A 71,634-nucleotide genomic window follows, 5' to 3' on the forward strand; every position below is an offset into this window, starting at 1 on the left:
TATGTAAATCATTTAGTTAGGAGATATATTACCATTTATTATGGCAATAGAAACAAACTACCTAGAAACAACTTTAGGTTTTTGAGATTTTATTTTTTTAATTGTTTTTATTGAGCTATCTATTTTTCTCTGTTAGCTCATTAAAAACAATCTATTTTTCTCTGTTGCTATTCTCTTTGGAGTGATTCCTTGCTCAGTTCAGATACAGTGGGGAAGGCTTTGGTCCTGCCTCAGTGTGATGTGACAGACTTTGTTGATTCCCCATGGGAGGCCTCACCCTTTCTGAAGAGTGGGTGGGGGTGGGGTAGGGGTACATTGGGGGGAATGTGAGGAGGGGAAGGAAAGGGAACTGGGATTGATTTGTAAAATGAAAAAAAACTTTTAAATAATAAATTAAAAAAATAAATGCACAAAATCTTTATGAGAGACATTCATTTAACACCTCAAAGGAACAAACAGAAACGTATCCTGTGTTCTTAGACAGTAAGACTCACAAATATAAAATATAAAAATGCCAGAGAAATTTTTCTTTTATTTTCGTCATTATAATTACACTATTTCTCTCCTTCAAACCCTCCCTTCAAGAAGTTGGGGGGGGGACGATAATCAAAATTGTGTGAAAAAACTTTTATTAAAAAATGTAAAAAGGACTCATCTTTTCATTGAACTATCTTCTCTCCCTTTTTCTGTTGGGTCATTGGCTTTTCTTTTCTTTCTAGAACCTTGTTAAATACCTAGAAAGAAAATGCTAGTCAGTGATGACAGTTGTCAGTATTAGTTTTTTTTTCTTTTTCTTTTTTCATCTTTGTCAGGCTTTAATAAATCGTCATGTTTTTCCCCCATGATATTTATTTATTTATTTTTGTTTGTTTGTTTGTTTGTTTGTTTTTCGAGACAGGGTTTCTCTGCCCCATGATATTTATTGAGCTCTACATTTTTCTCTGCTCCCCTCCCTGCCTCTCCCCTCCCCCCATTAACCCTGCCCCAATTTACTCAGTAGATCTTGCCTTTTTATACTTTCTACTTCCCATGTAGATTAGATCTAGGTAAGTCCCTCTTAGTGTCCTCATTGTTGTCTAAATTCTCTGGGATTGTGTTTTGTAGGCTGGCTTTCTTTGCTATATGTTTAAAACCCACCTATGAGTGAGTACATGTGATAATTGTCTTCTGGGTCTGGGTTACCTCACTCAAAATAATGTTTTCTAGCTCCATCCATTTTCCTGCAAATTTCAAGCTGTCGTTATTTTTTTCTTCTGTGTAGTACTCCATTGTGTAAATGTACCATATTTTCCTTATCCATTCTTCGATTGAGGAGCATTTAGGTTGTTTCCAGGTTCTGGATATGACAAACAAAGCTGCTATGAACATACTTGAGCACATTTTGTGGCACGATTGAGCATCCTTTGGATATATACCCAAAAGTGGTATTATTGGGTCTTGAGGAAGGTTGTTTCCTAATTTTCTGAGAAATCGCCACACTGACATCCAAAGGGATTGTACCAGCTTGTATTCCCTCCAGCAATGCAGTAGTGTTCCCTTTACCCCACAGCCTCTCCAGCATAAGTTGTCATCAGTGTTTTTGATTTTGGCCATTCTTACAGGTGTAAGATGGAATCTCAGAGTTGTTTTGATTTGCGTTTCTCTGATGACTAAGGATGTTGAACATTTTCTTAAGTGTCTTTTAGCCATTTTAAAATCCTCTGTTGAGAGTTCTCTGTTTAGGTCTGTACTCCATTTTTTATTGGATCATGTGATCTTTTGGTGTCCAATTTCTTGAGTTCTTTGTATATTTTGGAGATCAGACCTCTGTCTGATGTGACGTTAGTGAAGATCTTTTCCCATTTTGTAAGCTGTCATTTTGTCTTGTTGACCATATCCTTTGCTTTACAGAAGCCTATCAGTTTCAGGAGGTCCCATTTATTAATTGTTTCTCTCAGTGTCTGTGCTGCTGGGGTTCTATTTAGTAAGTGATTCCCTTTGCCAATGCGTTCAAGTGTACTTCCCACTTTCTCTTCTATAAGGTTCAGTGTGACTGGCTTTATGTTGAGGTCTTTGATCCATTTGGACTTGAATTTTGTGCATGTTGATAGATATGGGTCTGTTATCATTATTCTACATGTTGATATCCAGTTATGCCAGCAACACTTGTTAAATATGCTTTCTTTTTTTCTTTTTTCTTTTCTTTTCTTTCTTTTTTTTTTTTTTTTTTGATTTTTCGAGACAGGGTTTCCCTGTGGCTTTGGAGCCTGTCCTGAAACTAGGTCTGTAGACCAGGCTGGTCTCGAACTCACAGAGATCCGCCTGCCTCTGCCTCCCGAGTGCTGGGATTAAAGGCGTGCGCCACCATCGCCCGGCTTTGCTTTCTTTTTTTTATTTGATTTTTTTTTTGCTTCTTTATCATAGATCAGGTGTTCGAAGATGTGTGGATTGATACCCAGGTCTTCTATTCTGTTCCATTGGTCCTCCAATACCAAGCTGTTTTCAGTACTGTAGCTCTGTAGTAGAGTTTGAAGTCAGGGATTGTGATTCCTCCAGAAGTTTTTTTATTGCACAGGATTGTTTTGCCTATCCTGGGTTTTTTGCTTTTCCATATGAAGTTGAGTATCGTTCTTTCGAGGTCTTTGAAGAATTTTGCTGGCCATTGTGTTGAATCTGTGCAATCAATTTTCTTAAGATTTGACTTTTTTGTACTTTTTTGAAACAGGGTTTCTCTGTAGCTTTGTTGCCTGTCCTGTAACTCACTTTTGTAGACCAGGCTGGCCTTGAACTCACAGAGATCCGCCTGCCTTTGCCTCCTGAGTGCTGGGATTAAAGGCATGCGCCACCACCACCCGGTTCAGATTTGACTTTTAATTTTATATGTATGAGTGTTATTTTATGTGTACTATGTGCATGCCTTTGCACAGAGAGTAGAGAAATCATAGGATCCCCTGGAACTGGTGCTTGGAATTGAACCGTGGTCATCTACAAGAGTGACATGTGCTCTAAACTACTTAGCCATTGCTCTAGACACAGATTTATTTGTATTTTTAAGTGTGCATGTGTCTATGTATATACCCCTGTGCGCAGGAGTATTAGGAGGCTAAACTCTCTTGGGCTGGAGTTACAGACAGTTATGACTTCCCAAAATCTATCTGGTCCTCTGCAACAGTAGTAGACACTTATCCACTGAGCAATTTCTCCAGCTCTTCGAGTCATTTTTTTTGTATTTATGAAAGTAATTTATTTTAATCTTTCTTATCTGTTTTTCTTTTCTTTTTCTGAGACAAGGTTTCTCTGTGTAACAGCCCTACGTATGCTGGAACCTGCTCTAGACCAGGCTGGCGTCAAACTCACAAAAACCTGCCTATCTCTGCCTCCCAAGTACTGGGATTAAAGGTGTGCGCCACCACTGCTCAGTCTTTCCTTTCCTTTCCTTTCCTTTCCTTTCCTTTCCTTTCCTTTCCTTTCCTTTCCTTTCCTTTCCTTTCCTTTCCTTTCCTTTTTCCTTCCCTTTCCTTCCCTTCCCTTCCCTTCCTTTCCTTTCCTTTCCTTTCCTTTCCTTTCCTTTCCTTTCCTTTCCTTTCCTTTCCTTTCCTTTTTCCTTCCCTTCCCTTCCCTTCCCTTCCTTTCCTTTCCTTTCCTTTCCTTTTTCCTTCCCTTCCCTTCCCTTCCCTTCCCTTCCCTTCCCTTCCTTTTTCCTTTTTTCTTTTCTTTTCTTTTCTTCCTTCCTTCTTTTCTTCCTTATTCCCTTCCTTCCTTCCTTCCTTCCTTCCTTCCTTCCTTCCTTCCTTCCTTCCTTTCTTTTTTGGTTTTTTGAGACAGGGTTTCTCTGTAGCTTTGGAGCCTGTCCTGGAACTAGCTCTTGTAGACCAGGCTGGTCTCGAACTCATAGAGATCCGCCTGCCTCTGCCTCCCCGGTGCTGGGATTAAAGGCGTGCGCCAAACTGCCCGGCCTTTCTTTTCTTTTTTAATTTCTATTTATTTTATTCAGCTAGTTTAGTAGGCATCTTACCACGTAGCTAAAAAGTAGTTTTGAGGTCCTTGGATCAAGGATGCTCCTGCCTCAGTGTTCTGAATATCTTAGATTACAGATATGTGCCTTTTATGGGCTCTAGATTTTTTTTTTTTTTTTGGTTTTTCGAGGCAGGGTTTCTCTGTGGTTTTTGGAGCCTGTCCTGGAACTAGCTCTGTAGACCAGGCTGGTCTCGAACTCACAGAGATCCGCCTGCCTCTGCCTCCCGAGTGCTGGGATTAAAGGCGTGCGCCACCACCGCCCGGCATGGGCTCTAGATTTTGATTCTTATATTTTATAATGAATTGTATATTTGTACTTTTAATTGTGTATATATGTGCACATGAGTGCCAGTGTCCTATATTTATTAATTTCTAAATTAGTATACAAAGTAATGGGTTACATTATGGCATTCTGTTTTTGTTTTTTGAGACAGGGTTTCTCCATGTAACAGTTTTGACTGTCCTGGAACTAGCTCTTGTAGACTAGGCTGACCTAGAACTCACAGAGATCCACCTGCCTCTGCCTCCCGAGTGCTGGGATTAAAGGCGTGTGCCACCACTGCCTGGCTAGACATTGTTTTTATTTCTCACCCCTATTCCTCTCTCCAATCTCCTTGCCCACTTCTTTTTGTTTTGTTTTGTTTCCTCTGTGTAACAGCTCTGACTGTCCTGTCCCTGGAACAGGCTGGCTTTAAACTCAGAGATCCATTCATCTGTCTCTGTCTCCCAAGTGCTGGGATTAAAGGCGTGCACCAACACTGTCCAGCTCCTTGCCCATTTCTTGCCAGTTTCTTTCCTTTCTCCAGTAGTCCCTTGTCGTGGTTTGGATGAGAATGGCTCCTATAGCCTCATATATGTGAACACTTGTTCCCCATATGGTAGAATTGTTAGGGATTAGGAGTGTGGTGTTGTTGGAGGAGATCACTGGGGGGGGGGGGGAGGTGGACTTTGAGGTTTTGAAAAGGCCACACCGTTCCAAAGCTATAGAGAAACCCTGTCTCAAAAAACAAACAAACAAACAAACAAAGGCTCCATCATTCGCACTTATCTCGTCATACGCCTTGCTTGTGGATCAGATGGAAGCTCTCAACTACTGCTCCGGCATCATACTGCTTGCTTGCTGCCATGCTCCCCACCGTGATGGTCATGGACTTTGTGAAACTGTTAGCCCCTAATAAATGCTTCCTTTTATAAGTTACCTTGGTCATGGTATTTTGTTATAGCAATTGAAAAGCAACTAAGACACTCCCTCTTCTGCTTTCATAAATGATCCCCATTTTCATCTAGCTATGAAAACTGAGTTTAGTCATGTGATTTGCTATATCAATTGAATAGTAGTAGTAAACAATATAAAAAGAAATTTCAAAAAGCTTTTGGATTATTTTCATTTCTCCGTAGGACATCAGCCAAAGCTGTGAGAATATAGCTAGTCTAGCCCACTACAGGGTTGTAGAAATAAGTGTAGACATCCCACCCAGTTTAGTGTTCCATAAGACCCAACCTCCAGTACACCCAATGGAATGCAGACATGAGTTAGCCTTGTTGAGATTAACAGAGCCTCAGCCAAATCGAAGAAACTTCCCACTGACCCATAGACATAAATATTCATTTCCGCTTTATTTATTATTCATTTTTTTTCTTTTTGGTTTTTCGAGACAGGGTTTCTCTGTGGTTTTGGAGCCTGTCCTGGAACTAGCTCTTGTAGACCAGGCTGGTCTCAAACTCACAGAGATCTGCCTGCCTCTGCCTCCCAAGTGCTGGGACGAAAGGCGTGCGCCACCACCGCCCGGCTTTATTCATTTATTTTTGAGACAGAGTTTTTCTACATAGCCCTAGCTGTCCTGAACTTTCTGTATAGATAGACCAGGCTGGTCTTGAATTCAGAGATCCACCTGCTTCTGCTTTCCCAAGTGTTGGGATTAAAGATGTGTGCCACCACTGTTCAGCTCTTCATTTTATTTTTTAGGGTTTATTTTTAAGTATGTGTACGTGTGTGGGCCTGTGTTTGGGGTATAAATACCTGAGTGCTGGGACCTCCAGAGGCCAGAGGCATTGGATCCCCTGGGGCTGGAGTTTACAGGCGGTTGTTGAGACATCTCATATTGATGCTGGAAATTGAAGTCTGGTTTTCTACAATAACAGTACACATTCTTAACCACTAAGCCGTTTTTCCTGTCCTTATTTTCAGATTTACAAAGCATTATAGTGACAGGAATCGTTTTTCATTCTTTTCAGAGTTATCCTGCCTGTACTTTCTTATTTTTCATATGAACTTAGGGTTAGCTTGTCTGCTTTCAGAAGAAGACAGATTGGTATATCTTTCTTTTTAAGATAGATTATTACATTTATATTTATTATTAATGTGTGTGTGAGAGAAAATGCAGGCATGTGTGTACCATGGCACATGTGTGGAGTGAGAGAATTACTTTAGGAGCCATTTCCTCTTCTACTTTTTTTTTTGTTTTTTCTTTTTGGTTTTTTGAGACAGGGTTTCTCTGTGGCTTTGGAGCCTGTCCTGGAACTTGCTCTGTAGACCAGACTGGTCTCGAACTCACAGAGATCCGCCTGCCTCTGCCTCCCTAGTGCTGGGATTAAAGGCGTGCGCCACCATCGCCCGGCCTCCTCTTCTACTTTTATATGGGTTCTGGGGACCCCACTCAAGTCACCAGGCTTTCAAGGCAACTGTGTTTGCCTGCCCCGAATTGGTGTTTTTAACAGACTTCCTCTAAACTCATGAATCAATACAAAAGCCAAGCTCAGGGGTTCATGTCTGTAGTCTCAGCTAATTTGAAGGCGGGGGGTGGCATTGCTTGAATCTTGGAGTTTAAGGCCAGAGTGTTAAACGTAATTAGATTTAAAGAATGAATTTTTATCACCAACATGACAGACAACCTAAGCAGAGCTGAACAAGAACAATAGTAATAGACATGCCCAGGTGGGTGAGAAAACCCCACAAGGTCTCAAGCCTACACAAAGAACTACAGGTAACTAGGGGATACTGAGAGTGGGAGAGTCTTCCTTAGGGAAGAGCATTTTTAATACTAAATGGTCAGCCCTGAAAGCATACATGTAACATTACACAGACTAGGAATGTTGCATTTACGTTTATATATGTATATGCACAGACATGTATACATGCAATAACAATGACAAAAGAGACCACGTGAAAAAAACATAATTTATTTCCTGTTCATCCAGTGCTTCTATTTTGTTTGGTTATGTTTTAAGGTAGTTCTCACTGTGTAGCTCTGGCCGGCCCGATTCTCCCCAAAGTATAACTTTAAAATAATGTTGATATTTAAAAATGTGGATTATACATAAAAAACAAAACAGCAATGCTGAAAACTCTAATGCAATTATAAGTCATTATATAAAAGTTTTTTTTTTTTATTTTTTTTGAGACAGGGTTTCTCTGTAGCTTTGGAACCTTCCTGGAACTTGCTCTGTAGACCATACTGGCCTCGAACTCACAGAGATCCACCTGCCTCTGCCTCTTAAGTGATGGGATTAAAGATATTCGCCACACCTGCCCGGCTAGTTTTAGTTTTTTGATGAACTTCTATACAAATTTCTGTCTTGTTTGTTTTTTTTTTAGACGGGATTTTCTGGGCAGTCTTGGCTGTCTTGGAATTTGCTCTGAAGACCGGGTTTGGCCTTGAACTCAGGGATCTGCCTGCCTCTGCTTCCAGAGTGCTGGGATTAAAGGCAATCGCCACCACTGCCAAAGGAATCTAAATTGCCACAGAACAGAGATACCTGCACATCCATGTTTAGTTTAGTACAGCAATAGTCACGACCAGCTTGGACTATGGTCTGAAAAAAAGCTTGGACTACAGTCTCAAAAAAAGCTTTTATATAATGATTTATAATTGTGTTTGAGTTTTCATCATTGTTGTATTTTGCTTTTTTATATATAACCCACATTTTTAATGTCAAAGCTACTTTAAAATTATACTTTGGGGAGAATCACTGTGTGTTCCAGGCCCCCCTGGGTTACATAGTGAGAATCAGGTCATCCTTTGCTACATAGTGAGAATCGGGCCAGCCAGGGCTACACAGGTAGAGCCTGCCTCACTGGGTGAACTGGAAACACTGGATGAACATGAAATACATTATGCTCTTTTTCAAATGGTCTCTTTAAAACTATCCAGTCTCACGTTGGGCACTGGTTGTGCTTGCCTTTAATTCCAGCAGAGGCACACGGATCTCTGTGAGTTCAAGACCAGTCTGGCCTACAGGTTTAGTTTTAGGACGGCCAAGGATAGACAAAGAAACTCTGTCTTGAAAAATATAAAAAAAGAAAAAGTGTACTACCATGTTCAGCTCCATAGTGATTTTCATATAAATTAGTGGTTGGACTAATTTTTTATTTTTTAGATTATTTATTTATTACATATACAGTATTCTGCCTGCATGTGTCCCTGCACCCCAGAAGAGGGCACCAGATCTCATTACAGATGGCTGTGAGCCACCATGTGGTTGCTGGGAATTGAACTCAGAACCTCTGGAAGAAGAGTCAGTGCTCTTAACCACTGAGCCATCTCTCCAGCCCCCGGACTAATTTTTTATAAAGAGAAAAATGTTAAAGTCTAATAAAGAACAGTTAGGTAAAAGTTATTGAGCAGTCCATAGTCATTTGGGGTGTGTGTGTGTCTGTGTGTCTGTGTACCAGAGGTCAACATCAGGAAGCTTCCTCTATTGCTCCCCACCTTATTTTTTGATACAGAGTCTTCCACTGAATATGGAGTGCACAGATTCAGCCAGACTGGCTGGCCAGTGAGCCCCAGCAGGGCTATAGATACACCTAGCTTTGACATGGGTACTAGGGATCCAGACTCTGGTCTTTATACTTACACAGCAACCAACTGAGTCATTTCTCCAGCCTTAATCCTCGTAAAATAATTTTAAAAATTCAGCAAAACTCTCCTAAAAATCCCAATTGTAGTTTTGAAACTGTGGTAATATAAAGAGAAGGAACTGCTCTATCAAACACCAAGTTACACCAAAAACATTAAAATCAAACTGGCATTAGTGCAACAATATAGACCTCTATATGTATATCACAGTTTATATACGTGTATATACATGTATACACAGATCCATGTGTCTCTGCTGGAATTAAAGGCATGCGCAACCAGTGCCCAGCGTGAGACTGGATAGTTTTAAAGAGGCCATTTGAAAAAGAGCATGTGTACATCACAGTTTATATACATATATGTATGTATGAATGAATGATAATGGTGGCATGGTAAGTTAATGGAAAAAAGGAGAAATTGTTTTGTATTTGACGGCAGGAAATCTGGCTCATTATATGAAAAGAAAGAAAATTGCATCCCTACCTATTACTACTTATAAGAATCACTATACCAGGCATGATGGCACAGGCTTTTAATCCCAGCATTTGGGAGGCAGAGGCAAGCAAATCTTCCTGAGTTCCAAGCCACTCTGGCTTACATACTGAGTTCTGGGATAAACAGAGAGCTACATAGTGAGACCGCGTCTCAAAACAAAAATGTGGATCCTAAATAGATAGAAATACAGGGGAGGGGCCAAAAGAGAACTCTCTTGTGGTCTCTGCTTCAATTCCCACCTCCAGGGATAAAGCAAACCGGGATGAAGTGTGGAGTGTATTGCTGAGACGGATCTGACCCTGCCATTTCGTCCGGAGGATTGTGCGAGCATCTGGATGGAACTTGCGGCTGAAAGTGCCTAGAGTTTAGTGGGAACTTGGATGACAAGAATGTGACAAGAATGAGGGACAGGCAGAGGATGGAGGCCTGGCTTGTGACGTTTCCGAGCCTAGGACGAAGAAGCAACTGCTGTGGGGACAGAAGAGGGTGCATGGAGAAGCCGAGTGATTCTAGCCATTCTCCACGTACTGATTGATTGACTGACTCTGATTCCTTCTGCTGCGGTTGTGGAAATCCTTTATTTTGCTTCTTGGGGCCACCACCCGTGAGGGTAATTTCTTCTGTTATATCCATGCCAATCTAACTTGGGTGTTTGTATGAAAAAGAAAGGCGGTGACTGTCCATATTTAATCTGTGCGAAGCTGGCATCTCATGGGGACTTCATGTCCTGGGACAGTATGGGCTCATTTAGCCTGGAGCTGAGTTCATTCTAGGCAGGAAGTAACCAAGGGACTTTGTTGACATTATCAGACTACAGGTTACATCAGCTTTTCATGGTGGATTCCTCGGATTTTGACACATTGTGTTTCCTGATTTATTTGCAGGATCATAAGGACTTCTGAGTTTTCCTAGCCATGTACCCCGCAACACTGGCTTAATGACAACGGAGCTAACAATGAGATTTGCAGTAGCCCAGGGCCAAATACTGGGGAAGCACAGATCCCAACATGGACCCCAGGATAAACCGCCAGGTGTGTGTGTGGGGGGGAAAGCCATTGTTGCGGACTTGTGCTTCAGCCAGGCTGAGCCACTGCAGACAAGACGCAGCGAATCAGCGAATGCCAACTCCTCTGGGTCCTAATGCCTGCTCATTGTGGGTGGTTGTTTTCTGGTTGTTCTTTTCCGCTGCCTCCATCACTCCACATTTGTCTGGTTTTGTTTCTGCCCTACCATGCCCTTAACACCTTTGCTTTCACTTTTCAGTTACAGTAACACTGAAAGGTTATCAACAAACCGCGTCATACCAAGTTACAGTTAGACTAAGCATCTCCCCGTGTATTAAGGCTGGGCAAGGTGACCTAGTATGAGGACTAGGTTCCCCAAAAGCCAGTAAAAGTCAGAGACAGCCCCTGTTCCTGCTGTTAGAAGTCCCACAGGAGGACCAAACTATACAGCTGTCACATATATGTAGTTGCCAACAGCAGTTAGATGTAGAGGACATTTCTTTATGCTCCTATGTACTATCTTGCTGAAAATATTTAAAACTAATATAATCACGTAGAACAAGAAGATACATCTAGAACTTGAGACATACTATAAGACAAGTAACCTGGACTCTTTGAAACTATTAATCTATTCAAAACAACAACTGGGCATGGTGACACACAGAGCTGTAATTCCAGCAGTGAGGAAGCAGAGGCAGAAGAATCGTGAATTCAAGCAGAGCAGTGGTGGTGCACGCCTTTAATCCCAACACTCAGGAGGCAGAGGCAGGTGGATCGCTGTGAGTTTGAGGCCAGCTCGGTCTACAGAGCGAGTTCCACAACAGCCGGGGCTACACAGAGAAACCCTGTCTTGAAAAACAAACAAACAAAAAAATTTCAACAACAAAAACCAAACCAACCAACCAAGCAAACATGACCTGGTTAAATGTAATACATGCATCTTGATGAGATACTGGGATCAAAAAATGAAGTAGTTTTAAAAACATTTTGAAGGGCCAGGTGGTGGTGGGGCATGCCTTTAATCCTAGCACTTGGGAGGCAGTGGCAGGTGGATCTCTGTGAGTTCAAGGCCAGCCTGGTCTACAGTGAGTTCCAGGACGTGCCCCAAAATTACAGAGAAACCCTGTTTTGACAAACCAAAACCAAACAAATAAAATAAAACAAACCACTTTGAGGATAATTGGGTAATTTAAGAATGTGACATATATATATATATTTGTATACTGAAAAAATCTATTTATACATTAGTCTGCACTAAGTTTTTAAAAACTGAATTGGGAATGGAACCAGGGCCTGTACGTGCTAGGCAAATATCCTGCAACTGAGCTACAACCCTAGCCCTGGACCATATTTAACTGCATTATTAAATTACTGGGCTTCTCTGTAGTACGAGGGATTGAACTCAGGCTTTACACATGCTAGACAAGTGCTCTCTCATGGAGCTGTATCATCAGCCTGCTTTTTGACTTTTTACTATTTGAGGCAGGGTCTCATTCAGTTGCCCAGGCTGGTCTTGAACACATTCTGTAGCTCAGACTGCAGGACTACGAGTGAGGTTAGCTCAGTGGTAGAATGCTTGTAAACATACATTAAGATCAAAATTCAACCCTAGGGGCTGGAGAGATGGCTCAGTGGTTAAGAGTACTGACTGCTCTTCCAGAGGACCCGGGTTCAATTCCCAGCACCCACATGGCAGCTCACAACTCTCTGAAGATCCAGTTGCAGGGGATCTGATACCTTCACACCAATAAACCATAAAAAAATATTAAAAATTCAACCCTAGTACTAAGAAATACTACAAGAGGCAGGAGATTTAGCTCACCGGTAAAGAGTATTGGTGGGTTTTTTTTAGAATTGGGATTTAATTTCTAGAACTCACAAGGTGGTTTACAACGGAATAACTCCAGTTCCAGGGGATCTGACTCCCACCTCTTCTGGCCTCTCTGGGCACAAGGCACATGGTGCACAGACATACATTAAGGCAAAACCCTTAAAAAAAAGAGAGAGAGAAGCAGCTAGGCGTGGTGGCACGTGGATTTAATCTAAGCAGACGCACGTGGATCTCAATGAGTTCAAGGTCAGAGTGATTTCCAGGACAGCCAGGGCTGCACAGAAAAACCTGTAGGCAAAGGCAAAACACTTATATACATAAAATAAATAAAATAAAAATACTTTTAATTATAGTGGCTCATAAGTGTTGTAGTAGGATAGAATTGTTTCCATCTGTTGTTAGCTTGTATAGTATTTTCTATACCTTAATCCCAGCACTCGGGAGGCAGAGGCAGGCGGATCGCTGCGAGTTCGAGGCCAGCCTGGCCTACAAGAGCTAGTTCTAGGACAGGCTCCAAAGCTACAGAGAAACCCTCTCTTGAAAAACCAAACAAAAAAAAAAAAACCAAAAACAACAACAAAAAACCCAAAAAACCAAAAAAAAACCCCTCTGTATCAAAATCAAGAATTTCATTTTAAAGACATTCTGGCTGTGCAAAGCAGGCTGATCTTGAATCCCTCATCCTCCTGTCTTAGACTCTGTGTGTAGTCCTGGGGATTATGGGTATGCACTAACATAGCTGGCATTCATTTTTCTCTTTATCTACTAAATTGTTCAGTCTCCACTTCTTTGTGGTACAGGGATTGATTAAAGGCGTGCGCCACCACTGCCTGGCAACAGGTCTTAGTTTCATTTAACAAATTTGCTTGAAGCTGAGTAGTGGTGGTCCATACGTTTAATCCCAGCACTCGGGAGATGGAAGCAGGTGGATCTGTGAGTTTGAGGCCAGCCTGGTCTACAGAGCGAGTTCCAAGAAGGCTCCAAAGGAACAGAGAAACTGTTCCAAAAAACCAAACCAAAACAAAAACCCAACCAACAAAACAAACAAAAAACTAAGTTTGCTTGAAGCCAGTCTTGTACTGGGTCTCCTTGAAGTTCAAAAACAAATTGTCGCTGCTCTGAGTTCCTTCTCCTGTGGTGATGAAGCCACATTAAGAACTACAGTATAGGGACTGGAGAGATGGCTCACTGGTCAGGAGCGATTATTCTTGCCCTTGCTGAGGACCTGGACTGCAAGTATTCCTATGGCGGCTCACAACCATCTGCAACTCCAGCTTCAGGGGATCCAATGCTTTCTTATCTCCTCAGGCATCAAGCACATATGTGGTGCGCATACATACATAAAGGCAAAACACTCATACACATAAAATAATTCTATTAGGACAATTTTAATAATAAAATAACTACAGCATAATATTGTGATAAATCCCAGACACGTAAAGGCAAACACTGGTGTGATTCTTACTCAACTGGGAGTCAGGGAAAGTGCCATAAAAACAATTGCATAGAAACTTCATCTAAGGGACAGGAGTTAAGACTTTAGAAAACAGAACCTGCAAATGTTGTGACTACTTTGGGGGTCCAGAGGAATCTGGTGTCTAGGGTGAAACATAAAAGTAATCCCTATATTGTAAGGGGAAGGAGGACAAAAGGATTTCTTTTCGGCAGGGATGGGTTGGAAGTGAAGAAATACTCCTTCAGGGGTTGCCTTACCTAGCCCAGCCCCATCGCTAAGGTTTAGGGGTGAGGAGGGAGAAAGGACTGGAATTAAATGATTAGGAAAGATTTAAATTCATAGTTACGTTTTTGGAGGGGCATCTCACTCCCCAAGCCAGGAGTCTTTCTTGAAATGCTTTTTAAAGACATCCTTACCTACCCTCGCTTTAGAGACATGTTTATTTTCTGCAGACACAGGAATCACACATGGGGGAGAAGGGAGGTCAAACCGGTGAATGAAAATCCCGATAGTTTCGGGTCCTGCTCCAGGTGAGCCTGTGAGACTAGAATGGCGCTGAGAACAGCTAAGTCCCTTCAGGTGGGAAAGACTCGTCCAGGCAGACACGTGATTCCGGCGGCCATTTTCCCGCACCCGGCTTGTCGCCATCGCCATCTTCCAGGAGGACAAATGATTGCCCCCTACCCTCTTCAAACGATGCCAGTGAATACTTTAGTTACTGAGACTGGATAATATGTATCCTAAAAAGAGTCCTTTTTACAAATAGCTTTTGCGGCCACACGAGTACATACACACACACACACACACACACATACACCCACACACCGCCATCGCCGGGCACACGCACGCATTCCACCCCCCCCCCTTCCCCGCCTTCACCATTGCCCGGCTCCCGCCTCTCTCTTTGCTATTTCTTTACCCACGGGCAGCCAGGAGGCGGGGCCAGCGTGGGAGATGGAGCGGGACTGCGCAGAGCAGCAATGATCTCGAAACTCCGCCTCCATGCAGTAAGAAAAGCAGGCGGAGCAACGCGCTGGGCTGAGATCCGGAAATCCGGGCGGATCCTTGCTGCGTGGTCCTTGTCTGGCGTCGTTGTTCTTCCAGCAGCTCTCGGAGGCTCTGCCAGAAGTGCAGGTAAGAGACTACGCTCTCTTTTTTTTTCCGTGGCGAGCGCTCACCTAGCCAGTAGTGCACTGAGGATGGTTTTTTAAAGATGAAACCAGAGATGCTCGCCATCCTGGAATAGAGAGGTGGAATAGAAGCTGGCTTGCTTCTGGGGTTGAAGGGCCCGGAAAAGGGATATGGATAGCTCCATGTGTGGAGATGCGCTGAACTGCATTCTGGCGGCCACAGAGAGGCTACCAAGATGCATCCTGGTCATGTAGAGAGGCAGGTCATACGCATGAGACAAAATGTCGGTTGCCTTCTTCCTTTCAGGATATTTGGCGTCATTTTCGCATTACTGCCATTGCTTTCCTGTAGACAGACGCCCCCTTCCATGTTGGAGCAGATCTATTACGTTCCTATTTGGATTGCGTAATTTGTAGATAGGTGTCAATCCATCAAATGGTGGTGGTGACGTCATCCCTGCCCTATAAGAAAATAATTTCCAATACAAGGCTGAACAGTACAGATTCTCCTGGCTTATTAAGGCACAGATCTTCATCGAGGCATCTCCTTGACCACCTCCATACTGGTATAGAGGCGCTCAGAAATGTGTACTGTCTAGAAGGGAGAGATCTGATGTAGAGACTTGCCCTTTTTGTGTCTACCCTTCCCCTGCAGAGTGACCAATCGACACCGTCAGCCTGAATATCAAAATGGTTAGAGACACAAGCCGATGGACGACCACACAGACTTGCCCCTCCCCCATGGCACTGGAGACTCCTCAGACACCATACCTACCCCATAAAGAATGGCTATTTTATTGATTTTTGTAAAGGCCCACCCCCAAACTGGCTCAGTACATGGGAACAGACTTTAGTCCATTGAGAGGATGTTGTGCCTCTTAAGGAGACCTCAGCATGAGAGACTCAGATTTATTCTCCCCCCTTTTGAAGTAGATAGACTCCACCCTCCAAATGATTTATAATCACCAAATTGCCAAGAGAGAGACATCTGAGCAGTAGAGGTGCAGATCACACCCCCATTTAGCCTTGACAGATAGTGACGTCATAGTTTATAATGGCATGGCCTTAAGCCTTCCTATTTCTTAGCCATACAGAGAACCAGAAGCCCTATTCCTTTCACTACTAATATATACTGCTGACTTTAACCCACATGAAATGTATAGACATCATTCCGGTCCACCACCTATGGAAGGATTCAGAATGGCCTCCATGGGGCAAAGGTGTGCGAACCCTGCTCATTCAGAGCTGCAGGAAATAAGCATAGCAGCAGCCTCGCTCCTCATTGACTGATGAGAAAAAAGACCTAGGCTCTACCTTTTCCCATAGTTCAGTGCCTGGACCAGTGCTCTCCCATGTAGCAGTGACACACATGACCACTGTATTGGTTTCTTTGTTCAGTGACCCAAGAAGAGAGGTACTTTCTATTGCCAGGGTGCAGACCCCAGCCACATATGGAGCTGAGATCCTCCACCCCACATCCTGAGATTTGGCATTGACCTCAACCTATGCAGACATAAGTAAGAATTCTGAGACCCTATTTCTCTAGGGTTTGTTTTTTTCCACCTCTCTAACGGTAGGTGGCACACGGAAGCCCCCTTTGAAAAAACACACTAGCATGTCTTTTCATGAAAAAACAAGTATCTGCTCTTCTCCCAGTGTGGAGGGGTTTAGCACTAGTCTTTTACCTAGGATATGACACTACAGGTATCCCATTCAACGTGTTGGAGGCATGAACTCCATCCAGAAAGAGAGGTTCTGATCTGCTTCTCTTAGAGTCGTATAATACAATACCCCTTCCTCGGGTGTACTCAGCTGTATCAGGCCCTAGGTCCAGTATAGCCCATTCTCCTGACTTTCCAGTTGGTAGGGCTTCCTGATTATGTTCTGTGGCATTTTATTTTGCCTTTAAGGGTCTTAAAAGGGAATTGTGTTTCCTAGGTCTGCCTTCCTCAAGTTGCTGCCTTTATTCCAAGTTCATCTTATCACCATGATGAAGCTTAGACACAGTGAGTCTCTCTGCCACCCTCTCCCAAGCCTATGCATTCAGTATTTGTGGTGTTTTGCAAGAACTTTGCTGTTTTTACTTGTTTATATATTTTGAAGTTGGCCTTGAATTTGCTGTGTAGCTGAGGCTGGTCTTGAACTCTTGATCCTCTGCCTGTACCTCCCAAATGCTGAAATTACATGTTCTACCACATATGGGGTTTTTTTGCTTTTGGTTTTGTGTTTTTTTGTTTTTTTTTTGAGACTAGCCTCAAGCTCCTTTGTCATCCTGCATCAGCCTCACAAGTATTGGGGCTGTAGGAATGTGATGTGTTGCCATGCTCGGCTCACAACTTAAAAATTACTCGGTATGACCCTGCTCGCCAGTCTGAGTCTTGTAGATGGTACCTTTGGCATTCTCATAATTTCTTGGAAGGTAGTTTTTCCTTTTTCCTCATTGTCATTTTACAGATGATAACATGGAGGCTCAGCAAGGTGACTGAATCTGTGGTAAACAGCAGTAATTGATCTATGATGCTGCATAATAGGCCCCAGCATCTGTCTTCATAGCTTCTGTCTTTTAATTGATATCATAAGTTGTATTGGTTGTATGCAGAAACCCCATTGAGTTTCAGTCTCACCTCCTTTTTTATTAGCTGTATAGCTTTGGCCAAGCCACTTAATTCCACTTTCCGTATTTGCAACACAGTGGTCATTAAGTATAATGTCTCTCTCTATATAATTCATATATATATAATTCATATTGTTTTGGGCATTTTATTTGTTTTGACATATAGGGTCTTTCCAGGTAGCCTGTGCTGGCTTTGAATTTGTCATCTTTCTGTCTGACTCCATCCCTGAATTGCTGTCAGGAGGCACCACACCTGTCAAGAGGAATTTCTTTTTGAGTCAAAGTCTCGCACAGATCAAGCTGGCCTCAAACTCCCTAACGTAGTTAAGGATGACCTTGAGCCCCCCCCCCCAGGGTTTCTTTGTTTAACTGCCCCCAAGGCTGTCCTGGAACTCTCTTTATAGGCCAGGCTGGCCTTGAACTCACAGAGATCACTTATCTAAGCCTCTAGAGTGCTACATTTAAAGGTGCAAGCTGCCACTACCCGGCAACCTTGAATTTCTTTTTTTTTTTTTAAATTAAAAAAACAAGCCGGGCGATGGTGGCGCACGCCTTTAATCCCAGCACTTGGGAGGCAGAGGCAGGCGGATCTCTGTGAGTTCGAGACCAGCCTGGTCTACAGAGCTAGTTCCAGGACAGGCTCCAAAGCCACAGAGAAACCCTGTCTCGAAAAACCAAAAATAAATAAATAAATAAATAAATAAAATAAAATTAAAAAAACAGTCCTAGTTCCTAATCCCTCCCCTCCTCCCATTCTCTCCACACACCTTCCCACCCCACCCTCATCTAATCCCCAGAGAAGGTAAGGCACACTGCTTTTTGGAAGGTTCAAGGCCCTCCCTACTATATCTAGACTGAGCAAGGTATCCATCCAAAGAAAATAGGTTCCCAAAAAACCAATACATGCAGTAGGTTCCACTGCCAGTCTGCCCAGCAATACAACTGTTCCACAGTCTGCCCCAGCAATACAACTGTCACCCTCATTCAGAGAGACTAGTTTGGTCCTATGCTTGTTCTTTCCCAGTGTACCCATCAGCTCAGGTAAACTGTCTCAGTGGGTGCCCCTATCATGGTCTTGACCTCTTTGCTCATATTCTCACTCCTCCCACTCCTCATCTGGACTTTGGGAGCTCAGTCCAGTGCTCTGATGCCAGTCTCTGCCTCTGTTTCCATCAGTGGCTGGATGAAGGTTCTGTGGTGACATTTAAGGTATTCATCAGTCTGACTACAGGGCAAGTCAAGATCCCTCCCCCCATTGCTTAGGGCCTTAGGCAGGGTCATCTTTGTGGATTGGGGGAGCGACCTAGAATTTCTAATCTTCCTGTTTCCATTTCCTTAGTCCTTCGGTTATAGGTTTATGAAATCATGCTCAGAATAGGATTAAAAACTTTATTCATCTGTTTATGTGTGTATGTATGTATGTATGTATGTATATATGCATTTATGTGTGCACTTCTATGGTTTGGGATATGTGTGGAGGTCAGAGACAACTTGTGCGAGTCAGTTCTCTCCCTGTTAGCCAAGGGGATTGAATTTAAGTCCTTAGGCTTGAGGATAAGCATCCTTTTACCCACTGAACCATCTTGCTAGCCCCAAGAGTGTGCTTTGCAGTATTTCTCAGAATGGCCTCAAATACTGGGCCCAAGGCATCCTGTTATCCTAGTCTCCTAAGGATCTGGAATTATGAAGAATTAATGAATTTAAAGAGACAGAATGGTTAGAACAGTGCCTGGCCCTTTGTAAGCACTTTCTGTAAGTACAATCATTTTTCCATTTCCATAGGAGACTATTTTCTTTTTTCTTTTTTTTTTTTTTTTTTTTTTTTGGTTTTTCAAGACAGGGTTTCTCTGTGGCTTTGGAGCCTGTCCTGGAACTAGCTCTGTAGACCTGGCTGGTCTCGAACTCACAGAGATCCGCCTGCCTCTGCCTCCCGAGAGCTGGGGTTAAAGGCGTGTGCCACCACCGCCGGGCTTGGAGACTATTTTCTGGCAGATAGAAAATTAGTGAATGTTCAAGCCCCTTCTGTAACATAGCATAGTATTTGCATCTAGTCTACACATATCTTCGCCTGTATTTTAAAACATTTCCAGGTTATCATAATAATCTAATACCATGCAAATCATATGTAGATGGTTATTAGACTTTTTTAGGAAATGATGACAAATAATACCCAGTACAGAAACAGTTTCTTTAAAAATTCATTTATGTCCATTGTGCATGTGCATGCCATGGCACATGCGTGAAGGTTGGAGGATAACTTTCAGGAGTGAGTTCCTTCCTTTTACCATGTGGGTCCCGGGGATCGAACTCAAATCATCAAGCGTAGTGGCAAGTTTCTTTACCCACTGAGCCATCTTGCTGGCCCCTAGATGCAGTTACTGTTTCACAGTTAATTGAGTCTGTAGATGTATCACCCATAGGTATACAGAGCCAACTGTGTAACAAGTATTGGATTAGAAATTTGACACCTTTAATCTCAGCAGAGAGAGAGAGAGAGAGAGAGAGAGAGAGAGAGAGAGAGAGAGAGAGAGAGAGAGAGAGAGAGAGAGACCTGAGTTCTAGGCCAGCCTCATTGGTTATGATTATGCATACTTAAATTCCTAGCACTCAGGAGACAAAAATAGGAGAAATTTGCAAATTCAAGGCCAGTCTTAATTACATAGGCGATTTAAGCCATTTTAGATTATATAGCATTCTGCCAACATTCAGACTCTTGATCCTTGGAGTTTAACTCCTTAAAAGATGTTGCCACCACACTGCCTAATATCTAAATGTTAAATTTTTTTTTAACTGAAACAGACCGTGTGGACACATTGCTGGTCCTTTAGCCTTCAGGACTTGATCCTCTCCTCTCCCTTAGTATATTTTATTTTTTTTTTTTTTTTTGATGCAGGTTTTCTCTGTGTAGCCCTGGCTCTACTGCCCAGCTTCTTTTTTTTTTTTTTTAATTCTCAATGTTTTTATTGAGGTAGGACTTCACTCTGTAGCTCAGTCAGCCCCAACTCACAATGTAAATAGCTTGGGACTTGGAGCAGTTCTCCTGTCCCTGCCTCTCAAGGGCTGAGATTACAGGCTCGAGCTACCACACCCTGCTGGGGGAGTTTTATAGAATATTTAGGTACGTTTTCTGTGGTTTTGGGTATCAAAACTTAGGACCTTGTGTGTGCTAGGTAAGTGATCTATAACTGAGTCTACCATCACATATTTTAGTTGAACAGTTTAGAATGGTTATTTAAAGGGGGTTGTGTTTTATAATTTAAAAAGTTTACAGTAACAAGGCCTGGTGATTCTCACCTTTGATCCAGCTTGCTGGAGACAGAAGCAGGATTTCTGCAAGTTTTAGGTCAACCTGAGTTGCATATTGAGATGCTTCTCAAAAAAGAAAAAAAAATCTAGACTGGAGGGATGGCTTATTGGATAAAGTATGTTCCGTGTAAGCATGGAATCTAGAGTTCATATCCCTGGGACCCACATAGAAGCTGGGTAGGCATGGCAGCCCCTTGTTATCCCTGAACTCCAGAGGCAGAGACAGCAGTCCCCAGGGGCAAGCTGGCTAGGTAGGGCTAGCCAAATTAGTGAGCTCTGGGCTCAATGGAGAGACCCTTCGAGAGCAATTGAAGAAGACACGCGTGGTGAACTTTGGGCCTCCACAGCCACATGTGCCCTACACTTGCAGACACAACATGTCAGCACATGCATCCCATCCACACCTTCATGCAAAGTGAAAAAGCAAGCTATTAGTTGGCTATGGAGTTTAATATCTGTACTCCTACCACTTGGGATGCTGAAACAGGAGGATTGCTGGGAGTTTGACTCCAGTCTGGGATAAGCAGTGAGACCCTATCTCAGAAATTCAAAGTCCCAAACCCCAAAATTTAAAATTGCAAATGTTGGTGGCCAAGGTTTATAACCTTGAAGTAGCCTGCTTGCTGGGCAGTTGATTAATAAGCACGAGCAGAGGTATCCCGGTTGTGCAACACAGGGGAAAGGAGCTGGACACGATGAGGCTGGATGAATAAGCAATGAGTAAAAGGTTTGTGTATCTGGGAGATTGGACACATAAACCTGCAGATGGGAAAGTGCTGTCTGAGGTTACTTTGCAAAGTCCAGGACACTGTAGATGGTGTCCCCTTCAGTGTAGTCACATGAATGGATGAGATGGAGTGGAGATTCCTTAGCGGTGAGAATATCAAGGAAGTGGGAAACCCAGGTTATTGGAAGGGCTACCTGGTGACCTCCAAGTGGATGGTGACTGAAATTGTTCGGAGAGCAAAGCTATGACCTGTGCATTTCAGTAAATGAAGAACAGACCCAGCGGAATGATAGGGACCCCGGAAGAGTAGCAGGGATTTCATTCTATTTTTTCCTTTTTAACGAGAGGGCACATATGATTCCAGTCTGACAAGGGTGAGTGAGGGACATCTAGCTGTACCTTCTGGTTTTAAGATTAATGTGCCAGAAAGAGCATCATCTTTTGAAAAATCTTAAAAGTAAAGCTTTGTGATTGGGAGAGTTGAGACCAAGGGCAGGAGGCTGAGCAGTTGTGCCCGAGCAAAGGCTCAAGGCATCTGAGAGTGCTGGTCCTCTCTGTACAGGTGTTCCAGAGGCCATCAAGGTAAGTTAGATGCCAGGGAAGAGGAGGGAGTGCACAAATGAAGTCACTGCAGCTATGTGTATACCAGGGCCATTTGGGTCCAGGACTATGGGAGGTGAGAGGTAAATTATGGGGTGATGGGAGAGTTGATGATTTCAGGCCTAGATGTTAGTAGATGCAGGCAATGGGCCTTAGAAACTAATTTTTTTTTAAATCATGCAGCTCCATGATGTGGGAGTGTCATATATCAATCTGTTGATTTCATTGGTTAAGCAATAAAGAAACTGCTTGGCCCTGATAGGTTAAAACATGGGTGGGAGGATTAAACAGAACAGAATGCTGGGAGGAAGAGGGAAGTGAACTCAGAGAGCCATGCTCCCCTCTCCTGGACAGACTCGACAGCTCTGTTCTCTGTAGCAGAGACGTCATGCTCCCCTCTCCCGGGCAGGCGCGATCAATGAAGCTCCGACCCAGGATGAATGTAGGCTAGAATCTTCCTGGTAAGCGCACCTAGCGGTGCTACACACATGATTAGAAATGGGCTAAATTAATATGTGAGAATTAGCCTAGAAGAGGCTAGATAGAAATGGGCCAAGCAGTGATTAAATGAATACAGTTTGTGTGTTGTTATTTCGGAGCATAAGCTAGCCAGGCGGCCGGGGTGCTGGGGACAAAGCCCCACTGCTCCCCTTATTACGACAGCTCTAGTTACTGGGTAGAGCCTGCCTCTGCCTCCCAAGTGTTGGGATCAAAGGCATGTGCCACCACTGCCCAGCATGACTCCTCTCTGTAAAACAAAAACAGGTCTTCAACATTCAGAATAAGAACTTTGACCTGCCTGCCAGCTACAAAGTGGTAGATGCTCTTCCTTAGGAACTGTAGTAAAGCCAGTGAGTGACCAGAGGCTCCCGAGTGTCGCAGTGCTAAGGAGTGACTATCTCTTCCCACTCTTCCTTCTCTTCTTTGAAGAAGATGCTGTCCTTTTTGAGTGATGTCTTTTCTTTCATTGCATGCCGGCATCAGTGCCAGGGCTCTGCCACCAAGGCAGTTAGGGAGATGGAAATTGTTGGGTAAAAATACTGAGACCTAGTTCATTCTAGCTGTCACATTCCTTTTGTTGCAACTAAGTGCTTTAGAAGTAAGGGAGACCTGAGTTCTAGTTTGTTGTTTTCAAACAGGGAAATTGCCTGGGCTTGGTAGCTCACTCCTGTATTCCCACCACTTGGGAGGCTGAGGCAGGAAGATTGCTACAAGTTCAAGACCAGCCTGGGCTCATTATGAGACTCTGTGTTTTCATCCCCTCCCCCCAGGGAAATTTGCTACCTTCACATTTGTTATGGCAACTATATTCTGGTCAAACATCTACTATCACATGCATTTATTATTTTCTCTTACTCCCTACTTTTTGCTAAACTAATAGCATGATTAAACTTGTCTTTCTCCATTGTGCTACCAAAGTTAAATAATACCTTTTTTAATCCTACACATTCAGAGTGAGACTTGTAGCACTTTTTTTTTTGGTTTTTCGAGACAGGGTTTCTCTGTAGCTTTGGAGCCTGTCCTGGAACTAGCTCTTGTAGACCAGGCTGGCCTCAGACTCACAGAGATCCGCCTGCCTCTGCCTCCCAAGTGCTGGGATTAAAGGCATGCGCCACCACTGCCCAGTTTGTAGCACATTTTATGCATTTGGTTTTCCAGTGTCCATCTCTTGATTCTTGGAGTTTGTTGAAATTGATGTCTTAGAACTGCACTAGTTCCTTAGGTTATTCTTCTTGGTTTTAAGATAGTTCTAAGCTACATCACCAATTTTCTTAGGTCTATTAATAAGTTTTAAGCAATTTCCTGTTTAGCTGTATTTTGTTTTCTTTGCTTTGCAGCCTTTATTCTGATTTAATTTTGGTTTTTTATCTTCTACTCCTCCCCTTTTTCTCCTCTTCCTCCCCCATGCTCACTTGGGCCTTGAACATGTTGAATACATTTTCTGCCATAGCCTGTTAGGTTTAGCTTTTGGCAGTAGTTTTGCCAGAAAGGAAATACTTTTACATAACAGTGATCAGATAGAGGATTTTGGCTTGGGACATGGTCAGTCCCTTTCCCCAGTGATGTGGGAGTGTCATATATCAATCTGTTGATTTCATTGGTTAAACAATAAAGAAACTGCTTGGCCCTGATAGGTTAGAACATAGGTGGGAGGAGTAAACAGAATAGAATGCTGGGAGGAAGAGGAAGTGAGCTCAGAGACACCATGCTCCCCTCTCCCGCTGCTCTCTGAGACACACGTGATGAAGCTCCGACCCAGGATGGACGTAGGCTAGAATCTTCTCGGTAAGCGCACCTTGGGGTGCAACACAGATGATTAGAAATGGGCTAGTCCAGGTGCGAGAGTTAGCCGAGAAGAGGCTAGATATAATGCGCCAAGCAGTGTTTAAAAGAATACAATTTGTGCGTTGTTATTTTGGGCCATAAGCTAGCCAGGCGGCCGGGGTGCTGGGGACGCAGCCCAGCCGCTCCTATTACTACACCCCAGGACTTATATCCTAATCTAAATGCTTTAACCTTGAAACTTTTGGCATGCCCATATGATGTCTCAAGTAAGAAATTCTGTACTTTGAAATTTTGTTATGTGCACAGAATTATTGAAAATTAACTTTGGTTTTTGTGTTTAAGGTATATGTGAAACATAAATTAATTTTATAGTTTAACTTGGCTCACTTCCCCAAAGATTAGCCCAGACTGGTCTTGAGTTTACTGTATTAGCCAATGAGAAACGCTGAATTTCTACTTCTTCTGCCTCCACCTCCCAAGCGCTGATATTACAGATGTGCATCATCTTACTGGTTATTTTTGTGGTGTTAGATAAAGAACCCAGGGCTTTGTGCGAGTGAGCCACATCTGCAACTCTTCTCTCATGATATCTCATTGTTTGTATGTAAACATTCCAAACTAGAAAAATCAATCTAAAACTCTTCTGATGAAAAGTGTTTTGGATGAGAGATATAACTCCTCAACCATGGTGGCTTCTCTGTCAATTGTACTGACTTCTTTGTCAGCTGTAGTGGTTTTACTGTTGTGTTCAGAGCCTGCTTTTCTTTTGTTTGTTGGGAAATTTTATTTGCATACTTGTACTTGTAAAGCTTTTCTCTTTCTTTTTTTTTTTTTTTTTTGGTTTGTTGAGACAAGGGTTTCTTAGTGTAGCCCTGGCTGTCCTGGAACTTGCTCTGTAGATGAGGCTGCTTCAAACTCAAAACATTGGGTAGGTGGGTGATAACTCTTGTTTTTCTTCTCTCTCTTCTTACAGAGAACAAAAAACCAGGTAAAGGTTCCAAAGGCTGTAAGAAGGTAAGTGGGCCTTACCTTCAGGTGAAGTATGTGCATTGTTGGGTCAGGTCAGTAGTTATCGGGTGAGTCTGGACAAAGCCCCCCTCATTGGGATGAGCACATCTGGCTTTATCTCCCACTCATGGCTGCAACTGTCACCTGCATATATGAAGTTCCTTCCAAAAGCTATCTACTGCTTTGTGCTTGGCTTACTTATTAGGGGTTATTGCCATCCCTGTGTATTTTGGTATCAAATTCAGGGCCTTGAGCATACCAGACAAGTGATCTACCACTGAGCCACATATCCTCAGCTCTTGGTACTCTGGGCCCCAAGACTTCATTTTGGGAGCTATTTGTCAGGAAAGGGTTCCCTTTGGCATTGAGCAATCGTCTTGGCTGCTTCTGTCCCCTCCATTTTCTGCCAGTCCTTACCTGGCTAGTGGAGAAGTGTCTTGCCCTTGCTAGATAAGCAGATTTCTGGAGAGAACCCCCATCCCGACAATATTCCCTGCTCCTCAGATTTCCGTGGATTCATTAACGGCTCAATTTTTTTTTTCTTGTTTGCTAACTGGCCTGCACGGCAGAATGGGAAGAAAGCAGCACCCCGACCACCCTCTGCTCCCCAGGTTGTTCACGGTAATGATCATGCCAGCCGAGAGGCCGAATTAAAGAAGAAAAGGGTGAGCCTTTTGTCTTGGTGATGGCCTGGTTTGAGTGTCCAAGCTGCAAAAGTGTTGTGCGGAAGGGCGGGGCTTCTTGATGGGCGGGGCTTCTTGATGCCCTTGTGGTTGGGCTTGGGAAAGTGAGCTGAGTTACATTGATAGTGCTTTTAAGTTTTCCGTTTGCTCACCTTGTTCTCCCTCCCAGTTCATTGCTGCCTGGCTGATGTTCCAAACCTCTGCTGCTGGCCTCCCTCTGCATGCCCTCTGTCACATTTGAGACCATGCTTCCCTTAAAGCCCTCTCATTTGGACTTTGAACTCTCCCCTTCTTGGCTGTTGCCTTCCTCTGTGATTAGTCCTGTGAAGTTTCTTGCTGCTTTTGTTCTGTTTTGTTGGTTGGTTGAGGCAGGGTCTTGCATTGTTGCCCAGGCTGGTCTTGAATGCCTAGGCTCATGATCCTTCCCCCTCCAACCCTGAGGAGCTGGGCTACAGGTGTTTGCCAGTGTAGCAGCTGGTACAGCCTATGACCTTGTCCTTGTTTGGACTTAAGTGTTTTCCTTTTTAGAATGCTTCTCTCTCTGCTTCCCAGGTAATCTTTTTATTTTTCTTTTATTCTTTCCGATTTTTAGTAGTTTAAAACATATGCCTTTTTTCTTTTTTTATTTGTGGTGGAGGGAGCGGTGGGAGCGGTCAAGTGCGGGCTGCCCCTCCCACCAGCAAGGTGAGATCTGTAGCCATCAGAAGACAGCTTTTGGCAGTCAGTTTTCTCCGTCACCATATGTTCTAGAGATTGAACTCAGGGGGTCAGGCTTGTGTGGCAAGACTTTTTACCCAAGGAGCTACCTTATTAGCCCCCCATTTTGTTTTTTGAGACTGGTTTGCTGTATAGTTCTGGTGGCCTAGAGTTCACTGTGTTGTCCTGGCTGGCCTTGACCTAATGGCAATTCTCCTGCCTCAGTCTCTCAAGTTGCTGGATTTACAGCTGTGTGCCACTACGCCCAGCTCTTCTTTTAATTTTTTTCCCACTCTCTATTCCTTAGTTTCTCTGTCTTTTTTCTCAAATATTCTTGTTCTCCTGACTGTCCTGTTCTTGTATCCCCACTCCTTCCTGCCTCTGGACAGCAGACCTACTCAGCTCCAGTCACAGTATGTGTTTGTTTCTCAGGTTGACGAGATGAGGGAGAAGCAACAGGTTGCCCGGGAGCAAGAGCGACAAAGGCACAGGACCATGGAGAGCTATTGTAAGGATGTCCAGAAACGTCAGGAGGAGTTTGAACATAAGGTAAGAGAGCAGCTCTTGCTGGCCTGTGCGATTGGAGTGGATTGCAGTTTTACTGTAGAGGAAAAAATGGCTGTATAGTGAGACCCTGTCTCAAGAACAAAAGAGAAGTAGAGGAAAGGGATGAGTGCAGAGAAGGAGAACTGGGAGAGAGAGGTAAGATAGGAGGGAGGAAAAGGGGCCTTCTGTAGCATGCCTGTGACCACACATGTAGGCAGTGCCTCTCCCAAATTTGAGCCTAAAGATGGAGCGGCTGTGGGGTAGGGACCAGGAGAGGTATGACTGGGGAATATGGCAGGAGGGACATATGAAGGGGAGACTGAGAGACAGAGAGTGGATGCAGATTATCTGGCCTTCCTGGGGTGACTTTTCCCCCTTTCTGGCCTTCATTGTCCCACAAACACGATGTGCACTTGCAGCTCCAACACCTCTGCTGACTTCCACTCAAGGTTTGGTTTCCTGCTCTCCTGTGCCTCATGGATTGTTTTTTTTTCACATTTTACTCTTATCCTGCCTTTTCTATACTCTTGTGACCAAGCAGGCCTTTGACTGCTGCTCAAATACACATGCGCACATAGGTGTACACGCAGATCCCATAATCTGTCAACTTTTGTTCTAGTTTCCCGGCATTTTTGGTTGTTGGCAGTGCTACTTTGAAAAATTAAAATTTATTATTATAGTGTGTATGTGAGAGAGGGGGAGTGAGAGTCTGGATATGAGAGAATCTGCATGTGTGTGTGTGAGAGAGAGAGAATCTGCATGTGTGTGTGTGTGTGAGAGAGAATCTGCATGTGTGTGTGTGTGTGTGAGAGAGAGAATCTGCATGTGTGTGTGTGAGAGAGAGAATCTGCATGTGTGTGTGTGTGAGAGAGAGAATCTGGATATGAGAGAGAATCTGTATGTGTATGTGTGAGAATCTGCATGTGTGTGTGTGAGAGAGAGAGAATCTGGATATGAGAGAGAATCTGTATGTGTATGTGTGAGAATCTGCATGTGTGTGTGTGAGAGAGAGAATCTGCATGTGTGTGTGAGAGAATCTGCATGTGTGTGTGTGAGAGAATCTGCATGTGTGTGTGTGTGAGAGAGAGAATCTGGATATGAGAATCTGTATGTGTATGTGTGAGAATCTGCATGTGTGTGTGAGAGAGAGAGAGAATCTGCATATGAGAGAGAATGTGTGTGTGTGAGAGAGAGAGAAAGAGAGAGAATGCATGTGGATAGAGAAAGAATCTGCATGTGAGGGAGAATTTGCGTTTGTGTTTGTTTTTGTGTGTGTGTGTGTGAGAGAGAGAGAGAGGGAGGGAGGGAGGGAGGGAGGGAGGGAGGGAGAAGATGCATGCGCCACACGTGTGTATGTAGGTCTTTATGGAGTTAGTTGTATTGTTCCACCATGGTTCCAGGAACTGAACTCAGATCAACAGACTTCACAGCAAGTGCTCCCATTCAGGGCTACTTTTAGGTGTTCTGGGACTCACAAGTATCCTTTAGCTTCCTGTGGTTTTCAAAAGCCTTGTTGGTTTTCATGTATCTTCCTTCCTTCCTTTCTTATCTTCTTTTCTTTGTTCCCTTCCTTTTTGTATCTACTTGCCCCTTATTCCCCTAGACTATTATTCTCATTTTTTTCTTCTTTAGGAGGAAGTTTTGCAGCAACTAAATATGTTTCCTCAGTTGGATGATGAGGCCACACGGAGGGCCTATTACAAGGAGTTTCGTAAGGTAGGAAGGCTCATTTCTTCTTTTTTCTTTGTTTTGTTTTTAGATAAGGAATTGTTCTTTATCCTAGGCTAACCCAGAACTCACTGTGTACCCCAGACTGGCACTGAGCTCCATGCAGTCCTCTTGTCTCACCATCACAAGTATTAAGATGATAGACTGAGCTACAGAACAAGTATCCGTTTCTTAAAGCCCTTTGCTGAGGACCCCATTGCATTTTCGTTCCTTTGTCTCTGTTTTTTTCTGACCGAAATGGAGACCATTACTTGTCTGTTCTCAGCCTTCATCTGCATCTTCTGTCCTGCAGGTGGTAGAGTACTCTGATGTGATTCTGGAAGTTCTGGATGCTAGAGATCCGCTGGGCTGCCGCTGTTTCCAGATGGAGGAGACTGTCCTTCGGGCAGAGGGCAACAAGAAGCTGGTGTTGGTCTTGAATAAGATTGGTAGGTTTTGGATGGGTTGGCTAAGGCAGGGAAGGGGTTTAAACTAAGGCTAGCTCAGATTAGTCACTGAGACCCAACAACTTAGAGGCATTCAGAATAGTCATTCATAGGAATTCTTGCTCAAATTTCCAAAGCCAGAAGTATTGTCTGGTATATACAGAATGTAGCAAGGGTTGGGGGTAGAGTTTGAGCCTGTTTGCCTTTCAGTCCCCTTTCCTTGCAATTTTGAGCCTGTTCAATGTCTGGTCATTCTTGGAGATCTGTCCCCACAAACTGGAACTCAAAGGTTGGGACAAGAGAGAACACATGGCTTGGGACTCATTGAGGTGTTAGTCTTATCCCACTTTTGCTATTTTCTTCTTGATATCAGATAGGTCATGTCACTTGTGAGAGCTTCTATTTCTCTAATAGTAAACAGAGGCATCTTGGTCTCACAGGTTTATTGCGAGAATTAATGAAGAACTTGGTGTATAATCAGCACTTCACAAATCCCAGCCATTCTTAGTGATGCTTTTTCTTGACACTTAGCCCAGCCTAGAATGATTAGGAAAGAGAATGGGAGTAAGATATTCGGGCACCTTAACATGGAAGGAGGATATCTGGGGCAAAACTACTTCTTTACATAGTTTCTTCAAGAAAGTAAGCCTTCTCAGGTAGGGCCAATTGGCCCTGTGGATCAAATTGTCCTTTGTAACTCCATCCTGGGGACTAGGCAGGGACAGTGAAGGCAAGAGGAGAGATCTGTTGGTAGGAGGTAGGCCTAGACATGGGTATGTGGCTTGAGGGAAGCCATGGAATAATGGTCTTTTTTTTCTTTTCTTTTTTTTTTTTTAGCTAGACGTATAATTGAAGGAATAATGTTCTTACAAGCCCCATCTGTTTCTGTCTTTCTCAGACCTGGTTCCCAAGGAGATTATAGAAAAATGGCTGGATTACCTTCGAAATGAGCTGCCAACTGTGGCTTTCAAGGCCAGCACCCAGCATCAGTTCAGAAACTTGGTAAGCTTGGAGTCGGGGTATCTAGCCTCTTTCATGTGGTTTGGGACCAAGGCTGCAGGTGGTAAGATTTCGATTGGGCTTTCGACTTTGAGGTGTTTTCTCTAGTGGCTGACTTGTTAATGTTTATGTTACTTTACTACTTCCTATATTACCTCTCTTCACAGGATACAATGTTTTTTTTTCCAGCTGTGAGGATACAATAATATATATTGTCTATAGGCAATCTGGGAAATAGTTAGCTGCTTGTTAACTCTTCAAAATACTATTCATTTTCCCCTCTTTAAAACAAGGCATAGGAGACTGGGAGGATGATGGCTCAGTGGTTAAGAGCACTTGCTTCCAGAGGATCCAGATTCAGTACCCAGCACCTACATGGTGACTCAGTCATCCGTAACTCCAGTTCCAGGGGATTGGACACCCTCTTCTGATCTATCCAGATAATCGGCATGCATGCAGGCAAAGCACTCATACACATACAAATAAATAAATCTTTTTGTTTTGTTTTATTTTTTTTCTCTGTGTAGCTCTGACTATCCTAGAACTCACTCTGTAGACCAGGCTGACCTCAAACGCAGATAGTCCACCTGCTTTTGCATCCTGAGTGTTGGGATTAAAGGCATGTGCCCCACCATGGCTGTAATAAATAAATCTTACATAAATTTTTAAAAAGAAACTCAAATAAGGCACAATATTTCCTATTGATATCAACATAGAAATACTTGTAAAATATTAAAGTAAGGCAGTAATAACTGTTTGGGGGAGGTAAATTGGTTACTGGGGGACAAGTTTTCAGTTTTGCACTACTTTTTACCGTGCTGGGAATGGAACACGGAACATCTTGCCTATGTAGCCAGGCATTCTGGCACTGAGCCCCTATTTTCCAGTTCTTTTTTACTATTATTTAAGTGGTGTTTATGTTAATCTACTTTCATGCATCTCCTTGACATGCAGACAAGTGTTGGTGTGGCTGAGTACTGAGCGGTGGTGTGGCTGTGTCATGCATAGGCCTATGCTTTTGCTATTTTCCTAGACACTGATAAATTATCCTTTATAATAGCTGTGCCAAGTAATCCTCTTCCCCCTTGAGTAGATGGATGTATGAAGAGGACCTCTTTCCCTTCACTCTTGCCAACATAATATGTCTAACTTATAATTTTATTGCTCCCCCCATAGCAAAAATCAAAGTAGGGAGGTTGGAATGGCCTTATCCTGTGTGAGGGGTCAAGGGAAGATGAGCTTTGGGCCGGGCACCCTCTCTGCACCGGTGGAGAGCTAAGGCTTCCCATTTGTGCATCTACGACCCCAAGGCCCTAGGAAGGAAATAGGCTTTTCCTCATAATCCTGTGGATGAGAGAACTAGAAATGAAGCCTAGCGTGCCTCAAGCTGGGATATCTTCACGGCTCTGCATGAAAAAGACACAACTTAATCCCAGCACTTAGAAGGCAGAGGTGTGCGGATCTCTGTGAGTTCTGGCCCAGCCTGGTCTACAGAGCTAGTTCCAGGCAGCCAGGACTGTTACACAGAGCAATCCTGTCTCAAAAAACAAAACCAAACCAAAAAAGACACAATAACTGGGAGCAAGAAAGAGCTGGGATGTAGTTGCTGTGAGAAGCCTGTGAGATTAGTGATCCCAGGGTAGTTCTGAATATTCCACTGTAGCCTGGAAATTTGGGCTTAGCGTCTTTTTCCCAACGGGTGCCCATTTGGTAATATACCTCATTTTTCAGACTCAGTGTAAAGTTCCAGTGGACCAGGCTTCTGATTCGCTGTTGAAAAAAAGCAGAGCCTGCTTTGGAGCTGAAAACCTCATGAGGGTCTTGGGAAACTATTGCCGCCTGGGGGAAGTGCGCACCCACATTCGAGTTGGGGTTGTAGGTAAGGTGACATAAATAAGCTTGGGGCACACGCCTTCATTGGGCAAGGAAGGAGGGAAAGGGTTTGGAATTTTGTGGTGTTTCTTTGGGGAAGAGAGGAGGGGTTCAGGAGTAGTTTTGCAATTTGCAGTTTGGCTAGTTGGCATTGGGAAGACATATTCAGGTTCACCACCGTTAAAAGCAAATACAATGCCAAAACACTCCAGACTGTTGGAGCTATGGGAGGGAGAACACCGAGACCCACAGAAGGAAACAAGGTGGGGCTGAGGCTTAAGCGTGGTGGGTCTTTCTGAAACCGCAGTACTGTTGAAGGGGATGAAAGGGGAGTGGGCAAATTAAGAGGCAGGGAAAAATCGGGGAGGGAAAGTGTCTCAGCTTGAGACACTGAAGAGAACTTGACAGAAAATGTATAAACACCACACACCTGAATAGACAACAAGACAAAAAGGCCAGGGAGGCTGATGAGTAATGGAAAAGACAAATTAAAGTGACAGGCACAAAGAGAGTGAAGGACACAGCAGCTCAGAGAATGCCCAAAGTGGCAGTAAAGATGAGTACGTGGCCAGACCTGGTGACCCAGACCTGCAGTGGTAGCTGCTTTGGAAGATGGAAAGTTTGAGTTCAAGGCCAGCCTTAGGTAACTTAGTGAGACCTTGATTCATAGAAAAGTAAAAGCAGCTGAGAGTGTTGCTCAATGGTGGAAGGCCTCCCTAGTTTGTGTGAGACCCTGGGCTCAGGGTGATAGGAAACAGCTAAAGTGTGTACAGAGACCTGTAGAAGGGTGCTTCAGAACAGACGCTTGGGATCGGCACTTGCGTAGATATGCATCACCGCAAAAGAACATTGCAGGAATGGAGACAGTTTGAAAAGAAGCTCGATATACACACAGAGGAGCATCCAATACAGGCCTATGTACACAGACAGATCTTAAGAACATGTAAATCCCTATGCATGGAGTCATGTGCACACCTGGAAGGGCCACATCTGCAGGCCCAGACAGGCTCAGGCAGCATGTGCGGACCAGCTTCTTCTGCACTCACACTGTCTCTATTTCCCCAGAGCAGATAAAGCCTCGGGGACACCACATGTGCCCAGATAACCGTAACCCTCTGAAACAACCTGAAATCGGGGAGAAACAGGCATGCCTGTGATGAGGCAGAAATGTCTGTAGAGAGAGAATTAAAGACATAGTTAGGGAGGCACACAAAGCCAGCCAAGGCCACATGAGCACATTTCTATAGACAGACTCCAGAGAGAAGGAGCATAGTAACCATGTAGTCAGGAGTGGAATGGTGGGGTGGAGAGAATCAGAACGAAAAAGAGCTTTTTAGATGCATAGACACAGAGCTGTGGGGCCAGTTCAGTGAGAGGGCCAACGAAAGGGAAGAGCAGTCCAGGAGACACACAGGCGTGTGTAGCCTCCCAGGTCAGGACCACGCATCTTCCCAGGCACACATGTGAGGGAATGGTACGTAGTGGTAAACTTTAGTACACTAGAGGACAGTAAGATGATGTTGGGGAGAGAGACTCACAGCCGCAGCCTAACAGTGCTGCAATGGTGCTCAGATACAAAGATTCCACAGGCAAAGACAGCTGTGTGGAGAGAGGGGCATCTGGAGAGTAACTCCTTCTCCCCAGGGGAGTTACATGTCAGAACAGTTGGTCTGTTTCAACACTTGACCACCTTCTGTTGGGTCATGTCTGTGAGGCCTTATATGGCGCGCCTGTCCCGGCTGCTTGTGGCTGGAGGTGCACTGCACATCTCAAGAGAGGGCCCTGGATGCCGAGAATGCCAACGAGAGGAGAGAACTGGAAGTACCCTGTAGAGGCTTGGCCAGGGCCTGGGGTGGGAAGACAAGAGGCCAGGCTCTACTTCTGGCTTGCCCGTGACCTGGTTATGGCCTCTGCCAGGCCCTTTCTGAAGCAGGCTGGCCTGAATTTTGAGTACTTCCTGCCCTGAGTACTTTGCTCCTACATTGCAGGCCTTCCCAATGTGGGGAAGAGCAGCCTGATCAATAGCCTGAAGCGCAGCCGTGCGTGCAGCGTGGGAGCTGTTCCTGGCGTCACAAAGTAAGATCTGCGAGCTTCCCACTGCTTCACAAGTCCTTGCCATTACCCATCCATCAACGCCCACGTGCCTTCAGCCCTTGCCTCTTTCCTAATTGTGGACTATCCTCTGATCCATACCCTGGGTTTAGGAATCCTACTAATAGCGCTCATTCACCTGGCCGGCCCATCCCAGGTGTGGGCTGTTGGGTCCTTCATAACAACTGCAAAAAGCGCTGTTGCTCAGCTGAAGCAACAGAGTTTTAACCTTGCCTGACATCCTGCAGCTAAGCCCCCAGTGAAAGGGACTGGGACTGTAGCACCTCAGATCCCCCTCTGGTCCACATCTTTCCACTTCACCTAAGATCCCCCTTTCCCTCTCTTCCTTTACCTCCCTCCAGCCTTTCCAGGCCCAACATTTGTGACTAAGTACCAGGTACATCTGGGCCTTGTTTTTCTCCAGATTCATGCAGGAGGTCTTCTTAGACAAGTACATCAGGCTGCTGGATGCTCCAGGCATTGTCCCAGGACCCAATTCAGAGGTGGGCACCATCCTGCGGAATTGCATCCATGTGCAGAAGCTGGCAGACCCTGTGACCCCAGTGGAGACCATCCTTCAGCGCTGCAACCTGGAGGAGGTAAAGAGCAGGGTCCCCAGTGGGTGGCCTAGCCCCTACTTCAACAGCTGGTCCTTCACTCACTCTCATGACTCTTTTCCTTCAATTCTGCTAGATTTCCAGCTATTACGGTGTCTCAGGATTCCAGACTACTGAGCACTTTCTGACCGCAGTGGCCCACCGCTTGGGAAAGAAGAAGAAGGGAGGCATATACAGTCGTGAGGAGGCTGCCAAAGCTGTCCTGGCTGACTGGGTGAGGTGAGGAAGGGGTTGAGTAGGATGTGACATTCGTTCATTGATGCCGATGGGACAGCCTGACTTCCTGGGTCTCAAGGTAGGGGACAGCCAAAGAACTAGTACTCTGTGCCTAGTGGTTATTGAGCGGTTCAACACATTGCTCGGAAAGGCATTGTCTCAGTGTTCTCGTCCTACATCCTCTTCTGGTAGGCTATTTGTTCTCAGTGATGTCACTGCTGACCTCCCCTTCTCTCCCAATACAGTGGGAAGATCAGCTTCTATACACCACCGCCACCTACTCACACTCTGCCCGCCCATCTCAGTGCTGAGATTGTGAAGGAGATGACTGAGGTCTTTGATATCGAAGATACTGAGCATGCCAATGACGACACCATGGAATGTACGTGCGGATGGGTGGGGCCGCTGGTTTTGTTCTAAAGGAGCCCAGACCTGATGTCAGATCACACATTTCATCTCTCCTTTCCTGGGGCTACTTGGGGCCTGGTATTAAATTTTATTCATTGTCCTGTAAGGTAGAAAAATTCTAGTTTGGGCAATGAGAGTAGTGGTGGTGGTGAACAGCTGGTAGATTGGCTGACTAACTAGTACTCCTTTAGGTTCTTTGGAAGTGAGACTTTCTTTCTTTTGGGTTGAAATAACCCTTTAAAAAGTCCTTTATGTGTGGGGTGGGGGGGTGTTTTTTGTTTGTTTTTTCTAGACAGGGTTTCTCTGTAGCTTTGGAGCCTCTCCTGGAACTCACACTGTAGACCAGGCTGTCCTCAAACTCACAGAGATCCTCCTGCCTCTGCGCCCCCCCCTCCGCCGCCCCGAGTGCTGGGATTAAAGGCGTGCGCCACCACTGCTCAGCAAGAGTTTGAGTGTGTGTGTGTGTATTTGAGTGTTAGATTAAAAGCTCAAAAACTCTTTCTCGGCTGTGCATATTTGCACAGGTCTGTAATTCCAGCCAAATCAAATGACCAAATGGTCCTTCCCCCTATTCTTCTATTGCCCTAGGCTTTAAAAAAAAAGCAATGTTGAGGATTAAACCTAGGGCCTTGTGCTAGGCAAGTGCTCAGTAGGTTTCTGCCTTTGATACTGCATGTAGCCCTGGCCTGTGGTTCCTCCTCCACTCTCTCCTCTGCCCAGGGCCCTCTAGTCATACGCTTAGGAACAGCTGAGAACGCTCTGTTTGGCCTAAAGTCTTACTTCTGTTTCTCCTGGAGGCCAGTCATTTTCTCCTCTGGGTCCTCTGAAGTCCTGGATTACAAATGAGGACAAGAAGACTTGCCTACTTTCTAGTTTATTCCATGTGTGACTTCAGGCAAGTCAGCCCTCTTGCTGAGCTTTCATTTCTGGTTCTGTCAAGTGGGCAGTTGAGAGGGATTCGAACTCATGTTCTACTGGTGACGCTTGACCCTGGCTGGATTCGCATGAGGGCAAGAGGAGCTGAGATGAGGGTGGGGAAGAGGTGAGGCTCAAAAGCGTTTGGAGGAGTCGGTCCTGGTGTTGGATCTTTAAGTGTGAGCAGGAATTAGGACAGTCAGTGAAGTGGCTGGGATAAAGTTGGTAGAAGTAGATAGGAGGGTAGGCATGTCTGAGGGTTGTGGTGGAGGCCAGTTTTAAGCAAGGAGTGGGAGTGAGGAGGCAAGAAGCCTGGTTCTAGGAAGGGAATTCTCATGGCTCTCTTCATCACATTTGAACCAGAATATGGTCGGTGCCTTCTGCTGGATTTCACCTTAATCCTATGAATAAGAGTTTTGGAATTCCCTTTTCTCATATGAGCAAGCCGAAGCTTTAAGGCTAAGTCCCAGCAGGCGATGGTCCTATAAATTCATACTTTTATTTTGTTTTTTATTTTGAGACAGGGTCACGACATAGAGCCCAGGCTGGCCTTGAACTCATGATCCTCTTGTTTTACCCTCCTAAGTGCTGGCATTACAGGTATGGATTAGATTCATGCTTTTAAATCTTTGTCATGCTGGCGCATTCCTTTAATCCCAGCACTCGGGAGGTAGAGGCAGGTGGATCTCTGTGAGTTCGAGGCCAGCCTGGTCTACAAGAGCTAGTTCCAGGACAGGAACCAAAAAGCTACGGAGAAACCCTGTCTCGAAAAATCCAATAAAATAAAATAAAATAAAATAAATCTTTGTCATGTAGCCTCTCAGCAGAAACAACTTCACTCACTCCATTCCCCTGGTGGTACTCTCATGTCGTTTCTGCTTAGGCCTGATCAGAGGACTGGCAGGCAGCAAGGGGGATCCAGGATCCTAACAGTGGTGTTTGTGTTAAAGGCTTGGCCAATGGAGAAGCTGATGAGCTGTTGGGTGACACGGACCCAGAAGAAATGGACTTCAAGTGGCTCCATTCTCCGTTGGTGAAAATAGCAAATGCCATTGAAAATAGAGCCACCGAATACAAGGTACCTCTTCACATCCTCACGGTAGCCGTCTCCTGCACAGGCTTCTGGGAGGCAGGCACTTCCTTCTGTGTCTCTCCTAGGGTAGTGAGGTCTGAGTGGCTCACACACTTCCTTTGGACTTGTGAATTCTTGACCCAGTGTGTTCTTTGCCAGACAGTGACATGTCTAAGCAGCTTTCCCAGTTCTGGTTCCAGTCCATAGAACAGGTGTTGTCATCTTAATCACCCAATTGTTCAATTAGCAGATGACTCTCCTCTTGACTAGTATCCAGGATCCCATACACTGTTAGTAACCAAATCCCATAGCTATTCCTTACCATATGGATGGTAAGGAATTCTTAAGATGTCAAAATATCTTATCTCTGATTCCTCTGTAATCCTAGAGTGTGCTTCTTGTCCTCAACTTACTTGGATATGTGCTTCATGGTTTCTTTTGTTGCTGTTTGAGACAGGATCTCATGTAGCCAAGGCTGACTTTGAACACCCGATCCTCCCGCCTTCAGTTGCCCAGTGCTGAGATGACGGGGTATGCGTCACCATACCTGGCTATTCTGTGGTTCCTAATAGCCTCGTCTGACCCTGTCACTTTCTCTGCTTAAACGCTTCCATGGTTTGCTATACAAGATCTTCCTGGCATCTTTTTTTTTTTCAGTCAGCCCATCTCTGTTCTTCAGAGTTTTCGTTTTAGACACATAGGAGGAGTGATTAGAGATGGCTGATTATAAAAGAACAATATATCTAAGGGCCCTAAACTATACTAGTAGTTAGTTGGTCAGGGAACCTTTAAGCTGCTTTTTTTTTCAGGGTTTCTCTGTAGCTTTGGAGCCCATACTGGAACTTGCTCTTGTAGACCAGCCTGGCCTCTAACTCACAGAGATCCGCCTGCCTCTGCCTCCCGAGTGCTGGGATTAAAGGCGTGCGCCACCACCGCCTGGCTTAAGCTGCTTCTTGAAGGCTGAGTTCACTGGGCAAAGGCACATATGCTGGGCAAGCCCTTTACCACTGAGCCCCATCTAGCCCCAAGTAACTATTTTAATTAAAATGAGGATATTTTTCCTATCATTCTGTACTTATGTCACTTGCAAATTTGTTTAGAGATTGTCACATGATTTCTTCAAGAGCTGTGCTTTATTTTTCATGGTGATGTAATGTCTGGAAAGATTTATTAACAAAAATGTCTTGTTGCCATGCTAATAAAGAGTATAGTCATTCAGAAAGAAAGTGGTTCAGGTTGACTGGGGAGGAAACTCGCCTTTAGTCAATCCATAGTAGAAGGTAAGGTCTGAACTTGCGCAGTGGCAGGAATCACACCCTTCCCATCTTTACTTAGCACTAGACGTTTCCTGTTGCCTAAAGAAAAAAATCTGTAAACTTGTCTGTTTAAGGCTACCTTCCCAAATAATATTTTTCACTGAGCCATAAGCCCCTGAAGATAGTATATTTCTTAGAAACTGACAGTAGTCCCCCATTTTTGTGCTACAAGTTTCAGGCTCAATCCAGGGCCCTTAGCAGGCCACCTTGTCACACAATTCCCCAGAATACTCTACTGCATACTGTGTAGCGAATAGTATCTTTGTCACTAACCTTAGTAGCTTTGTTCAAACCCTTTTCCCACTATAGGACAGTGGGTGGTTATAGTCACAAACTATAGAACCAGGCTGTTGGGCTCTTAATTTACCCCGCTTCTTACTTGCTAGCCCTGTGACTTCAGGTGCATCTTCTTATAGGAATTAAATTAGTTAGTATGTGCAAAAGGAGTCAATACAGTCATAGCAAGGCTATGTCCTAAGAAGTACACTGCTTTAGGATATTTGAGACAGTCTTATGGAGCCTAGCTACCTTCAAACTCAATATGTCACTGAGATTGGCTTTGAACTCCTGTTCTCCCTGCCTCTACCTCCTGAGTGCTATTACGAGTCTGCTGCCATACCTACCTTGATAGGATCTTCATTGTGGAAATAGCCTAGAGTGTATGTAATTACATAAACTAAGATGTTTGTGGCAGGCCACCATCACATATGTGGGCCATTTTGTCTGAACCATGTTTATGTCAATACCTATTTCCTTAGGTATGTGTATATTTGTATGTTAGATTGGTACATGATACATAGTAAATGCTCTGTTAATATTTGCTTTTACTACTCACATGTACCTGCCACAGAGATTCCCTTTGTAATGCACCCATAGGTAGACAACACGCTCTGAGTTAGGTTTAGCCTGGGTTCTTACTAAAGGTGGGCCTAAGTCTGACTTAATTTTTTGTTCCCAGGATTGTCCCACATAGTGGGGCATGAAGTGGGTGTTAAAAATACTAGCTATAGCTGACCTCTGGTGGCACACACCTTTAATCCTAGCACTCAGGAAGCATAGGCAGGTGGATCTCTGAGTTCGAGATCAGCCTAGTCTACAGGACGGCCAGGGCTGTTACAAAAAGAAATCCTGTCTGGGAAAAGAAGTACTAGTCGAATAAGGCCTTGAAGGGTTATTTCAACAAAGGATCTTTAGAATATGAATTGTCACTAATAGAGTAACTTCTTTTTTCTGTTCTTACTCTGTAGCCCAAACTAACCTAGAATTCAACCATGTAGTCCAGACTGATCTTATGGTTACAACAATCCTGCCTTACCCTCTTGACTGCTAGATTATAGGTGTAAGCTACTACTGCTTCCTTTCCTTTTTCAAATTATTATAAAACCTTGCAAGCTACCTGGTGCTCATCCTCTGACACATGAACAAACTAAGTCTTGTCGGCTAACTAAACACCAGTTAGGATATGATGGAGCTATAACTGGCTCTAGATTCCTTCTTACTCAGGCTTGTCATTGGCTTCTCTGCAGGAGTGTTTGGAGATCAAGACCCCATCATTATTCTTTTTCTCTCCAGATTGGAGACCACACTGGGTATTGTACCATTCCAAGGCGCCACCAGATGGGGTGGCCTAAACGCAATGTGGACCAATACTTCCCCCCAAACGATGATCCAGTGGATATCTGGACAGTGGATCGCCGCCCAATGTTGCAGAGGATCCTGGAGACAGACCCACTTCAGCAAGGCCAGGCTCTGGCATCTGCCTTGAAGAATAAGAAAAAATTACAGAAGCGTTCAGGTAAGGGTACCTGACTTTGCTCTGAAAATTCCTATGCTCCAAAAATGCATGATAGGGGCCAGGGTTCAGGTATTTTTGAATAAGCATTGCGACATGTAACTACCTCTATGGAAGGCTTGAAGGGATGGGGTTAGGAGGCTCACAGACTGGCAAGTGGTTCTCAAAATTCTGGCTTGGATCGATGTCATCGGCAGGGTTTGTTAAAGCAGATTTCTGGGGCCCACACTTGTAGGCCACTGACCTGGCCTGTGCATCATGTCCCACATTTCTTGGGTGTTTTCTGTGTGTTGGGTAGAATGCATATTATCATTTGTACTGTATCAGTAGGAAGTGCATTTGAAACCCCAGAGGATACAAAGTAAAATCTCTCAAAGCTTTCTACCATAGGCAGCTGGCTAGTGAATTGCCACCTGTTTTTTGAGACACAGTTTCGCTCTGTAAACCGGGCTGGCCTTGAACTCACAGAGGTCTGCCTGCCTCTGCCTCCGGAGTGCTGGAATTAAAGGTGTGCGCCACCATCACCCAGCTAATTTCTTGCCCTTCTTAAGACAGATATATGCAGAAGCCTTGCATTCTTTGTCTTCTTTTCCACACCAGTTCTTATCACAGAGCATACAGTTTTGCTTCATAATTTCTCATTCTGTGTCTTAGGGATATTTCCACATCAGGGCACACAAAAGTATTTCTTCTCTTTGTAAATGGTGGTCCTTGGTGCAGCTGACTCATTCAGGTTTTTAGGATATGTATATTGGTCCTCCATATCTGTGGCTTCTGTCCTACAGATCCAGTCAGGTGGAAATAAGAATACTCGAAAGGAACTGCATCTCTAGGTGCTGGAAAGATGACCCTTTCCGTCTTAAGAGCTCTTGTCTTTGCTGAGGACACAGGTTTGCTTCCCAGCACCCACACAATGACTCACAACTGTATGACTCTAGTCTTAGGTCATCCAACGCCTCTTCTGACCTTTACAGGCACTTAGCTTGCAAGTGGTGCGCACACATACTCTCAGGCACGCATACATATACATAAAGTTAAGGTTTTGGTTGGTTTTCCAATACAGGGTCTCATTGTGTAGCTCTGCCTGGCCTGGAACTCACTTTATAAAGCAAGTCAGCCTTGAACTACAGAGATCCACTTGCCTATGCCTCCCAATTGCTAGGATTAAAGGCGAGCACCACTATTCCTGGCTAAAAGAAAAAAAAATAAGTTCAAAATAGGTACAGTCTATATTTCTTGTCAGTAGTTCTTAAGCAATACAGTATGGCAGCTGTTTTATAGCATGTGTATCAGATTGGATATTAGCAATCTTGGCACGCAGGAGGATGTGTGCAGGTCATGTGAAGATACTAACTACATCATTGTTAGTAAAGCTGTGGGCTCCTTGTCCCTGTGGATATTGAGGAGTGAGAAAACAGTTTTCAGTGAATTAATAAAGGTAAGAATACTCGCACTTCAGTATCTGTGGTTACAAAATACAAATGTAGCCAAGTGGTGGTGGCACATGTCTTTAATCCCAGCACTTGGGAGGCAGAGGCAGGTGGATCTCTGTGAGTTCGAGGCCAGCCTGGTCTACAGAGCAAGATCCAGTCCAAAGCTATTGAGAAACCCTGTCTCGATACAAAACAAAATAAAACAAAAAACACCAACAAAATACAAATATAGGTAGGGTTGATTGACCCTGTGATGTCTATTCTTTTTAGCTAGGCCATATTTTATAGCCATCTTACTGTGGCTCTCTCTATTCTGAGTCCTGGGAATCCAGGGGTAGATTTGAACTCCAAATCTTGTTAGGGAGTAGGGAGGAGAAAAAGCAGACACTGACAGTGTAGAATGATCACTCTGACGGCATGTACAGCAAGCACTTGGAGGGAGGGAGCTTAACCCAGCTTGGTGACGGGTAGTCAGCAGAGGCTTCCTGGAGAGAGGAGCACGTGTATCTGGAGGCTGGAGCTGGGCATGCTAAGTGCTCAGGCTCAATGCCAGTACTACTGTGCACTCCTTTGCTGGGAATGCTTGTTTGGGGGTGGCTAGGGTAATGGAGGAGTGCTAAGTTCATACAGTAGAAGGAAGTTACTATTTTGGTACTTAGAATTTACAAAAATACTTGGAATTCTGTGAGTCTGAAACCCTGAGATGAAACTGCTGGGGTTGATCACTTCACAGTGAGTGAATTTTCCTGCGAGGTTGAGTGACAGTTGTAATAGCGCATCTTTTTTTTGCTGAATGATTAGGTGGGTAACCGAGCCAGTTGGAAGGTTAGAATGGGCCAAGCTAGTGATAAGCTAGCTGTGGCAGGCCTTCCGTTAGCCAAGCCAGCCACTCACAGGTTGCCTGTATTTCCCCATCTACAGAGAAAATCGCCAATAAGTTGTCTGACTCCATGATGTCGATGCTCGACCTCTCTGGCAACTGCGACGATACTGCTGGCGACGACAATGCTGGCAACGACACTGCTGGCGACTGATGAGCTGACCTTCCCTCCTGCTGCAAACACTGTTTCCTATGGGATGGGAGAATACGGATGGCGTTTGATTCTCCCTGATGTACCTACATAGTAGAAGAACACCCCCACACCATCTGTCTTCTGCCACGGTGCCCTCCATTCTCATCAGTTAAGAGTCTCAAAGATCTGGAGCTGCCAGACCCTAATACCCTCTACTTAGTTCTTATGTCCTTGGAAATGACATTTTGTTAGTTTTTGTGGTGCCAAGGATTGAACCTAATAGGTCCTCACACATATTAGACAAACATCTATTACCAAGCTGTATTATTATTATCATTATCACCATCCGTTATTATCATTGGAGAAAGATTCTTGCTATGGATCCCATTCTGCTTACTCAGCCTCTCAAGTAGTAGGATTACAGGCTTTTGCCACCACTCCCGGCTCCCACTGTGTTTTACAAGGTAATATCAACAGAGTCTTGGCATGGTAGCTACATACCTATAAACCTGACTCTTGGAAGACTGAAGCTAGGAGGATTGCCTAAGTTAAAGGAGAGCCTGGACTATCTGGCAGAACCTTTTCTTAACCTACAGCCCAAAACAAATAGTAGAGTTTGGGCTGTGCTGGCGCACACCTTTAATCCAACCACTTGGGAGGCAGAGGCAGGCGGATCTCTGAGTTCTAGGCCAGCCTGATCCAGGACTACACAGTGAAACTCTGTCTTGAGAAACCAATAAGTCAGTAAATAAAATCGTAGTATTAAAAATACAAATAAGCCGAGTCCAAGTGCTAGCAATGTACCCAGTACTCCTAATTCCTGTGTTTCACCTTGTGGGTTAGGCTGATAAGGTTTGAACTCTTGGACAGGTGAGTGTTCTAAAGGATGGACTGCTGAGAAATCTGGTGGCAGGGTGTCCCTGGACAGGTGATCCTTTGTGATTTTATCACCCCACAAGATCTCAGTGCCTAGGCATTCCGAAGGCTCTTGGCTGTACATTTTCTCAATCACTAGGTGGGCCCTCATCGCAGTGGTAAGCCTTCTATGTCTCTGCAGCTGTCTAGGGATAGGGAAGAGGGTGAAGATTCCAGAAGAGATATACCTATCATAGTAAGTTGGAAAGCCATTGACTGTAGGATGTTCAGGGAATGTAGATCATACCTGTGTTTTCCAGACAGAGTTAGGTACTGGCTGAGTCCAGACTACCAAACTCTGAGAATTAGTTAGCTCCTTTAACCTTCAATACGTCCCTGTCAGGAAGAGGTAGGGCTCAGAGAACTGACAGAATGTGTTTACAATGTTAAGTGGTGGTATACTAGGTTTAAAATGAGTGTAATTAAAATCATGCTAGCCTTCTGTTCTGTATTGTATTGCCTTCTCCACACAGGAGCACTGGTCCAGGCATCCACCCTGTGGTGGTTTCTGGTATCAACCCTTCTCAATGCATTTTTGCTACCCTGGTTTTAAAAACAGGTAGCATTTTATGACAACTACGCTTCCCAGGTCTCTTTAAATCGTGTTCAACTTAGTTCACTGATTTCGGTGAAGTTTTGGTAGATAATAATATATTAGAAATAAAAGCATGTAGACCCTAGCCAAAATAAAATGGAACTAAAATAATCATGTCAGAATAAGAATTTCAGACTCTAGCCAGGTGGGTGACTCACACCAGTATCCTAGCACTCAGGATGCTGAGGCTGTGAACCTGAGTCCAGCCTGGACTGCAGAGTATCAGGGGTGGTCTGCCACCATAATCACGATACAGAATTTTTAGTTGGGCAGTGTTGGTATATGTCTTTAATCCCAGCACTTGGGAGATAGAGGCAGGTGGGTGTCTCTGGGTTCCTGGACAGCCAGAACTGTTAACACAAAGAACCCTGTCTTAGAAAACAATCAAACAAAACACAGCAATGTTAGAAAAAATGTATACAGATTTTTTGTGGCATTCTCCCCAAACTTACCATGTCACCTTGTAATATAGCCCTGTTTCTGTCCTCAGATCCTGGCAAGCACTGATCTTTTTCTCATTCCTTATTGTGGATGTTGTAAGTCACACAGGGGCTTATTTTATGCCGTTAAGCTTTTAGCTTTGTACCGTGAAACTTTACGTTCATGTAAAATACAGTTGCATAAGCCCTGCTAAGTGGATGAACACAGTAACGGATTCTGTTAGCCTCCCTCACCGTCTCCTGCTGTGACAGTGAAATCTAGTCCTCTGAACCTACTACCCATGGCAATCTCTGATGTGTCTTTACTTTCTGCCTTGTCCCTTGAAAAGAATTGTAAGTGGAATTTAAGAGTATAACTTTTGAGAATAACTTGCTGTGAGTTATAGATTCAAGATCTGTATCACTGGGTGTATTGATAGTTCTGATTGCTATTTCATACTCCATTGTGTAGATGTACTACTGCTTATTCAATCCCAAGTTGGAAGACATTCTTTACAGTTGAGGAGGAAGTAATGAATAAAGCTGCTAAAAGAGCTTCTGTGAGACTGTTTTCATTTCTTTGGCGTTACAACCTAGACTTGGATTGCCCGAATAGATGGTAAGCATATGGTTAACATTCCAGGAACTGCTGAACTTCTTTGTTCATTAAAAAACTTTCTTATTTTGCCTGCATGTATGCCTGTGTACCACATGCATGGCTTGGTGCCTACAGAGGCCAGAAAAGGGGCATCAGATCCCATGGAACTGAAATTATGGGCAGTTGGTTGTAAGCCACTGTATGGGTGCTGGGAACTTCGGTCCTCTGCAAAAGCAGCAAGTTCTCTTAACTGCTGAGCCATCTCTCTGACTCTGGTGCACATTTTAAGTTCACTTTTAAAATTCATTGTTTTCATTTTTGATACACATACACACACACACACACACACACTATTCCATCTGTTGATGGATATCTAGGCTGGTCCCTTAACTTGTCTGTTGTAAACAGTATAGCAATAAACATGTATGTCCTGCTGCCCCTGTGCCATGCTGATTGGATCCCTTCAGGGATGTGTCCAAGAGTTAGTGTAGCTGTTCTGTATGATAGTTGTACTTTTTGAAGGTTTATGCTTTGAGAGAAGAAATTGTTTGCGAGTGAATGCACGTGTGTTCCACAGGGGTGCCTGAGGAGGCGGGAAAACAACAGATGCCTTGGAACTGGAGTTCAAGGTTGTGACATAGCTGCCAGGAACCAAACTCTAGACTTTTTGGGACAACAGCTAGTCTTTGTCATTACTGAGCTGCCTCTCCAGTCCCAATAGTTGAATTTTTAGCTTTTCACTGAATCTCCCTGCTGCTTTCCACAGTGGCGACAGCAGTTCCTGATTTCACCAGCAGGGTTTCCCATTTCCCGCATCACCAGCATTATCGTCGCTCGATTTCTTGATGATAGCCACTCCTCTGACTGGGTTAAGATGGACCTCTCAAAGCAGATTTAAGAGGCCTTTTCCCTGGTGGCTAAGAATGATGATGAACATTAAAAAATGTACTGACTGTTTCTATTTCTTTTAAAAATATTTTCATTATTTTTTTGTAGGAATTTCCCAATGCGCTGTCAGCTGTGTGCATTCTGTGGGCTTTCCTTTGCTCTGCAGAATCCTTTGAATTTTGTGCAATCCCATCTGTCAGTTTTGGGGCTTTCTCCTATGCTCTCAGACTCCTTTCCAGAAAGTCCTTCTCTATGCCTGTACTTTGTTTCCCCCGTGTCTCTAGCGCTTTCGGTTGCAGCTCTCACTTTAAATTCAGACCCATCTTGAATTGATTTTTGTTCAGGGTGAGAGAGATGGGTCGTGGTTCATTCTGCAGGCTACTGTCAGTACCATGTTTTGAAAACGCTGTCTTTTCTCCAGTGTATATTTCGACAACTTTGTTAAAGATTAGGTGCGTGGGTTTATTTCTGGACCCTCTATTCCATTTTTCTGTGTGTCTTTGCTAAACCATTTCCAGCATGGCATTACCATTCCTCTCCCATTAGGACATAAAGGATTCAGTTCTGCATCCTCTAGCACTTGACTATTTGCCCCTCCCAAGCTGTGGATAGGACCTAACACCTTACACATGTGAATCAAATGCTTTACCACTTGAGCTGTCATCTCTATCTAGTTCTGTTGTTGGTATCCTGATAGGCATTCAGTAGTGTCTCATTGTGGTTTTAATTTGTATTTCCTAACAACTAATGGTTTGATCATACTTTCATCTATGCATTTTCCATCCATTTATTCTCTTTGTCCAAGTGTTCAGATCTGTTGTTTGATCATCTATTTGCAGTGCTGAGTATCAAACCTAGGCTGTTCTTGCATGCTACCCAAATACTCTACCATTAACCATACCCCAGACCTCCCTGTACATCTTGTCTTTGTTTATTATTTGGAAGAGTTCACACTGGATACAAATTATCAGATACATGCCTTGTAAAGAAAAAATTTCCAGTATGTGGTTTATCTTTTCATTCTTTATAAGCAGTGTTTATATAATTAACTCAGAGGAAAAACCCTATTGACAGATTTAGTTTAAAAGTTGTAGTAAAATAGACATAAAAATCACTATCTTAATCATTTTAAGTATACACTTCAGTAGCTCATATTGTAAAATTATTACCAGTTTTTGAGTTCTCTTCATATCATATACCCAGAACTCTGCACCTGTTATTACACAGTGATCCTGTGTTTCTTCCCTGCAGCCACAGTTCTAGTTTTTCTGTAAATCTGAATTATAACCGCACATATGCAGAACCATGTGACATTTGTGCTTATGTGACTTGCCTATTTTACTACACTTAGCATAATGTCTTTAAAGTTTATCCATACTGCTTGCAAATTTTTTAAAACTTTTTATTTTTTGAGACAGGGTCTTCCTATGTACCCCTGGCTGGCCTGGAACTGACGGAGGAAGGTCATTGGTTAAATAAAAAGAAACTGCTTGGCCCTCATTGGTTAGAAGATAGGTGGGAGGAGTAAACAGAACAGAACGCTGGGAGGAAGAGGAAGTGAGCTCAGACTCCACAGCTCTCCTCTTGGGAGCAGATGCCTCAGAGAGACGCCATGCTACCTGCTCCCAGGCAGACGCACGCAATGAAGCTCCGACCCAGGATGGACATAGGCTAGAATCTTCCCGGTAAGCGCACCTAGGGGTGCTACTCAGATGATTAGAAATGGGCTAAATTAATATGTGAGAATTAGCCTAGAAGAGGCTAGATAGAAATAGGCCAAGCAGTGATTAAATGAATACAGTTTGTGTGTTGTTATTTTGGGCATAAGCTAGCCAGGCAGCCGGGGTGCTAGGGACGCAGCCCCGCCACTCTTATTACTACATGAAACTCACTAGGCGAGTCTAGCCTCAAACTCGGTGATCTGCCTACATTTCCCTCCTAAGAGCTCAAATTAAAGGCAAGCATATGCCACTGTATGCAGCCTGTCATTTCTTTCTAAGGTGCTATATGTATGTTTCAGCATTTTGAAGGATAATGATAAAAATAATATGTTTAAGGTACTTTTGTTTACTTTTTTTGAGACAAGATCTCACGTAACTCAAGTTGGCCTTGAATTTAATGATAGTATATCTTTTGGACAAACACCACCCAAGAGGGATTGAGTCCTCTCACGAGAGCTCTATTTTTAATTTTGAGGCAACTACCATACTGTTTCTGTAATGGCTGTACTAATTAATATCCCCACTAATAGTGTGTAAGAGATCCTCTTAGGTTGGGTGGTGGTGGCACATGCCTTTAATCTGAGCTCTAGGAGGCAAAGGCAGGCGGATCTTTGAGTTGAGGCCAGCTTGGTGGTCTACAGAGCGAGTTCCAGGACAGCCAGGGCTATAAAAAGAAACACTGGAAAAAACAAAAATAAGATAAAACAAAGAAGCCTTCTTGGGCTGGAGAAATGGTCCAACAGTTAAGAGATCTTTAAAAAAAAGAAAACAGAATTTTTTATTTTGCATACTAATCACAGTACCCTCTCCCTCCCCTCCTCTCAATCCCTCTACCCCCATCCATTCCTCAGAGAGGGTAAGGGACATTGCTTTGAGGAAAGACCAAGGCCCTCTCTACTCTATCTAGGCTGAACAAGGTATCTATCCAAAGAGAAAAGGTTCCCAAAATGCCAGTACAAGCAGTAGGGATAAGTCCTGGTGCCACTACCAGTGGCCCCTCACTCTGCCCCGGTCACGCAACTGTCACCCACATTCAGAGGATTCAGTTTGGTCCTATGCTTGTTCCTTCCCTGTCCTGCTGGAGTTGGTGTAAACTGTCTCAGTGGGTGCCCCCATCATGGTCTTGACCTCTTTGCTCATATTCTCACTCCTCCCACTCTTCAACTGAACTTTGGGAGCTCAGTCCAGTACTCCGATGCGGGTCTCTGCCTCTGTTTCCATCAGTGGTGACATTTAAGATAGTCATCAATCTGACTACAGGACAAGTCAAGATCGGCCCCCTCTTCTCTATTGCTTAGAGGGCCTTAGATTTATTTCCAGAATTTCCATTGGGAAACAAAAGCACTACTGCTCCAGGGGATCCCCTTTTCTGGCCTCCTCGGGCACCTGCAATCATGTGGACTCGCCCCAACACAACAGAATGTTAAAAATAAGAATAAATCTTAGTTTGCAAAAGAGTTCCTCTTTCTCTGTATCCTTTCTAAAACTTGTCTTTTTACTTTGTTTTCATTCTTGGTTTTGAGATAGGATCTTGCTATGTCAGCCAGGTTAATCTCAATCTCCTAAGAATCCTAACTCTGCTCGGATTACATGGGTATGCCACTATGTCTGATTTCTCTTGCTGTTTTTATAGTATACACCCTAACGTGTGATGTGATATGCCATTGTGATTTTGACTTGACATGTCTTTATTAGAAATATTATTAATATAGTTGGCAAATTTTATTTCTTTTTCTTCAACAGAAAATTATTGAGCAGCAAATATATTCTAGCAGAGTTAGGCATGAAAAGGCAAGTTTCATCCCCCACGTTCTTGATCTACAGTGAAAATACCAATATGGTTGTTGCTACAACAGAGGCTTCTGCAGAGAGTCTTTGTAGCCTGGGATACGGAGGGCCTAATTTGGCAAGGAGAGGGTTCACGGAGGAGTGAGCTTTTGAGCCAGGACTTGAAGGGTGAGGGAAAGTTTGCTAGGCAAATGAAGAGAAGGTACAGGTCAATAGTTCATGTCTTGAGTGAGAAATACCAGTTTTCAAAGAAACGGTCTGTTCCTCCTTGTTTGTTCTTAACAGTTTTGTTCAGAATGGGGCTAGATGTGTGGATTTATGCCAGTACGAGGCTGTCTTTTAATTAGGCATGTAATTAAGTTTGAAACTAACAAATCTGATGCTTCCAGCTTTATTAAGGAGTGTTTTGAATTTTAGAATTTTTTAATAGAATTTTGATAGTGATTACATCAAACTTGTAGATTACTTTGGGTACTATGGACATTGTAACAATACTAATTTCTGTGCTGCCTGAACATGGGTGTCCTTCCATTTATTTGGTTTTTTTATTTTTATTTATTTATTTATTAAGGATTTCTGCCTCCTCCCCGCAACCGCCTCCCATTTCCCTCCCCCTCCCCCGATCAAGTCCCCCTCCCTCATCTGCTCGAAGAGCAATCAGGGTTCCCTGACCTGTGGGAAGCCCAAGGACCGCCCACCTCTATCCAGGTCTCCTAAGGTGAGCATCCAAACTGCCTAGGCTCCCCCAAAGCCAGTACGTGCAGTAGGATCAAAAACCCACTGTGATTGTTCTTGAGTTCTCAGTATTCCTCATTGTCAATTTGGTTTTTTTAAAGATTTATTTATTATGTATACAATAGTCTGCATGTATGCCTGAAGGCCAGAAGAAGGCACCAGATCTCATTTTGAAACGGTTGTGAGCCACCATGTAGTTGCTGGGAATTGAACTCAGAGCCTCTGGAAGAGCAGTCAGTGCTCTTAACTGCTGAGCCATCTCTCCAGTCCCCTTTCCATTTATTTGTATCTTTGTTTTCTTTTCCCTTGTCTTTCGTTTCCCCTTTCTCTTTCTTTTGCATTAATTTTGTTATTATTATGACCTTTTAAATGTTTTGAAGAGAATTTTTAAATTTTAGGCATATGAGTGTTTTGCCTGGATGAATGCATGTATACCACACCTGCACATTGTGCCTGGTGCTCACACGTGTCAGAAGAAGATGTTGGATCCTCTGACCTGGAGTTATGGATGGCTGCAAACCATCATGTTTGTGCTGGGAACTGAACTCTGGTCCTCTGCAAGAGCAGCCAGAGGTCTTAATGACTGAGCCAGTCCCCCCTGCCATGTTGTTATTATTACATTTAGTTTATGTTATTTTATGTGTATGAGTGCTCTGCTTGCATGTATACTTGTGTACTAATGATCTTGGTGCCTGTGGAGACCAGAAGAGGGTGTCAGGTCCCCTGGAATTATAGATGGTTGTGAGTCACTATGGTTGTTGGGGATCAAACCTGGGACCTCTGGAAGAGTAGCCAGTGCTCTTAACTTCTGAGCCATCTCTCTAGTTCTCCTTATTTTGTTATTTTAAAACAACAACAACACACACACACATACACACATCTTTTGTTTTTTGAGACAGGGTTTCTTTGTGTAGCCCTGGCTGTCATGGAACTTGCTCTGTAGACCAGGCTGGCTTCAGACTCACAGAGCACTGGGATTGAAGGTGTGTGCCACTACTGCCTGGCCTTTTAAACAATAATTTACTTTAAAAATTAAATTAATAGTTTTATTTTATTATCGTTATATGTGTTTGGGTGTTTTGCCTGCATGTATGTCTGTGCAGTGCCCATGGAGGCCAGAAGACGTCATTGGGTCCCATGGACCTGGAGTTACAGAAGGTTGTGAGCCACCAAGTGGGTGCTGGGAATCAAACCCAGGTCCGCTAAGTCTTGCTCTTAACCTCAGTCCATTCAACAACATATACTTTTTTTTTCAGTTCAAACTCATTTCTCTTTATTAGAATTCACGTTACTATTACATAGTTTGAAGCTCAAAGGAAAAAATATTGAAATAAAACATTTCTAGGCAACTGTTTAAACCAAGCAGCAGTAACAGCAAGTCCTTGGAGCCATCAAGAGGAGTTTACACTTTGTGCAGGTCCAGTTCCTCTGCAATGGAGTTTTCCAGTACATTTAAAGTTGGTCTAAGTTCCTGGATGGCACAGGGGTATATTTCCTTATTAGCTCCTGCTAATACTAGCAAAATCCCTTACTGGTCTGCATACCTGCAAGCATCATTAATGTTTTTGGGCTCAAGAACCAGATCATAGCCAACAAGGGTGTGCATCCCTTTATGTAATTCCCAGGTATCTTTGTCTGGCTTTTTGAAGTAAATCGCTCATTGAGGATCAAACTCCTCACCTGTCCCATGTGACCCTTGAGGATACCAGCACGGGGGCTGTACGGTGGCGGCAGGGCTGTGGGTCAAGGTCATACAGGGTGCAGGAGGCCTTGGGTGGTTGTAGCTACTGTGTAGCATTGGAGGGGAGCAGCGAGCAGGAAGGTTACCAAGGTCCAAGGGACTGAGGCTGAAGAGAAGCCCTTGTGAGCTCCTGGGCAGTTCAGAGCTCATGAGTTCTGGGCTCACACACCCTTAACAATATTTGAATTAATTTTTTGAGAATTTTATGCGATGTATGTTGAACATTTTCTTCTCCCCTCCCCCAGCTCTTCCCATGACCACATTCTGCACTTTCCCTTCCCTTCCCACATATATTTGAAATTTCTTCTTTTCTTTTTCCTCTCGCTATTGAGTTCAGTTTGTGTTGGCAGTCTTGGAAGCAATGCCTGCTCTGGCATGTGGTCAACCTACCAGAGGTCACATAGTTAAACAAAACTGACTCTCCCCCAGCAGCTTCCAAATAAATGCCAATAGCTCCCCAGCTAGTGGTGGGGATTTTGTGCCTGCCTCTGTATCCCCATTCTGGGATTTTATCTGGCTTACACTTGGGCAGGTCTTATGCACGCTGTTAGTCACTCTGAGGTCAAATGTGCAATTGCCTTGTTGTGTCTGGAACACACCGTTTCCTTTGATGTTATCCATCCAACACCTATGGCTCTTAGAATCTTTCTGCTTCCTCTTCCTCCAAGATCCACGAGGCTTGGGGACAGGGGGTATAGTGTGATATGTATGCATGTCCTGTTTAAGGCTAGTTACTCCAGTCTCTTAGTGTCTCCATGGTGACCACTTGAGGGTCCCTGTGTTAATTATCGTCTGCTGCAGGAAGGAACTTCTCTGATGAGGCTTAAGATGCTCTGATCTATGGCATGATAGCTTTTCTTGGTTGTCAACTTGACTACATCTGTAATTAACCCAAATCATCTGGGTATACCTGTAGGGAGGGATTTCTTTTTCTTAATTATATCATTTGAAGTGGGAAGATCCACTTTTAATCCAGATCTTTTGAGGTGGGAGGATACATCTTCTGATGTCTTCTTAATTTCTTTCTTCAGCTGGGCAGTGGTGGTGCAGGCCTTTAATCCCAGCACTCAGGAGGCAGAGGCAGGTGGACCTCTGTGAGTTTGAGACTAGCCTGGGCTACAGAGCGAGTTCCAGGATAGTAAGGGCCTTGCCTCATAAAACAACAACAAATTTATTTCTTCAATGCCTTAAAGTTTTTATTATACAAGTCTTTCATTTGTTTGGTTAGAGTTACCCCAAGATATTTGAGGCTATTGTGAAAGGTGTCTCCCCAGTGCTGGAATAAAAGGCATGTGGTACCACCGCCTGGTTTATTGGCTGTCCTGGAATTCACTTTGTAGACCATGCTGGCCTTGAACTCACAGAGATCCTCCTGCCTCTGTCTCTCGAATGCTGAAACTTCTTGCTTTGGGAGGGTCAAGACAGGGTCTCTGTGTAGCCCTGACAGCCCTGGAACTCACTCTGTAGACCAGGCTGGCCTTGAACTCAGAGATTCACTTGCTTCTGCCTCCTGAGGGCTAGGATTACCCCCTGGGTTTTGAACTAATTTTTGTAAATTCTTTGTCATGCGTGGCCATTGAAAGTTTTCCGTGGTGAGCTTAATGGTCAGTTAATGGCTGCCCATATATTTCCTTAAATGCCTGGAACCAGTGACTGCTGTTTCCAAACCCACCAGTCTCTTACTGGGAGGGCACACCTTCCTCCTTGAAACGCAGTTTACAGCTCTGCCTCAGTTTATGTTTCCTTGGTGTCAGTCATAGGTGAGGGCTTATGGTGCCTTCATTGTTCTCATCAATGTGCACATCCCTCTGTGTGAACACAGCCCTGCATAGCGTGGAACATTCTAGATAGCTGGAAATATATTGTAGTCTTTCGACGATCCTATGGACATCTCATTTATCCGCATTTCACATACATTTTGAAATCGGCTTACTTGCTTCCTGAAAAATCTTACCAGGCATTTCAGCTTTGAGTAGAAATAACACTAAATAAATGTAGTTGTTTTGGGTGGTTGGCGTTTTTCAGACCCAAGATTCTCCACACTGCCACAGCCTCAGCTGTTGGTTTTGTAGGTCAGTGCTTCCCAAGCCTTCCTGTCCACCAATTTGCCTCCTCCAGCCGAATTTAGTCTGAGAAGATGGAGGATTGTGACAACTGGTGCAGAAAGCCTGCCTGAGCAGGCAACGAAGACACGGGTGTGTCTTCACGCTTCCCTGCGAGAGTACTGAGCGCCAGCTGTTGCCTTTTGTCTGGATCCAGACTCCTGCCTGCTTCCTATTCTTTTCCCGCTCCCACAGGAAAGTGAGGGACTTGTATCCATAGCAACCCAGTGATAGCACACACAGTGAGACAGAGGACAATGGGCCTAAGGTCTGGTAGGATTACAGATGGATGTCGAAATTAGCTGATAAGCCAGGGACAATGGAACATTTCATCTTCTACCAGGTGACAATTAGTCCCCAAATTACAAGTTTCATTTCCCTTTAGAGATGCAGTGACCTCTAAATGTGCCTAACATGGGGCTGGAGAGATGGCTCAGTGGTTAAGAGCATTGCCTGCTCTTCCAAAGGTCCTGAGTTCAATTCCCAGCAACCACATGGTGGCTCACAACCATCTGTAATGGGGTTTGCTGCCCTCTTCCGGCCTGCAGACATACAGACAGAATATTGTATACATAATAAATAAATAAATATTTAAAAAAAATAAATGTGCCTAACATGCCTGTATTCTAGATGTCTTACAGATATCTTACATTTTAAGCAGTTATCAATTTTATTTTCTCTTATTTTGAGATAGGGTTTCACTAAGTAGCCCTGGCTGTCCTGGAACTCCCTATGTAGACCAGGCTGGCTTCGAACTCACAGAGGTCCATCTGCTTCTGCCTCCCAAGTGCTGAGATTAGAGGCAAGCGCCACCACTGCCAGTCTGTTTTTTTTTCCTTTTTTGAGAGATCTTAGTAAATTTCCTAGGCAGTTTGTACTTCACTGCCTCAGTTTCTTGAGGCATTGGGCTTATAGGCCTAAACCATCAGGTCTGCTTAGTTTGTAATTTTAAAATATGGTTTACTTTTGTTTTTTTTAAAGATTTATTTATTTATTACACATACAATGTTAGAAGAGGCCATGGGATCTCATTACAGATGGTTGTGAACCAACATGTGGTTGCTGGGAATTGAACTCAGGACCTTTGGAAGAGCAGTCAATGCTCTTAACCTCTGAGCTATTTCTCCAGCCCCTACTTTTGTCTTTTAAGACCAGGTCTCGCTATATAGCCTAGGGTGTCCTGAGACTACCTCACTGTCCTGCGCATGAGCCTTAAACTTGTGATCCCTCTGACTCAACCTCTTAAGTAATGGGGTTATAGGCATGCGCATATCAATGTCTGACATCAATTTTTTTGGTTTTTTTTGGGGGGTACAGAATTTCTCTGTCTCTGTGTAGCCCTAGTTGTCCTGGAACTTGCTTTGTAGACCAGGCTGGCCTCGAACTCGCAGAGATCTACCTGCCTCTGCCTCCCAAGTGCTGGATTTAAAGGCGTTCGCCACCACTGCAACCCAACTCATTTTGTAGTTTAAAGCATACAAACCCTGTACATGTTTTGTTAGATTTATTTCTAAGTAATTTCTTTGAGCTGAAATAAAGAATATGCTTAAATTTAGTTTCCATTTTTCACTGCTGGCATATAGAAATAGAATTAATTTTTGCATATGGTTTTGCTGAGTCTTGATCCGGCCTGTTTTGTTAGCTGCTCCCTTTAGTACTTGACAGTAATGCATATTTTCCTCTTATTGAATGGAGTAGCCTACATTCATTCTTTCTTGTTAATTGACAGTAGGGTACTAGGTTCGTCTATAGCACATATAGCATATATATAAATGTGTGATTCTTTGTAATTGTTTTATTATTTTAGCGATGGTTAAAGGAGGGTACTAGAATAGTCCACTCTGGCTGGTGAGAGAGCTCAACAGTAAAGGTGCCTGAGGTCAGGCCGACGACTTGAGAACGTGTAGTGGAGGGAGAGAAGCCATACTTCCAGGAAGTTGGCCTTCACGCACAAGTCCTGGTGTGTGTGTGTACACATAATGAATGTAAAAAAGAATGTTCCAGTCTAACTGTAGATTTCTGCAGATTTGTATAATTTTCTTTTTAATTCTTTCAGTTTTCACTCCATATATTTTACAGTTCTGTTGCTTGGTGCATACATTTGTAGGGCTGTTATATCTATGAACTGATGTTTGTGAGATTTAAGAAAGATAGATTTTTTTAAATGACGTTTTATTTTATGTGTGTGTGCGTGCGTGCACACGTGCACACATGCACATGTGGAGGTCAGAGGTCAGTCACCTTGCTCATCGCTCAGGAGCCATCCGTCCATCTGGCTTTTCCAGACAGGATCTCTCACTAGGGCCTGGGGCTCACCAGTTAGGTTAGGCTGGCTGGCCAGAGAGATCCAGTCCATAAGAGGTACGTTTTCTATTTTCTTTTTGAAAACCTTTAGACGCATAGAAAAGTTGCAGAGAGAGAGCAGCGTTCCCATGTACTCCATACCCTGTTCCTTGTGGAAGGTCCCTGGTATGAGTGAGAACTAAGGAAGTGGCATTAGTAGCTACATTCCAGGCTTTCCTCAGCTTTTCCCAGCTGTCCTCAGCGATGCCCCCGTTCCCCTCAGGATCTAACATTGCACTGATGAAGCCTCTCACCTTGAAGGGCCAACCAGGTCTCGGTAGCCTTAGTCTTGTGCTGCCTTATTTTCCTTATAATTTGATAAGGGGTTTGGGCTTCAAAGAGAAAGCCACAGACTCATGGGCCTGCATCTGTAGTCACCAAATTTCCCCTGAACATGTCACATATGATCCATCTCCAAAGCTTTTTCTGTGCTGCCACCAAGCCTGAGCCTTTTTTTACTACCCACTTTTGGCTTTTGAGACAGGGTTTCTCTCTGTAGCCCTGGCTGTCCTGGAACTAGCTGTGTACATCAGGGTAGCCTCGAACTCGTGGAGATCTGCTTGCCTCTGCTTCCCAAGTGTGAAATCACTTCTCTTTCCTTTCTTCTCTCCATTCTTTCCCAGTTACTCTCCCTCAAACCCTTTCTGCATACCTCTCAAGTCAAGAGCCTCTTTTTCCTTGAATATATTTATTATATACACACATATATATGTATAAGTGAAAAATGTATTCAGGTTTTCTGAGAGAGAGAGAGAGAGAGAGAGAGAGAGAGAGAGAGAGAGAGAGAGATCCTGTTGAGTCTGTTTTTGTTGTTTGTGTTATATGGTTTCAAGACTGACTGACCTCTTTGTATTGGATAACCATTTAGGGGGCTCATCCCTAGGAGAGGTTAATGCTCCCCCTCTCAGTAGCCATCAGCTGCATGTAGTTCTTTGTCTAGGGGTGGGACCCAGTGAGGTTTTCCCCTTCAGTGTTAGCATGTCTTGTTTCTATTCCTAGTCCTCTGGCTCTTTCTTAGTCCGCTCTTTCATGCTGTTCCTGGAGTCACAGATGGAGGAGTTGTGACGTAGATGTGTCCATAGGGGATGTGGTCCGCACACTCCTTTGTTCTCTCCCTTGTATCCGGTTGTTGTTTTCTGTGATGGTCTCCCTTTGTTGTGAAGTGAGGCTTTGATGAGAGATGGTGGCTACATTTACCTAGGAAATGTAGCTCCTTCACCCAGAACACATACTCTTGATCACCGTCTGCCCATCTTGTCCCAGAGCCCGGTGTCCCCAGTGCTTACTGAGCCGGAGCCGGTACCAAGGTGGAGGTTTAGCCCTTTACCCGTAGTTCCTCATGATTAACCCACTGAATAGATGGGGAAATTGAAGCCAGGACGAGTGGCGTGGTTTGCTTGTGAGAGCCAGGTATGCCTTCTGGCCACTGGTGGACCGACTGCCTGGTTTCTGTCCTACTGTGCAGGTGCCAGTAGAATGGCTTGCTACCATAGCCCACTCTCTTGATTCCTCTTCCCTCTCTGTGCCTGCCTGTTGTACAGCCCCAGGAGAAAGTGGGCCCAGGACATATTCACTTTACTCCCAGTGGCACAACTGCAGGTGTTGCTGGCGGCCATAGAAGAATGCAGCTACAGCTGCTGGAGAAGGGGCCTGGACCCCAGGGCACAGGGAGATTTGATTTTAAATGAAGCTCAAGTCATCAACTCAAACAGAAAAAATTAAATCAAACATTCTAACACAACATACTTCTCACATACACACATATATATATTTATTAATTTGTAACATATTGAAGAATGACAGTAGGATTATATTAAGTTTTTGTTTCCTGCACTTAAACCGTTATGTTTCTATAAGAGCAAACCATTTTCTTCTTTTTTTAAAATTTATTTTAACTTTATTTTATGGGCATTAGTGTAAATGTATCAGCTTCCAGGGAGCTAAAGCTACAGGCAGTTGTGAGCTACCATGTAGGTGCTGGGAATTGAACCCAGGTCCTCTGGAAGAACAGCAGTACTCTTAACCCCTGAGCCATCTCTCCAGCCCTCCACCATTTTTCTTTGAGACAGGGTCTTTCCATGTAGACCAGGCTGGCCTCGAACTCACAGAGATCCACCTGCCTCTGCCCCCCGGGTGCTGGGATTAAAGGTGTGCGCCACCACCGCCCGGCAGCAAACAACTTTTTATGGATGGTAGAAACCCTGAAGTTTGTGATATATGATGGTCTTCAGACTGGGCCAGAGTGTTGCAGGCAGTGCTCATTGGTGTGTGCTATGAGGGCCTATGCAGTGCAAAATGCACATGTTAGTGTTAAGTGCAACATGCGTGAGCATGGCCAGAAGCACTTTGAATTCATTGCATGTTTAATTTTTTTAAAAAATTATTTTTTTTATTTTTTGAGACTATAATATAATGACATCATTTTCCCCTTCCCCTCCTCCCTCCAAGCCCTCACATACATCCTTCCTTGCTCTTTTTCAAATTCATGACCTCTTTTTCATGAATTGTTGTTACACACATGTATGTATATACACACATTCCTAAATATATCAATACAACCTGCTCAGTCTGTATAACGGTGCTTATATGTATGTTTTGGGGGCTGACCTTGGTGTTGGATACTCCAGTGGTGTGCTCCCCCCTGGGGAAGACCATTTCTTCCACTTTCAGTCTTTTTTTTTTGTCTGTAGTTCTCTGTGTAGGATTGAGACATCCTGGGCTTGCTCCTGTTCCTGTTAGCGTGTCTATAGCCATAGTCCTTGTTCATCTCAAAGCCATACACCACAGTGTAAGAGGGCTTCTTAATGAGGCCTATATGTCTTTTGTCTCTCCAGAAAAGTCTCTAAGGGAATTCTTTTTTTTTTTTTTTTGGTTTTTTCAAGACAGGGTTTCTCTGTGGCTTTGGAGCCTGTCCTGGAACTAGCTCTGTAGACCAGGCTGGCCTCGAACTCACAGAGAGATCCGCCTGCCTCTGCCTCCCGAGTGCTGGGATTAAAGGCGTGCGCCATAAGGGAATTCTTGTAAACTGCCAAGGCAGGAAGACTATCAACAATCTTACCCAGCTATTAAGACTATAACCGTAACAATGAGCAGCATGGCAAGACATCCTCAAGGGTACAATAGTGGCACTGTGTCTTGGGGGTAATTAACAGTCATCTAATTGGTCTTTTGTTTGTTTGTTTTTTGAGACAGGGTTTCTCTGTGTAGTTTTGGAGCCTGTCCTAGAACTAGCTCTTGTAGACCAGGCTGGCCTGGAACTCACAGAGATCAGCCTGCCTCTGCCCCCCGGGTGCTGGGATTAAAGGTGTGTGCCACCACAGCCCGGCCATCTAATTGGTCTTAAGACCCGCTCAGTAGGAGGGAATTCGTGCCTGGTACTGTAAACCTAGTCAATGGCCTGTGGCTTGTAAACTCATGAACCTAGAGTGGAACCAGCTGCAACCATTTTCCCAAGTCAGTATAAATCTCAACTGTATTCTAAATATTTATCTTATAGCCTCAGGTAAGGGCAGCTCTCACTCCTCATCAAGGAAGCTTCCTTGGCAGAGGTGTAGACCATTATAGAAACCAACAACTGGTGAATTTCAGAGTACTGATCATGAGGTACCCAACCCAGGTGGTATAGCTACAATACAACCTGTGTGTGTGTGTGTGTGTGTGTGTGTGTGTACGCACATGTACATATAGGTAGTAACAATTAAAGAGAGATCATGAGGTAGGGAGGTAGTGGGGGCATTTGAGGAGTTGGAGGGAGGAAAGCAGGTGGAAATGATGTAAATGTCATACTCATGAAGTCCCAAAAGGGAAAACTGCTTCCCTTTGGCTCATCATCCCAGCTATTTTTTTAAAATCCCATCTCTTGAACTTCATGTGTAGCAGATAACTTTTGGTTAGCTCTGCTAACATAGGGGACTCATATGAAGATGATACCACAAATTCACGAAGATCTGCTTCCTCTGTATTGAAAATGTTACAGGTTGCAGAAGCCTTTCTGCCCCACGGGTCTGCTTCCGAGTTCCAACTGTGCATGTGCAGCCACTGCTCAGTGCTGCTTGCTAGTGTGGCTCAGCAATATGTCACACTTACAGATGAAACCTCTGCTCAAGGAGATCAAGAAGTGAAATGTCAGGCTGCGGCAGTGGAACCTGAAGCTGCAAGACGCATCAGATACAAGCCTATTGCAACCTCAAAATAGAGATGTATCCAAAGAAGGGAAAGTCGGAAAAGTTACAGATAGTCATAAAGCATTCTGTGAGCGTGGGTTCAGCAGAAGCAAAGTGGAGGTGTGTAAATGGAGGTTACTCACTCATTTCCCAGTCACCCAGACCTGAATAATCATACAGAAACGATATTAATTACAACACTGTTTGGCCAATGGCTCAAGCGTATTCCTAGCTAGCTCTTATTATCTTGAATTAACCCATTTCTATTAATCTGTGTATCGCCAGGATTCTGGTGTCCTTTTCCTTCAGCAGCTATGTGGCGTCTTCCTGATTTCTGCTTACTCTCTCTATATATCTCTGTTCAGATTTCCTGCCCGACTTTACTGTGCTAAGCCATTGGTCAAAGCAGCTTTATTCTTTAACCAACAAAAGCAACATATATACAAAGGACATCCTTCATCAGAGGTGTTCCTGAAGAGACAGTGGAAAACTCAAAAGGTTAGAAACTACCCCCCAAATTACCACTTTAATCAGTGGAGAAACAACAGCAATGCCATCTCCTGATTCACAACCAAAAAAGAAAAAGAAGAAAAAGGGGAAAACGACAAATGAGGCTTGACACCAAAAAAAAAAAAAAAAAAAAAAAAAAAAAAAAAAAAAAAAGCAAAGCCCGAAGAAAGCCCTGGGGCTCATGAGGAAGCAGAAGATGTTGTGGAGAAGCCAAGTCACAGGGGTGGGGTGGGGTGGGGCAGCTGGCCCCTAGGACTGGCAGGGACTTTTGAGGACCCCTCATTTGCTTCCTTGTCTGACCTCATCACTGAAAACACTCTGAAGACTGCAGAAGAAATGGGCTTCAAGTGCTTGACTGAAATCTAAGAAAGTATCAGGCCACTTCAGGAAGGCAGGGATCTTCTGGTAGCCATGAAAACAGGCAGTGGCAAACCCCTCTCTTTCCTTATTCCCGTGACTGAGCTCACTGTCACGTTGAAGTTCATGCGCAGGGAAGGAACAGGAGTCCTGCTTCTCTCTCCTACCAGAGAACTGGCCATGTAGACCTTTGGCTTTGGGGTTCTTAAGAAACTGATGACACACCATGTTCCCACATATGGGCTGATCGTGGGTGCAGTAACAGGTCTGCTGAAGCCCAGGAGCTCATCAATGACATCAACATCACCATGGCATCAGCATCACCATGGCATCAACATCACCATGGCATCAACATCACCATGGCATCAACATCACCATGGCATCAACATCACCATGGCATCAATATAATCATGGCCACCCTAGGCCTGCTTCTAGACCACATGCAGAATACTCCAGGGTTTATGTACAAGAACCTCCAGGGTCTAGTTATTGATTAGGCTGACTGTATCTTGGATGTTGGATTTGAAGAAGCATTAAAGCAATTTATCAAACTTTTGCCAGTACATCAAGCCATGTTCTTTTCTGCCACACAAACTCCAAAAGTTGAAGACTTCGCAAGAATTTATTTCTCTGAAAAAGAGCTATTGTATGTGGGTGTTGATGACGATAAAGATGTTGTCATGGTGGATGGACTTGAGCAGGGATATGTTGTGTGTCCCTCTGAGAAGAGGTTCCTTCTGCTCTTCACATTCCTTAAGAAGAACCTGAAGGGGGCTGGAGAGATGGCTCAGAGGTTAAGAGCACTGACTGCTCTTCCGGAGGTCCTGAGTTCAATTCCCAGCAACCACGTGGTGGCTCACAACCATCTGTAATGAGATCTGGTGCCCTTTTCTGGCCTGTAGGCAAAACATGGAGGCTGAACACTGTGTACATAATAAATAAATAAAATCGAAGAACCTGAAGAAGAAAGCAGTGGTGTTCTTTTCCTCGTGTATGTCTGTGAAGTACCACTATGAGCTACTGAACTACATTGCTTGCCTGCCTTGGCCATCCATGGAAGGCAAAAGCAAAACAAGCAAGCAACCACGTTCTTCCAGTCCTGTAACACAGATTCAGGGATACTGCTGCGCAGATGTGACAGCCAGAGGGCTGCCCTGAAGTGTACTGGATTGCTCATTATGACCCTCGCAGTGACCCCAAGGAATACATTCGTCATGTGGATAGAACAGCTAGGGGCCTCGGTGGAAGAGGGCCCTGCTCATCCTGTGCCCTGAGGAGTTAGGTTGCCTTCATTACTTGATGTAATTTAAGGTTCCATTGAATCAATTTGATTTTTCCTGGTCTAAAGTTTCTGATGTTCTGTCTCAGCTGGAAAAGCTAATCGAAAAGAACTACTTTCTCCATAAGCCTGCCCAGAAAGCACACACGTCTTACATATGAGCCTACGACTCCCACTCTCTCCAGCAGATCTTCAGTGTGAACAATTGGCCTCAGGTGGCTCTGCCTTTTGGTTTTAAGGTCCTCCTTTCATTGATCTGAACGTGAGCAGCCATGATGGCAAGCTTAACAAGAGAGGAGGTGGCAGTGGATTCGGCTACCAGAAAACAAGGAACGCAGAGAAGTTCAAGATCTTTAAACACATCAGCAAGAGGACAGTGGACTGCAGGCAGTTCTTTCACGGGAGGGAATGGCTTCCCATCGGGACCGACTTTGCCCTAATTTCCCCTTTCTCTTTAAAAAGGGAACTTTTTAAAATCACCTTTAGAATCTTTTTATCTTTACTATGATGATAATATTTTATTTTTAAATACTCCCATAACACAAATCATGTCATTGTTTTTAAAAAAATTAAAAACATGTTACAGTTTATTGTTTAGCTCCCTGATTTTAAGATTTGGTAAAAAATAATGGCATACTTTTTTTTTTTTGGTTTTTCGAAACAGGGGTTCTCTGTAACTTTGATGCCTGTCCTGGAACTAAACTCTGTAGACGAGTCTGGCCTCGAACCCACAGAGATCTGCCTGCTTCTGCCTCCCAAGTGCTGGGATTAAAGGCGTGCGCCACCAACGTCCGGCCGCAATGGTATACTTTTATTGAAACTATGGCCCCACAGTGAAAGTTCTGCAAACTGTCTGAAAAAAGTTCTGAAGGTTGTTGGGTTCATTTGCTTTTCCCTTTCTTTATGCATATTGTACTTTTTTTTGTCATCAGTGGAAGGAAACTTGTCCTAAAGCCCTGGGTCTAGGAATGTGGTGTAGGCAAGAAAAAAAAAAACATAACCAGGCTTAGTGCAGCCTTATAAATTCAACACTCAAGTGATGAAGAAAGGAGGGTCAGGAGTTCAAGGTCATCTTCTGCTACACAGTGAATTCAGTGAATTCGAGTTTCAGGCCAGCCGAGGCTACCTGAGACACCATCTTAACTACCACCCCTTCAAAAACATTGCTGGAGCCCGGTGGTGGTGGCGCACGCCTTTAATCCCAGAACTTGGGAGGCAGAGGCAGGCGGATCTCTGTGAGTTCGAGACCAGCCTGGTCTACAAGAGCTAGTTCCAGGACAGGCACCAAAACCACAAAGAAACCCTGTCTCGAAAAACAAAAAAAAAAACAACAACAAAAAAACAAAACAAAAAAAAACATTGCAGGGAAATTATCTGTGAACGTAACAGGTTTTGTTATGTGTACGTTAATTACATAATCTGCCTGGGCTAAAATGATTGAAATCTTGTAGGAAATTCTTGTCTGGTTTCTTTCCCAACAGTTCTTCTTGTATATATGTGTGTGTGTGTGTGTGTGTGTACATATTTCAAATGATGGTATTTTAATACAAGAAACATAAAATGAGAGCTGGAGCTGGAGAGATGACTCAGTGGTTAAGATCTCTTGTTTCTCTTGCATAGGATCAGGTTTGATTCCCAGTAATGGCAGCTGGCAACCATCCATAGCTCCAGTTTCAGGGGACCTGAAGCCCCCTTCTGACTTTTAAGGGCATCAAGCATGCGCATAGTGCTCATACCTACATGCAGGCAAAATACTCAAACATGTGGAAGAAAATTAAAAAATAAAACAAAAGGACAGGGTTTCTCTGTGGTTTTGGAGCCACGTTTGCATCGCGAGTTTAGTGGCCTGGATTCCATTCTAGGTACCACTGCCACTAATAAATCCAGATGTGCTGTTTTGCTTTGAGACAGAATCTCCTGCCCCCCGCAGCAGTCCAAAAAATCTTTTATGAGGTCCGAAGAAATAAACATTAGTACATGCAGAGAAAAGACCCTTGGCAAATTAGGGGGTGAGCCTTGGGAAGCTAAAGCCAAGCATCTCATTGGACTGGGTTTTTTTTGTTTTGTTTTTAAGCCCCTGGTGTTGTAATTTAAAAACAAAACAAAACAACAACAACAACAAAAAAACCATACCAGAGAAAGATGCCGGCCATGCAACAGAGTTCATGTGGAAGGGTTTTAATTAGGGGAAAGGGAACATAAAAAAGAGGGAAAGGGAGCAGGGAGATGGGGCCTCTGGAGACAGGAGCAGCAGGAGAGAAGAAGGGGGGGCGCGACACAACAACACGGGACAAAGAGACAGAAAAGCAGAAAGGGAGAGAGGGAGAGAGAGGGAGAGAGAGGGGGAGGAACAAACAGACACAAAAGACTGCAATGAGAGGTGGGCAGGACCCATTTTAAAGGGAACAGAACTTAGTGAATGTACAGAGAAGGTGCTCTTAGTGGCTACAGCTGAGGATGTATCCTGTCAGGGCCCCAAGGACAGGCCAGTACACATGCCTGAATACTAATACCTGGAAGGTCTTTGTCCCCAAATTTAGGCTTGGTGAGTTTGAAGAAAAACAGGATGTCCGATTGGCCCACAACCGCTGTGTAAACATGTCCTGATCTGGCCTAGAACTCTTGAGCAGCAGGAGGAAAGCCCGCAGGCCTTTGTTTTAAGTTGTCAGGCTTTTGTCTCAGGTGAGGAGGAAGTCAGCCATCTTTATTAACTAGCCATGGCCCCTCTCCCTATCTGTCTGCCTACTAGAGGGTCTGTGTAACTTCTAGTCCCTCATTCCCTGCTCCAAGAGGTCAGCCTAGCTGCTGTTAGTGGTTTTGGGCACAGACTCCTAACTGCTTCCAAGCTGGCAAATGGGACAATGTAGAAGAGGTAGCAGTTCTAATGCCTCAGAAAAGGGTCAGGGTAAAGGGTTGTGATAAAATGTACCAGATAGCAAAGATGTGGAACATAAGAAAGCTCTGTGAGGCTAATGTGACCTTGGCATGTGATGCGCATGAGACAGCAACTATACCAAACAAAGGGGAGACTGTTAGTACCACTCTGATTCCTAGAAAAACAGCTGGAGCAGTTCTACCCTTATTAGATAGAGCAAGAGAATGGGCAATGAAATCATCCAAGGAAATCTTGGCAGTTTCCGTCACAGGCATTTGCAAGATTGGTGATGTTTTTCTCACCACTGTACTCTACAAGATGCACACCATGGGGTATGCCATTGGTTTGGAATAAGAGCCCAAGGTGCTTTTTACTGGCTAGTGTAAATTCAGAAGTCAGCCACTGGGTCTCTTTGATTACAACCTCATGGGAAACACCGAGATAAAATTAATGAGCAAAATTCTTGAACATTATTATTATCCTAACTCCTGTTTAGTAAGGTGAGGTGTAATTGTGAGGCATGCTATTCTGTGTAGCAGAGTCCTGTAGAAGGATAACGTCAGAGAAACGCTTTTCTCTTTAATCTACACGGACATAAGGTGTGTTTGAACTGTACAATCAGCGATTTGATAGAACAGACTCCCTCAAAAAAGAAAATGCATGAAAACTTGCTAAGTTAGTTACATAGCTGTTCCTTAACAGTAAGAACCTCTGCCTGCATACAGATGTAATGTCTGTTGCTGTGCCTGCATACAGATGAAATGTCTGCTCCTGTGCCCGTGTACAGATGGATGGTCTGCTCCTGTGCCCGTGTACAGATGTAATGTCTGCTCCTGTGCCTGTGTATAGATGTAATGTCTGCTCCTGTGCCCGTGTACAGATGTAATGTCTGCTCCTGTGCCTGTGTATAGATGTAATGTCTGCTCCTGTGCCCGTGTACAGATGTATGGTCTGCTCCTGTGCCCGTGTACAGATGTATGGTCTGCCCCTGTGCCTGTGTACAGATGTAATGTCTGTTCCTGTGCCTGTGTGCAGATGTAATGTCTGCTCCTGTCCCTGTGTACAGATGTAATGTCTGCTCCTGTGCCTGTGTATAGATGTAATGTCTGCTCCTATGCCCGTGTACATATGTATGGTCTGCTCCTGTGCCCGTGTACAGATGTATGGTCTGCTCCTGTGCCCGTGTACAGATGTATGGTCTGTTCCTGTGCCTGTGTACAGATGTAATGTCTGCGCCTGTGCTTGTGTACAGATGTAATATCTGCTCCTGTGCCTGTGTACAGATGTAATGTCTGCTCCTGTGCCTGTGTACAGATGTAATGTCTACTCCTGTGCCTGTATACAGATGTATGGTCTGCTCCTGTGCGTGTGTACAGACGTAATGTCTGCTCCTGTGCCTGTGTACAGATGTAATGTCTGCTCCTGTGCCTGTGTACAGATGTAATGTCTGCTCCTCTGCCTGTGTACAGATGTATGGTCTGTTCCTATGCCTGTGTACAGATGTATGGTCTGCTCCTGTGCCTGTGGACAGATATATGGTCTGCTCCTGTGCCCGTGTACATATGTATGGTCTGCTCCTGTGCCCGTGTACAGATGTATGGTCTGCTCCTGTGCCCGTGTACAGATGTATGGTCTGCTCCTGTGCCTGTGTACAGATGTATGGTCTGCTCCTGTGCCTGTGTACCGATGTATGGTCTGCTAAAGTGCCTGTGTACAGATGTATGGTCTGCTCCTGTGCATGTGTACAGATGTATGGTCTGCTCTTGTGCATGTGTACAGATGTATGGTCTGCTCTTGTGCCTGTGTACAGATGTATGGTCTGCTCCTGTACTTGTGTACCGATGTATGGTCTGCTCCTGTGCATGTGTACAGATGTATGGTCTGCTCTTGTGCCTGTGTACAGATGTAATATCTGTTCCACTACCTCCATACAGATGTAATGTCTGTTGCTGTGCCTGCATACAAATGACATGTCTGCTACTGTGCCCGTGTACAGATGTATGGTCGGCTCCTGTGCCCGTGTACAGATGTAATGTCTGCTTCTGTGCATGTGTACAGATGTAATGTCTGTTCCTGTGCCTGTGTACAGATGTACGGTCTGCTCCTGTGCCTGTGTACAGATGTATGATCTGCTTCTCTACTGCGTAGAGATGTAATGTCTGTCCCTGTGCCTGTGTACAGATGTATGGTCTGCTCCTCTGCCTGAGTACAGATGTAATGTCTGCTCCTGTGCCTGTGGACAGATGTATGGTCTGCTCCTGTGCCTGTGTACAGATGTAATGTCTGCTTCTGTGCTTGTGTACAGATGTAATGCCTGCTTCTGTGCCTGTGTACAGATGTATGGTCTGCTCCTGTGCCTGTGTACAGATGTATGGTCTGCTCCTGTGCCTGTGGACAGATGTATGGTCTGCTCCTGTGCCCGTGTACAGATGTATGGTCTGCCCCTGTGCCTGTGTACAGATGTAATGTCTGCTCCTGTGCCTGTGTACAGATGTATGGTCTGCTCCTGTGCCTGTGTACAGATGTAATATCTGCTCCTGTGCCTGTGTACAGATGTATTGTCTGCTCCTGATCCTGTGTACAGATGTATTGTCTGCTCCTGTGCCTGTGTACAGATGTATGGTCTGCTCCTGTGCCTGTGTACAGATGTAATGTGTGCTCCTGTGCCTGTGTACAGATGTATGATCTGCTCCTGTGCCTGTGTACAGATGTAATGTCTGCTCCTGTGCCTGTGTACAGATGTAATGTCTGCTCCTGTGCCTGTGTATAGATGCAATCTCTGCTCCTGTGCCCGTATACAGATGTATGGTCTGCTCCTGTACCCGTGTACAGATGTATGGTCGGCTCCTGTGCCCGTGTACAGATGTATGGTCTGCTCCTGTGCCTGTGTACAGATGTAATGTCTGCTCCTGTGCCTGTGTACAGATGTAATGTCTGTTCTTGTGCCTGTGTACAGATGTAATGTCTGCTCCTGTGCCTGTATAAAGATGTATGGTCTGCTCCTGTGCCTGTGTACAGATGTATGGTCTGCACCTGTGCCTGTGTACCGATGTATGGTCTGCTCCTGTGCCTGTGTACAGATGTAATGTCTGCTCCTGTGCCTGTGTACAGATGTATGGTCTGCTCCTGTGCCTGTGTATAGATGTAATGCCTGCTCCTGTGCCTGTGTACAGATGTAATATCTGCTCCTGTGCCTGTGTACAGATGTATGGTCTGTTCCTATGCCTGTGTACAGATGTATGGTCTGCTCCTGTGCCTGTGTACAGATGTAATGTCTGCTCCTGTGCCTGTGTACAGATGTATGGTCTGCTCCTTTTCCTCTGTAGACATGTAATGTCTGCTCCTGTGCCTGTGTACAGATGTAATGTCTGCTCCTTTTCCTCTGTAGACTGTAATGTCTGCTCCTGTGCCTGTGTACAGATGTAATGTCTCCTCCTGTGCCTGTGTACAGATGTATGATCTGCTCCTGTGCCTGTGTACAGATGTATGGTCTGCTCCTGTGCCTGTGTACAGATGTATGGTCTGCTCCTGTGCCTGTGTACTGATGTAATATCTGCCCCTGTGCCTGTGTACAGATGTAATGTCTGCTCTTGTGCCTGTGTATAGATGTAATGTCTGCTCCTTTGCCTGTGTACAGATGTATGGTCTGCTCCTGTGCCTGTGTACAGATGTAATGTCTGCTCCTGTGCCTCTGTACAGATGTAATGTCTCCTCCTGTGCCTGTGTACAGATGTATGATCTGCTCCTGTGCCTGTGTACAGATGTATGGTCTGCTCCTGTGCCTGTGTACAGATGTATGGTCTGCTCATGTGCCTGTGTACAGATGTATGGTCTGCTCCTGTGCCTTTGTACAGATGTAATGTCTGCTCCTGTGCCTGTGTACAGCAGATGTAATGTCTGCTCTTGTGCCTGTGTACAGATGTATGGTCTGCTCCTCTGCCTGTGTACAGATGTATGGTCTGGTCCTGTGCCTGTGTACAGATGTATGGTCTGCTCTTGTGCCTGTGTACAGATGTAATGTCTGCTCCTGTGCCTGTGTACAGATGTATGGTCTGCTCCTGTGCATGTGTACAGATGTAATGTCTGCTCATGTGCCTGTGTACAGATGTATGGTTTGCTCCTGTGCCTGTGTACAGATATATGATCTGCTCCTGTGCCTGTGTACAGATGTAATATCTGCCCCTGTGCCTGTATACAGATGTAATGTCTGCTCCTGTGCCTGTGTACAGATGTAATGTCTGCTCCTGTGCCTGTGTACATATGTATGGTCTGCTCCTGTGCATGTGTATAGATGTAATGTCTGCCCCTCTGCCTGTGTACAGATGTAATATCTGCTCCTGTGCCTGTGTACAGATGTAATGTCTGCTCTTGTGCCTGTGTACAGATGTATGGTCTGCTCCTGTGCCCGTGTAGAGATGTAATATCTGCTCCTGTGCCTGTGTACAGATGTAATTTCTGCTCCTGTGACTGTGTACAGATGTAATGTCTGCTCCTGTGCCTGTGTACAGATGTAATGTCTGCCCCTGTGCCTGTGTACAGATGTAATGTCTGCTCTTGTGCCTGTGTACAGATGTAATGTCTGCTCCTGTGCCTGTGTACAAATGTAATATCTGCTCCTGTGCCTGTGTACAGATGTAATGTCTGCTCCTGTGCCTGTGTACAGATGTAATGTCTGTTCTTGTGCCTGTGTACAGATGTAATGTCTGCTCCTGTGCCTGTGTACAGATGTAATGTCTGCTCCTGTGCCTGTGTACAGATGTAATGTCTGCCCCTGTGCCTGTGTACAGATGTAATGTCTGCTCTTGTGCCTGTGTACAGATGTAATGTCTGCTCCTGTACCTGTGTACAAATGTAATATCTGCTCCTGTGCCTGTGTACAGATGTAATGTCTGCTCCTGTGCCTGTGTACAGATGTATGGTCTGCTCCTGTGCCTGTGTACAGATGTAATGTCTGCCCCTGTGCCTGTGTACAGATGTAATGTCTGCTCCTGTGCCTGTATAAAGATGTATGGTCTGCTCCTGTGCCTGTGTACAGATGTATGGTCTGCTCCTGTGCCTGTGTACCGATGTATGGTCTGCTCCTGTGCCTGTGTACAGATGTAATGTCTGCTCCTGTGCCTGTGTACAGATGTATGGTCTGCTCCTGTGCCTGTGTATAGATGTAATGCCTGCTCCTGTGCCTGTGTACAGATGTAATATCTGCTCCTGTGCCTGTGTACAGATGTATGGTCTGTTCCTATGCCTGTGTACAGATGTATGGTCTGCTCCTGTGCCTGTGTACAGATGTAATGTCTGCTCCTGTGCCTGTGTACAGATGTATGGTCTGCTCCTTTTCCTCTGTAGACATGTAATGTCTGCTCCTGTGCCTGTGTACAGATGTAATGTCTGCTCCTTTTCCTCTGTAGACTGTAATGTCTGCTCCTGTGCCTGTGTACAGATGTAATGTCTCCTCCTGTGCCTGTGTACAGATGTAT

At 44.3% G+C, this 71,634-nt stretch overlaps 1 protein-coding gene and 1 pseudogene across 1 annotated transcript; both read left to right on the top strand.

Moving 5' to 3' along the window:
- The first annotated feature begins 14,255 nt into the window (after positions 1-14,255).
- Gnl3l (G protein nucleolar 3 like) lies at positions 14,256-45,624 on the top strand. Its single transcript, XM_075958892.1, has 16 exons — positions 14,256-14,772; positions 16,707-16,774; positions 25,275-25,315; positions 25,879-25,974; positions 27,121-27,237; positions 28,867-28,950; positions 29,255-29,390; positions 30,286-30,389; positions 32,118-32,265; positions 34,247-34,334; positions 34,774-34,948; positions 35,043-35,185; positions 35,428-35,564; positions 37,456-37,583; positions 40,466-40,688; positions 43,040-45,624. Exons 2-16 carry the CDS (start codon positions 16,756-16,758, stop codon positions 43,150-43,152), a joined length of 1,752 nt encoding a protein of 583 aa, XP_075815007.1. The 5' UTR covers positions 14,256-14,772; positions 16,707-16,755; the 3' UTR covers positions 43,153-45,624.
- Positions 45,625-61,049: 15,425 nt separating this feature from the next.
- Positions 61,050-65,892, top strand: LOC142840536 (ATP-dependent RNA helicase DDX18-like; annotated as a pseudogene).
- The last annotated feature ends 5,742 nt before the right edge of the window (positions 65,893-71,634 follow it).

The sequence above is a fragment of the Microtus pennsylvanicus genome, chromosome X (assembly GCF_037038515.1).
Source record: "Microtus pennsylvanicus isolate mMicPen1 chromosome X, mMicPen1.hap1, whole genome shotgun sequence".
NCBI classification, from domain to species: domain Eukaryota; kingdom Metazoa; phylum Chordata; class Mammalia; order Rodentia; family Cricetidae; genus Microtus; species Microtus pennsylvanicus.

Bases quoted from the DNA above. Each gene is read 5' to 3' on its own strand.
- Gnl3l (XM_075958892.1), top strand. The intron at 25,316-25,878 runs GTAAGTGGGCCT...CCTGCACGGCAG, and splicing joins GTTCCAAAGGCTGTAAGAAG to AATGGGAAGAAAGCAGCACC. The intron at 37,584-40,465 runs GTACCTCTTCAC...TTTTCTCTCCAG, and splicing joins ATAGAGCCACCGAATACAAG to ATTGGAGACCACACTGGGTA.